This window comes from Panthera tigris, chromosome C2 (genome assembly GCF_018350195.1).
Source record: "Panthera tigris isolate Pti1 chromosome C2, P.tigris_Pti1_mat1.1, whole genome shotgun sequence".
In the NCBI taxonomy this organism is placed as follows: Eukaryota; Metazoa; Chordata; class Mammalia; order Carnivora; family Felidae; genus Panthera; species Panthera tigris.
The window spans coordinates 52,725,635-52,797,723 of NC_056668.1; the positions used below are offsets into that span (position 1 = coordinate 52,725,635).

The window sequence follows — 72,089 nt, forward strand, 5'->3', positions numbered from 1 at the left end:
ACATAAAAAAATAGAAGTTTGTGTGAGGTAACATACTTCCTTATTTCCAGCTAATTCTACATTATCCATAGATGCAGGTTGGATTTAATATTTTTAATAAAACAAAGAAAGATTATATTCAATGTTAGAACACATCAACTATATTCACAATAAACACTTTTGAAAAATATGTCAATTTACTCCCAATATTGGTTTCCTCATATGTAAAATGAGAATGATACCTACTCCATGAATTGTTTAAAGAATTAGACATAAAAACTAAATAAATACTAAAGAAGTATGAGGTATATAATAGAGTCTTCAAAACTTCTACCTATTGTTTATGAGTACAAATTCTAAATTCAAAACCACATATAAATTTGGGACAGGTTCAATTCACTCCATATACTTCCTCTCATTTTGCCAAGAATCCATTTTTGCAAGACAAGTTGAGTCTTAAGAAGCCTCTTCTCTAACTACAGTCCATTTTCTTGGCATTCTTTTGCCAGGAATAAACAAAGGTCTATTTTCAGAGTGCTTCATTAGTAAGAAGTGGACTAATGTTTAAATGTATTGTAACAAATTTCTGTGTCTGTAATATCTTGGATAGTGACTGACGACAGGAGGCTCTCCACAAATATTTATTGAATGAATGGATGAAATAAAACTATTGTTAAAATTAAACCACTATTTTTCTACTTATGCTTTTAATTTACATTACGATTCTTCCAAAGCTTATGTTTAGATATATAGCTCATGTTAAGGCAGAGGTAGGCAAATGTTTTCTTTAAAGCATTAGATAATAAATATTTTGGACTTTGCGGGCCTTATAGTCTCTGCTGAAGATACTAAACTCTGTAATAAACAAAAGCAGCTATAGAAAGGACATAAATGAATGCACATGGCTGTGTTCCAATAAAACTTTAATTCCAATAAACGCTAAAATGTAACGTTTATATAACCTTCACATTTCACAAAACATTCTTCTTCTTTTTAAGTTTTTTCAATCATTTAAAAATTCAAAAATTCATTTGATTCAAATGATTCAAAAATCATTTTTAGCTTACAGACTTGTTCAAAAGCAGTGGTGGGCAGATTTGTTAAACAGACTATCGTGTGCTACCCCTCTCTTATGGTGTGGTTCTTTGTTCAAAAGCATATGGAGAAAATTGGACGAACGATTTCTTCTAGTTGTTGGCATAGCCATACAGCAAATATAAGATATTTTTATTAGAAATTACAGTAATATCTCTTTTCATGCTGTTTTCAGTAAGACTGGCATGGCAAACTTGGAATCCAGTTTGCTCAGGTATCATGGTTTCCATGTTACGACAAGGATGTTTACCGAAACATTTTACTCATCTTTCAAAATTCTCACTGGTTTCAGAAAACAAACAAACAATTATTATTTTTTTCAATATTTTACACCTTTCTCAAGACTTTAATCATCTTTAACTCCTCCCTTTCTTTGCATCTTCCTCCCATCCTTCAAAGCCAATCAATTCTTAAATCTTGTCAGCTTTTCTTTTCTTCAAGTCCTAAATATGTTCTTTTCTATCTCCATCCATTGCCTAGTTCAGGACCTCATCAACAGTTATATTTTGTGAAATAAACATTTTATATACTCTATTTCTCTTCTGTCAATCACCTGTCGCCATAATCCTCTGAACTGTGAAGATGATACAAATAGGGACTCTCATTAGAAAAACTGCCACATGGTCTTTTTTCCTTACAAGGACAGGCATAGGGCATTTGTCAAAATTACAAGACAAGTAGCTTAGAAATAAATACAAAGAAAATAGTTTTCAATGTCATGGGTCATGACAGAAAACAAATTGCATGGCTAGGTTGCATTTAACCCGAACCACTTACTCACTGAATTTGTAACTGAGCCATTGAAAGAGAGGAAGATCAAGATGGCAGGCAAAAAATGACTAGCTTCAGGGATCAGAAGGAATCTCTCAATTATCTCTGTTTTTAGACTTAACTCTTTGGGTTTCCCTATATAAAATTCTCCTGAGTGGATTCTGAATATCAGACATTAATATTCAGACATCCAGACATTACTTTTGAAGTTTCTGCTATTGTGATTTCTTGAACCTCACAAAAATTTGCTAAGTATTATTAGATACAGATTAATGGAAAACCAGCAATTTTTTCATGTCCCATTCCAGAAAACCACACTAAGGAATAGAGGACACAGGCAGCTGTCTGATGACTCTGACACAATGAATTTTTAGAACAGTCCAGACATTGCCTGTGCCTCAGACACATCCTCCCAAGCCTTATTTAAGGCAATTGACCACATTTGGAAGTTTTCTTGCCCTTAAACAATGGTTGGTTTGATCTTTCCTTGGCAGGACTCTAAACTCAAGAATTCTCTACTTCCAGTCTTGATTCTCAACTCTAAACCTTATTGACTTTATATTCATAGGTTATCTTTTCTGGTTTTATATAGTGGATTGTCGTTTGTTTTTCTCCTTTCCTTCTGGAAAAAAATCTGTCCTAGAGCCTGCCCAAATAATTAAATCTTCCCCACCTCTTTGATGCCACTTCAAGCTCACACCTGCAGTTCTTAACCACTCCCCAGAACTCCAGAGAAAAAGACATACCATTATAGATTTTAAAGTTTCTAGAAACCATGTGTTGGATTTCAATCGCTATCCATTTTCTTGATAATTACCATGTGATATGCCAAGAGGAAAAGCGGGAAACCAGGCTGACACTATTAATTTTTTTGATGGTATGAATAACGTTGTAGAAAGCTTATTTGTCAAGTCCCCAATGACTCAATTCTAAGTGATCTAACATGAAAGGTGACAGAATTAATATTCAGAATAAATGGTTGTCTTTGAATGATAGCTACGGTGGTTATTTTTATTTCCCTGTCTGGATTTTCATTATTTGTTTGATGTATCATTTTTTAATAAGAAAAAATATTTTAAAAGATTTAAAGAGTATCAGAACAGATTGAACATTGAGCTAAACACACTAAAAAATGATATCCAAAAAAACATGTAAAAATTGTTGCATTTATATTTTATTTAAAAAAAATACCAAAACAAAAAACCTGTTATAAAAGTACAAAATAATGGAGACATATCTTGTCACCTGTAATGGACAGACATCAGATATCAGTAAGTGAAGAAAAATTGATACCTTATAGGCAAATAAGCTGACTTGATAACAGAAAATTAATGATCATAACCTGATCATAGTGTCCAAATAAAAGAAGCAACTGTTAATGAAAGTAGATACCCAAATCTTTTTATGCTAAGACATATTTTAATATGAATATGAATGTGAATATAATAAAAGTTTATTCATAATAAGAGAAATTCAAATTAAGGTCATCAAAATATATTTCACCTTTGAGATTATGAAGACCAAAGAGTCTGATATCGTAATATATCAGTAAGGGAATGGGGAAAACACTCATATTTTTTATGAGTTTAAATTTGTCATACTTTTAGAGAGAAAAGTTTGGCATCTACCAAATTTATAAATATACCTACCTGTTTTGGTGAACTGTGCTGGTATTCTAAATGTTTGCTTCCCCTCCCTATGGAGAGAGAATTATATATCCACACCCAGCTACATCAGGCTTGACACAAGACTTTTATGGCGAACTCTAAGTAGAAGTGACATGCATTATTCTTAAGCAGTTTTAAGAACCATTATATGGTTAATCATGTCCTCTTTTCCTTCTGTCAAAAGCATAGTATGTTTTGGAAAGGGATTACTCCTTCAGCCTAGGTCCTAGAATGAGGATAATGTAGAATAGAGAGATAAAGCATCATGCAATGAAGATGTAACATGAGAGAGAAACCTTTATTGTTGTAAGCTACTGTGAATTTGACATCGATTTGTTATAAAATTCAACCTAAGCTGACTGATAACAGTATTTTACTCAGTGGTTTGAATTCTTGGAATTTATCCTATAATTACATTCATGAATATATAAAGTAGATAGATAGATAGATAGATAATCTGTTGTTATTATGTTTAAGAATAAATGACTGGAAACAACCTAAATGTTCATTAGTAGAGAAATGGCTAAATAAAGTATGATGTAATCATACAAAAATACCATGAAGCTGCAGAAAAAAAAAAAATGAGGAAGCTTTTTTGTATTATGTACTAACATGAACTGATGTCACACATGTAGTTAAAGTTATATAAATGAGGAGACAAAAAATAGTTATGTGTTCATGCAGACTATCTCTGAAAAGTGGTATATACTTGACTGTGTTTAGGAAAACTGGATGTCAGGTGAATAAGTTTGAAAAGGTGATTGTTTTTATTGCATGCTTTATTGTACATTTTTAATTTTGAATGTTTCAGAATGTATATTATACATTCAAAATAAAAATAAAAAATAAAATAATGAAATAAAAAATAAAATAAATAAAAAAATAAGGTACAGTATTTGAAGAGATCATATCCGGATTTTGGAGTTCTGATCTTCCCAATTATTCTATGTTGTAATCGACCCTGCCTTTGCTTAACATATTAACTTTCAGTCCCAGCTACTAAATAACCCTAACCGTTTGTTATGTCTGAGTACAATTCCAGAGAATTATGCAGTTTTGTCTTACCAATGAAGTTCTCTTGGATTCTTTCCCCTTCTCTGAATTGTGGTAAGGACAGTTGCTGCTCTGTCTAGAACTACTGAATTGGTGCACCCATTTTGCAGCTACTCTGAGTGTTGGCTGGGAACTTCACCCTTTTCTGGAAGGTTGTCTTTGGCCAACAGAAACCATCTAACCCTGGGATGCATGGGAGGTTATGGTACCCTTCCCAGAGGAGGTTTACATCCAGTGGTGACTGATACAAAAGTAAAACAGACAGACACAAATAAAAAATGCTCAGCTCAGCTCTATGGATCAATTTGAAACAACTTTGTTTTCATTTATGGTCCAGAGATCCACATGGAATCAGGAGCCAAGGTTGCATATTTATTTAGCTTCTCCCCCCGCCCTATCCTGATTTCTTTACTTCCTCACCAGTTTCTTCTGATAACTTTTGCTGGGAGGGTCTATAGGATACTATTTAACAGCATAACAAGAAATACATTTTGTGAGTGTAGGTGAATGCATGGGTGGTGTGCCTGTGCAGAGGGGAATCAGCATTATTGAGAAGGTCAGTGATGTCTATCCTTTGTAGGTGGACCTTACAGAAGAGCATGATCTAAGCATTTTAGCAGCAATGACAATGGTAGAATCCTGGAGTAGCAGAGGCTTGGCAACAGCATTTAGCTATCAAAAGCTGGGTCATCATGGCAGCCAGGAGGACCTGACTTACAAAGATCTACTAAAAACAGCCAATGTAACATACATTATAGGACTAAGACAGATGCACAGCCAACAGGGCATTATTTAATATATAGTCAAAAGACATTGAGACTGGATGGGTAGTCATAATCCCTTACTCATTTTCCAGATCTGATTCACAACTAACACTCAAATCCATTAATCGAAAGAGGGACCAGTTTCCCATGAGAAAGGGCCTTACAACATTACAGAGTAAATATTTGGTAATAACTCTCCCAGTCTAATCATAAATAATCTATGCCATTTACTTGAGTCATATACTGAAAACAAGGTAATGCCCAGCTATTTTGAAGACTTCTTCAGGTGATCTGTTTCATACTGAATGAGTTGTAGTAGTTTATCTTTTTTGAGGAATTGATTTATTTCATCTAAGTTGTCAAATTTATGTCTGTAGAGTTTTTTGTAGTATTCTTTATTTTTATTTGATATCTGCAGTGCTTGTAATAATATCCCCTATTTCATTCTCATTTGATAATTTCTGTCTTTTCTCTCTTTGTCCTTTATCAGTCTTCCTAGAGGCTTGTCATTTTCTTTATTGATCTTTTCAAAGAACCAGATCTTTGCTTATTGATTTTTTCTACGCTATTTTCTGCTTCCAATTTCATTTGTTTCTGCTTTTATTTTTATTTTTTCCTTTTTTACTGATTTTTGGGAGTTTATTTTGCTCTTCTTTTCTATGGCCTTCAGATGAAGCTTAAATTATTCATTTAAAAGCTTTCCTCTTTCTTATGTATGTATTATATATGCTATAAATTTCCTTCTCAGAACTATTTTAGTTGCATCCTATAAATTTTGCATTTGTATTTTCATTTTTACACCGTTCAATGTACTATTTTGACTTTTCTCAAGATTTCTTCTTTGACCCATGGATTATTTAAAAGTGTATTTTTTAGGGGCGCCTGGGTGGCTCAGTTGGTTAAGCGTCTGACTTCAGCTCAGGTCACGATCTCACGGTCCGTGAGTTCGAGCCCCGCGGCAGGCTCTGGGCTGATGGCTCAGAGCCTGGAGCCTGCTTCTGATTCTGTGTCTCCCTCTCTCTCTGCCCCTCCCCTGTTCATGCTCTGTCTCTCTCTGTCTCAAAAATAAATAAAAACGTTAAAAAAAATTTTTTTTTTTAAATAAAAGTGTATTTTTTAGGTGGAGCTGGGTGGCTCAGCTCATCTCAGCTCAGGTCTTGATCTCAGGGTCATGAGCTCAAGATCTGTATGGGGCCCGGCACTAGGCCTACTCAAAAATAAAATAAAATAAAAAAATAAAAGTGTATTATTTAGTTGCCAGGTGTTTGGAAATATTCTTGTTATCTGTTACTGTTACCTTGATTCCACTGTGATCAGAGAACACATCTGTACAATTTCACTTCTTTTACATTATTTGAGGTTTCTTTTATGGGCCTGGATAAGGTTGGTCTTTGTACATGTTTCATTAGCACTTGAAAATAATATGTGTTGTAATGATATTGGATGGAGTTTTCCATAAATGTCAATTAGGTCCTGTTGATAGATGCCATTGTTGAGTCTACATCTTTACTGATTTTCTAGTTATTTCATCAGTTGTTGAGAGAGGGGTGTTAGATCTCCAACTATAGTTGTGGATTTGTTTATTTCTTCTTTCAGTTCTATCAGTTTGCTTCATACATTTTGAGCTCTTTTGTTTAGTGGAGACGTATTTAGGATTGTTATGTATTCTTTTTCATTCTATAGTATCCTACTCTGCCTGTCATACATTTGATCTGAAGCCTACTTTAGTTGATAATAATGTAGCCTTCTTTTTAATTGGTTTTCCATTCCTTTACTTTTAACCTGCCTATATTGTTATATTTGAATAGAGTTTTTAATAGGAAGCAAGTGGTTGGATCATGTTTTTAAATCTACTGTGCCAATCTTTGTTCTTACTTGGTGTATTTTGACACTTTACAGTCATTGAATTCAATAGCTATAGGACTTAAGTTTACCATTTTACGTTTTCTGTTTGTTCTCTGTTTTTGTTTTTGTTTTGTCCTGTTTCCTTTTTACTATGTTCTTGTGAGTTCCATATATATGGAAAGAGAGTCGGGGGGGGGGGCGGGTAGGAGCAGAGAGAGAGAGAGAGAGAATCCTAAGCAGGCTCCAAGCTCAGCACAGAACCCAACACGAGGCTCCATCCCACAATCATGAGATCATGACCTGAGCTGAAATCAAGAGTCAGACACTTAACTGACTAAGACCCCCAGGCACCCCACTAAATATATTTTAAAATTCAATTTTGATTTTTCAATAACATTTTTTCAGAGTAACTCTTTTTATAGGCTTTTTAATGCTTGCTCTAGCTATTATGTTTTAGATACATAACTTACCATGGTTCACTGGTGTCATTTTTGCCAATTCTACTGAAATATTAGGAAGCTTATCTCCCTTTATGTCCTTCTATTCTCCCTTATTTATAATATCTTGTCTTAAATATTTCTTCTGTATTCATTTAGAAACACATTAGTTTATAATTTTTGCTTCAATCATCAACTATAATTTGGAAAACTCAAGAGCAGAGGACAGCTGATTGTATCCATCCATATTTTTATTTACTGTGTTCTTTTTTCCTAATGCTTAAAAGTTCCTTCTTCTGTTCTTTCCATTTTGTTTAGAAAATTTCCTTAAGTCATTCTGTTAGTGTAGGTCTATTGGTGACAAATTCTCTCTGTTTTCCTTTAGGTAAGAGATTATCCCTTTATTCCAGATGGACATTTTCACTCGATATAGAATTATGGTATTATATTTCTTATGATACTTCTGGCCTCCATGGCATTTGATGAGAAATCTGATGTCACTGGAATTGGTTTCCCCTTTTAGGTATGGTGTTGTTTCTCTGTGGCTGCTTTCATAATTTTTACTTTGTTTTTAATTTTAGGAAGGTTAATATGAATATTCTGGTGTGAATATCTTTGAAATTATTCTACTTGATCAGCTTTCAAATCTGTAGCTTTATATCTCTGGTCAAATTTGATATGTTTCAGCCATTATTTCTCTGAATATTTTTTCAGCCCCATTTTTTTTTTCTCCTCTCTCTTCAGGACTCTAATAGCATAAACGTTAGATTATTCATTATGGTTCCACAGGTCACTGGGGCTCAGGTTGTTTGTTTGTTTGCTTCCCAGCCTATTTTCTCTCTGTTCAAATTAATTTATACTGTTCTCAATTCTGGTTCGCTGATTCTTTCCACTGTCCCTTCATCTTGATATTGAGCCCTCCTACTGAGTATTTTGGGTTTTTTTTCTTTTTTTTACTCCTAAAATTTTCACTTTATTCTTATTTCATCTATGTATTTATTGAGACTCTCTATTTCTTTGCTGGTATTTTCTATTTTTTATTTGTTTCAAGCATGTTCACAATTCCCTGTTAAAGCATTTTTATTGTGGCTGATGTGAAATATTTGTCACTTAATTCTAACATCTCTGTTATCCTCATGTTGGCATGTCCTGATTATCTTTTTTCAGTCAGTCTGAGAACATTCTGTCTCTTGATGTGATTTTTTATTAAAATGTGGAAATTTGATTGAAATTGTTAAATGATAAGACTCCAGTCTTATAATTTATGACTGTGGATCGTGTTAATTTTATGTTATAAGACTCTAGATCTTATTTTACACTTCTATTTCACTGGATTTCTCTGACACTGATTCAGGGTCTTTCTCTTTACAGCCAGGAAGAGGTAAAAGTCCAGGTACCCTAATCAGTCTCCATTGCTACCCAAGATGGGGGGGGGTCCTCATTAGTGCTAGATGGTATGGGAGTTCCAGCCCTCCATGTTCTTTTTACTAACGCCACAGTGTAAATGGCCTCATTACTGTTTGGTTATAGTGAAAGTCCTGACTCTCCACTAGGTTTCCTCTGACTCTATCCCCACCACCACCCAAGGAATAGGAGGAGGAGCATCTCATTACAATTGGCTTAGGTAGAAGTTTAGGCTCATGGTATAGTCTCCAGTGACACTGAGGTGGGGGACTGGTCTCACCCCCACTGGTTTAGGTCATGAAAGTTCCAGATCCCTACTTGACCTTTTCTGATATGACCCTACTGGGGCTCTGGGTATACCTCCTTACAGCTAGAAGAAGATGGACTCTAGGTTCACCAGTCAACATTTGCTGGCATAGGTAGTGGTGGGGCCATAGTTTTTTCTGTGTTGTTTGGCTACAGTAGAGCAGTTATTGTCAAAGAGTTTTCCATTTTGTTAGTCTGCCTTATTCCTGGTTCTTTGGCTAGAGAGAGTAGTCTGTTGTTGTTGTTGTTGTTGTTGTTGTTGCTGTTGTCTGTATCCATTGGTGGTCTGGGTTACCAGCTTTTTCAGCTTCAAGTCTGGAATATATGGGCAAAAAAGAAAACCTGAAGAACTCACTACTACGTTGTTCTTTGTATGCTGAGATCAGGTGGTCAGTCTTTTTTTTTTTTTTTTATCCTATGTTTCAGAGTCTCTTATATATGTTTTATATATAATGCCCAGAGTTTTTATTTGTACATAGTTGGAAGAATAGCAAAAATTACTTACGTGCCATTTTCCTGGAAGCAGAAGTCTTTAGACTTAAAAAAATAAATCTTCACTGTTTTAGGATTTATGTTTCCCCTATTCAATCAAAACGAAATTTCATATTGTATGTCCCTCCAGAAACAGAAATTTTCTCACTCCTTTCTATTCCCAGAGGTTTAAAAATAAATCCTATAGCCCTTTCTATTCCTCAAACTGATATTTCCCTATTCTGACTTTAATAAATGCTTTCATCAAGTAGCAGTTGATCAGATGGTTTGTGTGACCTGATAGGGTGACACAGAACCTCTTTTCAAACTGACAGAATATTCAAAGCCTTTACTCTTTCCACCAGTAAAGCTGCTTTGTAAATGCCAGATTCTTTTAAAATTGTATTGCTTGCCAGTGCATGCATTATTCATCTGACTGAGATATCCCACACTGTCAGGGGGGAAATTGCAAGAAATCTATCTCTGAGCTTCTCTTTGATGCTGTGAGAAGATTCAGAATGAGTGGACTGGAAGATGATTGTATTTTTCCTTTACCTTCTGGTTAAACTGACAATATCTGCCTCATGCCTTATATTACCATATGAGTTGCCACTGAGGAGGATGACCCTAAGAGCTTGAGTCACCCAAAAAAAGAAAAACCAGCTGTGTGATCCAAGTGTCACTGAGGAGATACTGATGCTGACAAATGGCCACATACATGTCTTTAATTCTGCACACGATGCTTTCTGAGTGGGAAAATGACTTATTTTGTAAGGTAGCAACAGAAGCACAAGCTGAAAGGCATCTAAATATATTCTTCCCAGTACAAAATTTACAAGGCCAGATCTTAAACTAGAGAGACTTATACAAAGGCTAGAAAGGACTTCAGAGGTCACTGAATCTTAACCCCTTCCCTCTCCTGCCACACTATAGGTGAGGAAACCACCTCACTATAGGCTGCCACACTTCCCTCTCCTGCCACACTATAGGCTTCAGTGACTTGGCCAGCCTAACTAGTGGCAAAACTAGGACTCCAACTGAGACAACCGATTTTCACCCAGCATACCATGTGGCCACCAATAATGACTTTTAAAATGCTAGTTAATTATCCTGGACTAAAGCAGAAAATTATCAATGTACCATAGAAGTGCCATCTATGTGAACTCTGGGAACTGATTCCCATAAGAATCAGGATTTCGATGACTAAGTCATTCAAAAACACCAGGATGCTACAGAAAATGGGATGTGATTCATCCAGTGGGTAGACTCTTCCCTGTGATAATCTATTCCCAAGACTTCTTTCTGGTCAGCTGAAAAGTGAGCCAAACTGGGCCCCTGGGAGGTTGCTACAAATCAGTGTAGCACAAGTTTACTTGTCTTCCAAAGTAGGTCCTGGTTGGTCAATAGTTCCAGGACTCCTTTCTGATTCCATTTTGGAGAATGACCTCAAGCTGACCTATACTCTCCTGAAAGCTTAAATTGGATGTGGTTTCCAACTTCCTTTGCTATCCTAAATTACATAGCTCTTCTGCACAACTGTTTCAAAAGTTGTAGATTCTATACAGAGTTATAAGAGTACTAGTAGTTTATAAAATAGCTGTTTATATGTTTAAGTATAACCTACATAGATATGAAGGTTCCAATATGAGTTCATACAGCCTAGATATGTTTTATGAAATATATTTGATATTAAAAGTCACTTCAGATTAATGTTTCTGTTATTCACTGTGAGAAAAAGAAGAAGAGAGGAATTAGGTATTTTTCTAATACCCATATTTTTTGGAACCCCAAATCAGGGCACATATTAAAGAAATATAATAATAAGTAAAACTTGAATTCTCTAAAGATCCAGATATTATGATTTTCAGAGACAATCATAACCAGGATCTCATAACCCCATTCTTTTCTCAAAGTTCCTAATTATGGGAATGACTGGAATTAATCTTTTTAATTTTTACCTTAGTCCTTTTTGAATCTTTTATTTCTATTAGATCTTAGTCTTTTATAAATATATGAGAATCAGTCAAATCTAATAGTACATAAAAAGCAATAAACAAATATTGATTAATAAATAGGAAAAGGAGGAGTTCATGTAGTAGATAAAATAAGGAGTGTGTGAGGGGTTTTAATATAAGAGTTTTGCAAGACATTTCTCCCTGGGTCTCTTGCTTCTGTAAATTTTCTGAGCAAAGACGTTAATAGCTTTTGTTCCCAACTACCTTTTTAAGGGTATTTGTATGGCAAACAGCTTTGGAAGATAGAGAAACTATCTTCTTCCTCCAGGGCAAAGGAAAGATGTGTTTGCTGTTCAGGATAATAAAGATAAGGTTTTCTTCTAGGGTAACGATTGGGCAGGTTTACTAACAGATCTTTTGGAAAACTGGGATTTCCTTAACTGGAGATTCCTTAGATGTGTAGTCACCCTGTGCACAGCATCCACTTGGGCAACGCCACATGAACCTTGGGATGGTAAGGGAAACCGAGTAGAACAATGTAATAAATGTAAGAAATCTCTTTGTCCCTTACCCAGGGACCTTATGTTGTCTACAAAACTATGGGAGGCAACTGAACAGATTCAAAGATTAAAATTTCAGACCTTTCATAGTTCTTGGCAAAAGGTAACATTATCGATGTTCAAATGTTACACTTGCACCATTCTTAGCTATGACATCTACCTTAGTGATTGAAACTGGGTGGGCCTAATAAGGAATCTCATGGGAGAGCATGACTAGCCAAAGAAACAGGATTAAACATTATGTGAGTGGCTCATCTCCTAGTCAATTATGGTAATATATTTTAACTGAAGACACTATCACATTTCACATTCTCGTCAAAGCAATATATAAATGTGTGAGTGCCACTGTTGGTGGTCTTGAAAGGTAATGAGAGGGGCATTACCCAGCTAAATGCTGCCATGGGCACAACAATTATATCTTCTGCTTTGCTAAATTCTGGGTGTTCTTGCAGTGGGTTACGGCACCCATTGACATTTCCTGTTCAAGACTATAATTTGATGTTGCCATGACGGCTTTTTTACCCTGACTTTTAAACTCTTCTAAATATGGTTAGTAAGACATTTCAAAGCACGGTGGCTTACAAGTTAAAACATTGAATCTGAATTCTCGAAAACGGAGCCCTACCTTGTTGTGTCTGGGATCAGGCCATTTGGACACATACTTCCCTGTTCCATAAAATATTGAAGATGTGGGTGTAAGGGTGAGTGAAGAAGGAGAACAGCTGAATATAGATACATAACTGAAATGAATAAACTACCTGGCAACTCAGAGGAAATGTTTGAACTGTGCTGTCAATACACCAGCCACTAGTCACACACGGCTGTTGAGTACTTGAAATATGGCTACTCCAAATTGTGATATGCTATGAGCAGAACATACATGCCAGACTTTGAAGACTGAGTGTAAAAGCAAAATGTAAATACTCATCAATACATTTTATATTGATTACATTATTGAGATAATATTGTAGATACATTGGATTAAATAAAAAACTATTAAAATTAATTTTATTTTTAACCTTTTTTTTCCCATGGCTACTAGAAAATTTTTAAGTTCTGTATGTAATTTTTTCTATTCTATTCTATCACTATTGGACAGTGCTATTCCAGACTATTCTTTTTCATCTACCTTAGTAATATGAACTGAGTGGTCTATAAGGAATCTTAGGGCTGACCCAATAGTTATAAACTAAACGGTGTCAACTGTTACACAATAAATGAAAGAATTAAATCACTTGAAGGCTTTTAAATAGACCACAAGTTTCTCGAGGGCAAAGGTCATATATTGTCATAACCTTTACTTTTCCCTACTGACGTGATTAGGCTCTCAGCTCAATAATTTTTGCCAGATGAATGAGTAATAAGGAAATCCAGGGTGTATGTGTCGGCGGCGGGGGGATGGGTACCTGCAAGTGCAGTGGTTCAGTATACAAAGAAATTGTGCATATTAAGTCTGAACAGGATGCCTGTATATCGTTTCTCCTAGCGATCATTTATACTCTTCATTTAAGAAGGCAGCCTTCCTGTACAATTTATCTTCCAATAAGTCTCACTGCCTCTCTAGAGATATGGGCTGGAAATGCTTGTTTTTCTTATGCATTATCTTCTTCTTTCAGAACCTACAGAGCAGTCATGGGGGTTAATTAAAGTGGGAATCACTTGTGCACAGATGAGTAAGTTAGTAGATACGTAAGCCATAGAATTTTCAAATTATCTTAAGATCATGGCCTTATAAAAGCACTCAATACGTTGTGTGTATAGAGACATAGAGAGTCCTAATAGAGAGGACAAAGCCAGCAGAATCTCTTTGATGTCCTTGCTCTGTCTCCATATATTACTTCATCTGCTGGTACGGAGTGATACAGTGAAAACGGAGCAATGTCCCTAAAATGTAAGATCCATGACCATTAGTACCCCTACATGTTGCAGCAGCAACTAATGGCTGGCATATGAAAGACAGACAGGGATGAAAGGACCATTGGTATGCTAACACATAAAAACAATATTTTGTGTGTTTTTTATTAGGTGCAGTGAATATTGATGCTGGTAGATGAAGGGTGATTGCCACATATCACTTTTAAATAATAGTTTCATGTATTTACTCTGTGCTAGGAAATGCATATTATAAATTAGGGACATTTGGAAGGGAAATGTTATTCTTGTTTTATAATTAAAAATAAACTAAGTCTGAGAGAGATTAAGCCACTTCTCTAGGGACATTAGAATGCTCAGCAGTGAAAGAGTCAGAATTTGAACCCAAGTCTAGTCTAACTGCAAAACCCCATGCTCTTTCTAGTTAACCAATGCAATACCCTCTCTGATGTAACAATGAAATTATTATAATGATAATGATAGAGGAAAAACACGAATAGCATTGGGTATTATCCTCATCATCTTCCTATTTCCTGCCTTCCTCCATCTTTCCTTTCTCTTCCTCTCTCCTTCCTGCCATTTTCCTGTTTGTCTCCTCTCTTCCCACCCCACCACTCCCTGCACTTTCTTACTCTCCTTCCCCCCTCCTTCTTCTCTCCCTAGTAACTCTTCTTTTCTTAGTTCCTCTCCATTTTTCTTTTCCTCTTTTCCAGTTTTTACTACCTAAGCTTCAGTCCTGCCAATGCCCTCAGAACCTTGCTGTGTGATAGTCTGGCTACTGGAAAAATGCAAATGACAATCGTAATAACTGAAGAGGTAAATAACCCCAAAGTTCTTCAAAGATGTGAAGGTTTTTCCACTAAATACCATGAATATTCTACCAGCTTAGAGCCCTTGAATATTACAGCTTGGAACTTACCTAGCCTGGTACCCTCATTGCATACCAGATGGAACTCCAGCCAAACACAGGGACTACCCAAAGTGACCAAGGTTACTGGTGAAGAATCTCGGAACTCTTTTTTTTTTTTTTTTTTTCTAGGAAGCTGCATAGAAAACTAAATAGGAATGTGAACATGCAACCTACTGGCTAGCACTGAGTGAGACCTGGAAAGGTGAAGTTCATTTCCTCATTGCACAAAGTTGTTGAGAGAAGATAAATGATATAATGCCTGTAAAAGTGCTCAGAGCTCTTACAGAAAGAAGCCTGATTTAAATGTGAGTCAGTACTTATTTCCTGAATATTAAAGAACAACCTTTCATAGCCTTAAGCCAAGCCTGGAGAAAGAATTGTTGGACTATTTACCATTTTATGCCATTGAACTCAGATAATAAGAAGACCTCTCTTTATATATGATAAATGAGCATTGAATGGATGCCAAGGAGATGTCTGTTTTACCATTGTTTCTGTTCAATAAAAAAGCTCTTCTAGGTAAATATATAAGGTAGTGCCCGGACCCCTACAGATACAGTAGATGGATTCTAGTAGTTCCCTTCCTCTCGTTGATTCCCCAGCTGACCCTAAAAGAAAGTTTATTGCTGAAATCTAATCTGACTCACAGCAAGGTTCATCCTTTTATTCCAATGTGTACTTTCATTGAAAGAGGTAGCTTACTGTAGAGGGAAAGTGCTGGACTAAGAGGCAAGCTGGATCCTGTACATGGTTGTCAAGTACATTTAACTAACTGCCCAAGTGATTCGTGCAAACTGTAGAACCATTTGCTTCCCTACTTTCTCATCTGTAAAATGCATCAATCTCCACAAGTAAATATTAACTGAGATAATGTACATGAAGTTGTGTGCTCAGAGTCTGGCACACTGTGAGGCTCCATAAATATTAGCTCTTAATTATTGTTTTTGTTTAGATAAAAGTTTGTCTTAAGGTGTTAGGATTTACACTGTCAATATTTCTGCCTTTTGAAAAGCAGCTTCAGAAAATTGTGTTTATCACTCAACAGATTACAGCTCTGTGAACTGGAATTGTGTTTCAGAAGAACAGATTGATGCCTCACACACAGATGTCTTTCCCCATTCCCAAACCAACAGGGTAGAATGTTTTACAGATTGGATGCTTGGCAGAGAGCAGAATTCTGAAATAAAACTCCTATTGTTTTTTTCTTTTCTTTTCTTTTTTCTTTTCTTTTCTTTTCCTTTCTCTTTTCTTTTCTTTTCTTTTCTTTTCTTTTCTTTTCTTTTCTTTTCTTTTCTCTTCTCTCCTCTCCTCTCCTCTCCTCTCCTCTCCTCTCTTCTCTTTTCTCTTCTCTTCTCTTCCCTTCCCTTCCCTTCCCTTCCCTTCCCTTCCCTTCCCTTCCCTTCTCTTCTCTTCCCTTCCCTTCTCCTCCTCCTCCCCCTCCTTTTCCTCCTCCTCCTCCCCTTCTTCTTCTTCTTCTCCTCATTTTTTTTTATTTAAAGGGAATTCCAACATTAGTTATTTATTTTATTCCATGGGAGGAAAAAAAAAAAGACGAGCACATCTGTTTGCAATAGTGAATTGAAAGGTCTAAAAATAAATATGCTTTAAAGAAAAGAAACAAAACTTTGTTGGCACTCTAAATCCAATCGACACAGGAAAATGTTTGTGTTAGAGATGTTTGGCTTCTTTTAAAAAAGAAAAAAAGAGCAAATAATGTAGAATTATACAGTTCTAGTTAAGTGGTTTACCACATAAAAATGTGTTATTTTTACTCATCTGGTAAATAGTTTGAACTGTGACATCATGTCTTAACATTTATATTTCAATTCTGAACCTACCAGGCATCTGTCCTTTGCTTTAAGAAGAGATTGATGAGATATAAAAATTATTTCTTTGGTCTCTTAATCGAAAATTAGAAAGCAAAAAACCAAAGTACAGGTAAGATATCTGTAGTTTGTGTTGGCTGTACTCTTAAGAAATTCCATTGCCGGCTGTGGTGAAAAGTGCTTTATTTTGATACATATTTTGGATTGTGTCTGCACCTTTTTTTTCACATCAAAAATAAAAATCATCCATTGTAAAATAGGCTTAGAAATACTGCTGTGACCATCTCACAGAGAAGGGAACAATCCTGCCAAATGACTTACATGGCAGTTGTCTCTTGGGAAGCCCAGATAAACTAAGATTAGGGAGGGACAGCGGCAGGGGAGTGATTAGGGTTGACAAGTAAAAGGGAGCTTAGAGGAACTGAAATAGAAAACAGATGGAGTAGATAAATATGGAAGGGCTGCTGGGGTATCTTGAAAGACAAACATTGGTTGCTCAGAAGCAAGTGAGCCAGAAAATGCTTGAAAATGAGTTACTGACAGGAATTTGTTCAGGCAAAGAGAAGAGCCCAGGAAAGAGAGAGCTGGGTTAAGAAGGATTTCAATAGGTGAGAGCACAGGCTTGCTAGCTACAATCCCTCCTAAAAACAAAAACAAAAACAAAAAAATGAAAAAAACACGACACTCATAGGAACAATAGCCAAGTGTCTGGCTTCCTTGGTGAAGAACCCAAGAAGTAAATAAACTGTTCTGTTTGGATCAAAGGTGTATACTTGAACGTAGTTTGAATGTGAGATTTTTATATCTTTAGTTAAGTAAATTGTATTCACACTGGAAACAGTGTTTTAGGAAAGTAATCTGCAGCATGAAATGCTGGCAAGATAATTATGAATACTGAGCCCTTGAGTAGTGGATCAAGCTAAATTGGACTTTATCGTTTCATTTTACCTATCTATAAATGGGTAAATGCATTACATATAACACACATCGCGTATATAAATATGCTTAAGTGGCTGGGAATAGAAAGCCCTTGTTTTGTAATAGGGTACATTAGGCTGTCTCTGAAGAAATCTTATAAATAACTCTTGGCATTGCCCAATATTCCAAACTTTCTACCTTCTCCCCCAATCAAAATTCACTGGTGTTACACTTATTCGAGCTTGCAATAGGATATACAAGATATTTTAAAATGCTATTTTCAATGGGTTAGTGCACTGAAGGCCATGGGGATGATCACTCATACTTTAATCGTCCTTTGGAAATACGAAAATCCTCTAGAATGGCAGCACAACTGAAATACATCTTCTGTTATTTTTTTAGCTTTTGATACTGTGATTTGGACATCAAAAATATCAGTTCAAATAATCAGAGAGCTATCCCTATTTACATCTCCACTTTCTCCCCTCTGTGCACTCTATCCCTCTCAAATCAGCTAGCTCACTCCATTGAAATGGCCCATTGAAGGTCACCTGGTTTTCCAATTTTCATTTCTCATCTTACTGGTCAACTTATCAACATTTGCCTCAATTTTGACATTTAAAAAAAATCTCTTTGATTCTGAAAATCACTCTCCGTGATTTTCTTCTACGCCTTTGGTTCCTTCTTCTATCTTTGGGTGGAGGTGAAGACTCTCTTATAACCTAAGTATTTGAATTCTTCAAAACTCTGTATTACCATCTTTTTCATCTGTCTCTACATTTCCTCCCTGGATGAACACCAGCCACTGCCATGACTTCATTTATGACTACAAATTTGCCTGTTCAACCCAAACCTCTTTCTGAGTCTCTAGCATGTATATCCAACTATCAACATCTATACTTTAATTAAATGGTCTAATGATATTCTTAGGATTCCTGTCTCAATAAATGATACCAACATTTATCTACCTGCTCATTCAGAAACCTGGGTAACAGCTTTGCCACCCCCTTCTTCTCCATATACTCTTTCACCAAGACCTATTAAGAATCTTCCAGTATAAATTTTCTGTCAATTTCTGTCAAAAATCTGTCAATTTTCTCTCTATATCTGCTGCTGCCTCCCTAACCCAAATGACCTACATCTCTCATCCTGGTTTCCTTTAAGAGTTTTTTAAATGGTATACCTTCACCTATTATTTGTTGTTTTTGTTATTTCCAACCTATTCTCCAAATAGTCATTTAAGAACTATTTTTTAAAAGACAAATCTAATCTTATCACTTGGCCTCTTAAAACTCTTCTCTATCTCCCCCTGGCTGTCAGATTACAGTTCTATTGGACTTAATATAAAACTAACAATCCTTATTAAAGTCCTAGGGCCCTGCATGATCTCTTCCTAGTTTACCTTGAAGGCCTCATATCCTGAAAATCTCTGACTTTCTCACTAGTGCTTCACCCTTGGGGACCAATATTTTGTTGCTTGACTCTCCACATTCTTGCCTTAGGACAGAGACCCACATTTAACCCTCTGCTTCCGTCCATTTGCCCATGACATGATGAATTCCTCCTCATTCTTTAGAGTTAATTTTTAAATATAACTTCCTCAGGGAATCTTCACTGTTTACTCACACCAATTTGAGGCTAACTTGCTTTATTCTTTCAGTATACCTAAGTAGTTTGCTTCATTGCTTATATAACAATTATATTGAAACAATTTATTGTGCAATAATGTGTTTACTTTCTGTGTCCCTACTGGAATCTGTACTAAGAGTTTGATCTCAGTCTTCCTTATTCACCACTATATCCCCAGTTCTATATTTTTCTATATCTCTGCTGTGAAAACTGTATTTTCACTATTATATCTGGCATCATGGCTTTTTGCAGAAGGTCACAATAGCTGGCTTTTGAATTAATAAGTGCATGTATAAATGAATGCGTGAATGAGTAAAATTATCTTCATGATGCCTGAAAAATGAGAGGCTAGGAGTTACAAAGCACAAAAGCCTTTACCTTATTCACGAGTCTGAATAAGAATGTGATAGAATCATATTGATTGCATTGTTTGTTTGATTACCTGTAAGGGAAAAAGAAAAGATTTTGAGAATCAACTAAATGAGAACTCTCCTATGTCACTGTCAAGAAACCCGCATAATCTTTAGAAAGCAGTTCGGAATTGGGTATTAAGAAATGTGCAAATAATCATCCTCACCTTTTCTCAGGAATCCTACTTACAAGCTTCCTTTTAACGATGCAATTCATAGGATTTTATTTCATAAAATTAAAATTTGGAAACAATCCAAATGTGCAAAAATAGGGAACTGGTTAAAAAGATTGTGAAAAAATAAATAAATAAAGATTATGGCACATTTATTCCATGACATAAAATGAAAAATGAATACTTAAAATACATACATATGTATATACACACAAGTACTGTGACTACAAGTTTTGAAAATATGCACATGAAAAAATGTCAAATATATTCACACAAAGGATTATGGCTGGTTGATTAAAATGATCAAGAGGTTAAAGGAGAATATTTCATTCTAGTTGCTAAACTCTGATATATTATTCCTACTACAGGGTTTCTTTTATAATCTGTTTACCTTTCAACCCAGTAGTTCACTATTATCTGTCTTCAGCTTTAATTTCTTCCAACTTCAGGGGCGCCTGGATGTCTGAGTCGGTTAAGTATCTGCCTCTTGGTTTCGGCTCAGGCCATGATCTCGTGGTTTTGAGACTGCAGGTTCTGTGCTGGCAGTGTGGAACCTGCTTGGGATTCTCTCTCCTCTCTCTCCCCTCTCCCACTTGCATTGTCTCTGTCTCTCTCAAAATAAACAAATTTCAAAAAAAATAATTTCTTTCAACTTCATAAGTCACGCGACAGAAAAAAAAGTTATGTTAATCTGTCTCTATTCTAACATGCATCATCTTCTACACTTCACTGATATCACCGGGCGTGCCGCCCTAGATCGTAGTAAACGTTCTAATGGAAACATGCAAAGAAAGACCAAAAAGGAATGTTTATGCCCTTGAATAATGAGAACAATACAAACTGATGTCGGACAGGAAACTGTTTTTTTAGGAGTCAGGATTTTGCTAAGATGGTATAAGATTTCCTAGGAAATTTTGAGTATCTTCATTTAATTTTTTCTTTTCTCTTAACGTCAACAGTTTTCAAGATAATTTCTGAAAAAGTTGAGAATCTGATGAGCCCATACGCAGCTAAATGGGTTAAGACTGATACATGAGGTAGAACTGCACAGAACTTTTTTGTTTTACTTTGAGTAGGATATTTTTTTCTTCTAAAATCAGAGATACTTGTGTTCTCTTTTAACAGAGAATTGAAGCCACTTCTGAGATTTTAATTCAAACACTAATAGTTACATAAGAACCAGGAAAAAACATTTAAAAATTCGGGGAAGAGGAATGTATTTCATTTGCCTCCTATACTTTGATGACTCAGGCAGAATTTTACCTGGGGGGAAAAAAAAAGTAAAGGTCATGTTTAACATTCAGATATAATAGGGCAATCCCCCTCTTTAAGGATACTTTTAAACAAACATTTGAACTAAGACTTCTTGCTTAAAATTTTCTTTTAAATTATAATGGCAATTTTTATATAAGTGAGAGATTGATAACCATTTTGATTGTTTTTTATGATTTTTTTTTTTTTTTTTTTTTTTTTTTTTTGTAATTGGCAAGATTTCCAGGAAATATCAAGCCTTTGTCCTTCTCATTTGTCAGTCTGCCCTGGGGTAGACTTTTTCTTCTTTAAATATTCATTGGCTTAAAATGTTAAGAAAATTACTCATAACTTCTTGGAAATTTTTTTTTTCTCCCCTCCCCTTCATTCTCATCTGATACAGCCAGGAATTCTTAGGAAGTGCCTGCTGAAGCCAGATTGACCCTGATGAGGCACATTTTCTCCTGAATGGGCAACCAGTCTTGCAAAGACATTCCCCATAATTTGTTTAAGGCAAGTTTATCCACTTTCAGACTAAGCTAGAATGCATAACGTATTATGCGTTTAGCGTATGTAAGAGGAGCAGCTGCCTGGTAGGAATGAGACGTCTAAGGAACACATCCATTTAGATTGATAGCAATATATTTTTAAAACTGCTGGTTCAGCAAACTCAGGAGAGTGCTAGGTGTGTGGTGCTATATAACACGGGTTCCATCCTAGGTCCAGGTCCCCAGAGCACAGAGAGCCCTACTGAGACTCCTAAGACAGCAGCGGGTGGGACGTGGGGGGTTCTAAAACTCAGAAAAAAAATTCTTTCCTCAAGCAGAGGCAAGTGAGTCTTCACACTGAAATAGTCTTTGATTATTCACAGCCGTGAAATTCCTGGATTTAGATGAGAAATTGGATTATAAACCGCCTCCGGGCAGGTAGAAGCAGCTTTAAGCAGGCCAGATGCTTCCATCCCAGAGGAATAACCACTAAGCAAATGAGAAAGGGAAGTTCATTGTCCAGGCTGGACTCTTCTGTGTCACAGGAACCTCAGTATATGTATTTCCATTAGCTAGTTGTCTGGGGATTAAGGGCAATACCAAGAGAATTTGCCCAAGCTAAGCCCAAGAACAAAAGCTTATTTGGCAATACTGAGTATTGGGAACACAAATTCATTAAAAAAAAAAAATCGTTTAAGAATATTTTCTGTGAGAAAATGTGTGAATTCCAATGATTTTATGATTTCTTCCACATACAGAAAATAAGTATTTAGCATGGCAAAAAAAAATCTGCCTTTAAACAGTGACCTATTTTATATATTTTCTAGAGACATTTTACGAGTTTTCAGAGTCTTTCTGGTGTAATGTCAGAACTCTAATAAAAACACAAATGCTCCAGATGTCCTATGATTTGCTTGAAATTTTTAAATGGGAAAAAAATATATAAAGAAGAAAAGAACAATGAAAGCCATTGGTATTTGTATAAAATATTAGTTTCATCTGTCCAAGGCTTCAAAAGATTTCAAAGACTGTTGTGTGTGCATGTATGTGAACATTTTGTAACAAAATTTAAGACTCTTCCTGAATTAAGTAGAAATAATAGTTAAGTCTCTTTAAAAGTTAAATTACATTTTTTTCTGTCAGGAAAACCGGTTATACGTTTTTTTTTTCCACTCAAAAACAAAATACCAAACCTGAGTTTTACCTTTTCCGTTGACCTTACACATCGATAAAGAGACAAAATGTTTTGGGCACATTTGTAATTTTCGAAGTCAAATATAATCTTCACAAAGCCCTCTAACCTGGGAAGAAAAGAATAATCAATTTAGTGTATGCTGTAGCAATTTAGTATAGTTTTTTTTTCCCCTGCTTATTATGTTTTATTTAGTTTCTTAATTTTTCCTTTAGAGTACGCATTTGCAGTAGGAAATAAATGAACTCTGAATTACTGTGGTAGTAAATGTTAACTACTCGTTGATTACACAATGAATTAAAAGGAACAGTTGAAAACATTTTTGAAGTTAATCCCTAGAATTCGGAATAATAAAATTTTCACCTCATCTTTCTCAATGCTAGCACATACTCTTTCTTAAATGCACAGATCTCTTTCCCATCCTTTTCTTCTCAAGATTTTCTTGAGACGATGAAACCCTGCAAAGGAACAGTGGCTTGTGAGTTTGGCAAGCTGAACTAGTGAGGTTAAAAATCACGTTTAACATAGTTCTAAGTAAAACAGAGTTGTCAGTTTTGATCTAATGTTCGTAGTCTGCCACCAATGACACAATGACATGCAATGCCATTTTGGTGTCATTTTCGGCAAACTTCTAAGATTTTCTAGGACTTCGTGACTTTATCACCTGCAAGTAGGGTGTTCGATTAGATTATTTGTTTCAAGCCTACTAAGGCATGGAAGCACAGTATATACAACTGATAAAATCAGGAGTTTTATGTGGGAGGATTCCATGGGTTAGGACATGGAATGCTAGTTACTTAATCTTTCACTTCTCCTCACATTTACTTTGACCTCTGAGGGATTTCTTTGGATCACAGTTTGAAAACTTCCGGGCTGGATAATCTCCAAGGCCCTTTCTATCCCTCATATTCTGTCATGATAGATGCTGTTCTAGAAGGATTTAAGGATTTCGAATTTAGAGCTCAGATGGTTCTTAGAATTTATTTAGTTCAATTACTTCATTTTGAAGATATTAAAGCTAAGCCAGTTTTACCAAGTCCCCAGCTATATCACTAAAGTGTGCATCTTCAAAACACATTGTAATGAGATGAACCATAATCAGTTCCCTAAAATTTCTGTAGTGAAAGGAAGAAAGGATAGACATTACTTGCACTCCTTACCTGCAGAAACTGTCCAAGTTTGTTTTAGCCCTGGGCTTATGGTTTAGGGTCCTGTTAAGGGCCAGAACATGGAAGGTAAATCTGAGAAATCCATGATAAGGCCTGCAGATAGATATCCCTACCTGAAAATCGATTTATTCTGTGTCTCTTCTGAAGTTTTCCATCTGCTTAGGGGTAAAGTGTTAAGCATCCAGACTGAACTGGGACCCAGAATAATCTCTAGGCTTTCACATTCTCTCTATACACATTTGGATCCTTTGTAACAAAGGTCATTATTGAAGTCATCATGAGTTATTTCAGAATATACTATGTGTATAAAAGGTATACATTTCCCTTTTAGATTTCCTCAATATGGCACTGCTCTCTTGAGAAGAACAAAGTCTGAGACTACAGATAGGAAGGGCCTGTGTGAATTTCTACTGCTGAGGAGCTACAGCAAAAAACAAAAATCAGTTACATTGGTGAGCTTTCCTAGAATCTTGCCTTATGTTAGAAATAGCTCTGCAACCTACATAGCACTTGTAAACTATGTATGTGTGAGATCTTCATTCCTGTATACAATGCTTTAAACCGGGAAACTAAAAAAATAAGTTTCTAATCTCAGTCCCAACCATGCCATGTGGTCCTGGGCAAATCAATTAACTTTTATCAGCTTACTTATAAAATCGATATGCTAAAATTTGCTATCTGCTGGACGCAAAGTAATTCTGTGAGAATAAAAAAATGGATAGATTTTTTAAAAAGGTTAAAACAGCCAAAAAAGATATTACTTTGAAGAAATCTCATGTGCAAAGTATTTCATGATTACTGGCAAGGAATGGTGAATTCATCTGTCATGACTGCCAGTAAGCAGTTTCTATTTTTATTTTTTGGAGGACATGATAAGATGTAACAATAAACATGGAACAGAGTGGCCCCAGGGAGAAAATTGCATTTTGAGCAGCTCTTACTGGACTCACTAAGGGTAAGCAAACATTATTTCAGTGGAGATTGACTATAAAATTAAAGGTAATTTGAAAAAAAAAGTATTTAACCCTTAAGAAGGATACATTTATTACATTTCCAGGAATGTTTTAGGAAATGTTCTAGTCAGAATAGTGAAATGCTGGTATCATTTTGTTTTCCTTGGCCTGCTATACTAATGTCTTCATGAGGTCTCTTCAAGGAGGACTTAGTCATACTTCACCCTGCAGATTGTTTTTACACATATACCATGCCAAGCAATTAGGTGTTCAGTTGATGCCAACTCACTGGAATTTTGGCATATAATATTAATTATGTGACAAGGTAGTGGGGGGAATGAACAGAGGCATTTGATAAGTTTGGTTAGAGCATGGTTTTGACAGGTAGAACATGTGAACATTGCTCTTTGGTCAATAGTAGAATTACCTCGTCCTTGTTCAGAAAGGGAAAAGGGAGGAAGAAAATGGACCGCTGGGCTTTTACACACATCATTTTCTTAGGTAATGTATTATGAAAGAGTCTTTCTCAAGTGCTAATGTATAAAAATTATTCTGTTGCAAATTTACTGAGGGAATAGTGCCCAGTCTAATAGTCCCTATTAGAATCAGCCATAATTCTAATACTGTGGTCACCACCACCTTACATTCTTATAATAAATTCCTTTTTCATAAGTTAGTTTCTATCATTTACAAAATAAATGATAACTGACTAAAGCACTGGCATTCCATGAAAGATTTCCTTTGAAAATGGAATTAAAATTTTCACAACTAGCCGATCTAGTTCAATGTTTGCATTCTATACATAAAGAAACTGAGGCCCCAATAATTACAATGATTTTCCAAGATCTTGCCCAAGTTCTTACTAAGTTCTATTTACCAGTGGAGTCAAAATCAGATCTTGAACTTCTATTTTATTTTATTTTATTTTATTTTATTTTATTTTATTTTATTTTATTTATTTTATATATAGGGAGAGCATGTGAGCAGGAGAGAGGGGCAGAGAGAGAGAGAGAGAGAGAGAGAAAGAGAAAGAGAGAAAGAGGGAGAGGGAGAGAAAGGGAGAATCTTAAGCAGGTTCCATGCTCAGCACAGAGCCTGAGACAGGACTCAATCCCACGACCCTGGCATCATGACCTGAGCCAAAATTGAGAGTCTGACATTCAACCAACTAAGCCACCAGGCGGCCAAATCTTGAACTTTTAATAACTCTTAAACATATACTTTCCCTTAACAAGTCAAAATTAACAAACTATTCTCTTAACTTGGAAATTTATGAAAGAGTTACACAGAGGAAAAAAAAATGGCCTCAGCAGTAGGAAGTTGAGAAGTGAAACCACATGGAAATCCCAAAGAAATCTACAAGATTGCTTTGGAGAATCTAGTGTTTCTTAGCCAGTAATGGTGAAGCAGTTCACTCCAGGGGAACGTGAATTTGAATCCTCTCAGAGTTCATTTTTTAGGTCTAAGGATGTGGACACCATCTATGTCTTTTAAACAGAGATGTAGGGGTGGGATGATCAGAAAACTTTTTTAAAAAGTTTTCTTTTAAAGAAAGGGTTCAAGGGTGCCTTGACAGAGAGGTACTTATATAAATAAAATTACAACCTAAAATAACAAAAGCACCTAAAATTACATTTTCTGATCTGCTCTTTCTACGCTTCCCCTGATTTATCTCATACCTGGGTCCTTTTTACTCCAATAATGCCTTCTTAGGCAGAGGATTTCCTGTCTCTCTATTTAAATACAGCCCCCCTTCTTACTTCTGTCATTTTCTAACAAATTACTACACGAATTCATTAAAAGCAATTACCAAATCTAAAGACTCTAAATTCTTTGCTTACTTGTTTATAATTTGTCAATTTTCACTACACTTTAGTTCTAAAAAAGGGAAAACATAGCCTATATTATACATGACTGTATCCCCAAGTACGTAATATGTGCTTCTTGAATGAATGAGGGAATAAATGAAGACAAGGCAGACCAGAGTGGTTACTGATTTCCTCAATTACCCATAGCAGGCAAGTATAACAGCAAAGGCTAGAACTAAGATTCCTACTATGTAGTCCTCTGCTCTTTCTGCTATATTATACAGTGCTTCTTCTCTGCATATCTATCTACATATCTCTATCTCTCTATCTCTATCTCTATCTCTACCTATGTCCATATCTAAATCTATCTATATCTATAATCTATCGATATTTATATACTTGTACCTATATCCATCAGTCAAGCAGCCAAAACCATTCAAGTTTCCTAATGAAGCGCTAACAGTACAGCCAGGGCACCTGGGTGGCTCAGTCAGTGGAACATCCTACTTCGGCTCAGGTCATGATGGAGCCCCACATCGAGCTTGCGTCTGTTAGCACTGAACCTGCTTTCGACCCTCGATCCTCCTCTCTCTCTGCCCCTTCCCCGCTCACGCTTACTCGCTCACAATAAATTAACATTAAAAAAATTATAAAAGTACAATCAAGGCTTCCCACCTCATGATTTAAAACAAGAAAACATGCTAAAAGAGACAAACAAATTTGGAATGAGTTAAGATGAAAAACAAGTCTTTTAAGGGCTGGAGAGAATGATTTATGAGGAGAGAACAAAAGAACCAAAAGAAGCAGTGTAGAGTCTAGTTACTGACTGTTTCAGAACGTTGATGAAACACAGAGGACAGAAAAAAAAAAAAAAGTGTACCATGAAACAGAACAGTACAGTGCTACTAATCCATATACATAAGTACTCGCTCACAAAAACACTTGCAATATTAGATTTTTAGCACCACTTTTATAGTAAATATGAATATCTATGCTGAAATTGACCATCATCCTTGACACAAAGGAGAATAGCAGAGGCTAAATATAATTTCTGGTATAAAGGCCTTCATTTCCATGTTGAATTTACTCAAATAGTGTTTAATTTGCAAAGCATTCCCATTCCCCGCAGGGTGCCTCACAAAATAAAGGAGAGCTACTGAAAGTCTAGTATAAAGAGAAAAAAAAAAAAAAAAACTAAAGCAGGCCTGACACCAAGACAATTTTCCTGGAAGTGAATCTACTGAATTGTGAAATAATCTTCCAAGTGAAGTAATTACGTTTAATTTTCAAAGGAACAAAGTTGGCTCTTAGTGTGTTGAGAACTTTTTCCGTCTCAGAAAATTTTCGAAACTTTCAAGCCAAAGACTTATGTGCACCGATGACTTCTAAGAGAACTTCCACCTTATTCTACTAATTCCAAGGACAAAAGGACTTGAAGAGGAAATGATGAAGCAGAGACTTGGTTTCAAAAATCATTTTCCCTCTTCCGGTGGAGAAGCCCATTGATCTTTTGGCAAAGGAGTGGTTAAGGGAAGGAAAATGTGTATCTTTTATTTACAAGTGTTAGTCACATTTAAAATTTTTTTTAATGTTATTTGTTTTTTTTATTGTTTCTTTATTTTAAAAGGATGAAATTGGAGAATTTATATATGTTACAATGGGATAATCAGGATTGTGAATTTTATGCACATTATTTTCACTGAACTCCTTATGGAAAGGTACTAAAACAATGTAGAACCCCATTTGTACATAATTTCTAAAAGAATTATGATAACCATTTGAAAACTGGTTTAAGTTCAGCAGTTCCCTGCTGTAACTTTGTCAAACCCAGATGAGGAAACTACAAGGTTATAATATTTGGGTATCTTAAGAGACTTATTTAAATTGTTATACTTTACCTAACTGTTCACTTTAAAAATATTTATTACAAAGCAGAAATAAAAATAAGGTCCTATGTGAATAATTTAGAATGAAGTTTTCTCATTTGTTTACAGAACAGTGTAGACAATAGGGCATGTGGTGCTTATTCAAGCATTGTGGTTCCTTCTGGACATTCCACTTTCTGCTTCTCATTCTCCTACTTTATTAAAAAAGAAAAATCATTCAACTAGTATTTATTGGGTGTCTACTTGGTGCTAGTTATTGTTCAGCTTATAGCTATCTGGCAGCCAATCTCCAGGAGGATTGCCAATGATTCATACCCTAGTTAGTGTACTCCTTCCCACCTGAGCCGGAGTTTGTGTGTGTGACTGGTAGAGTTACAGCAGAGCAAAAGTGTGTGATTTCTAAGCTTGGGTCATCAAGCACATTGTCATTTCTACCCTCTTCTCTCTTGGACCATTTGTTCTGGGTAAATGCAACAGGTATATGAGGAGGCTACTCAAGATGTCCAGTGGAGCCGTCCATACCGTGGAGAGCTAAGTCATCCTGCAAACAGCCAGCACCAACTTGCCAACTATGTGAGTCAGACATCTTGGATCTAGATCTCCCTTGCCTACTGAAGCCTTCAAATGGCTGTAGCCCCCACAACACCCTGATTGCAACCCTGTAAGAGAGACCCCAAGACAGAGGAGCCCATCAGACTCCTCCCAGATTCCTGATCCACAGAAACCATGAGACAAGAAATGTTTATTCTTGTTTAAAGGCATTAAATCATGAGGTAATTTTTTATATAGGAACAGATAATTAATACGGCCTATTTTGTCATATGAGAAAAAATAAACATGTGGTAACTAATTATGTGATTTGTAAGATAACAAAGTGTATGTACTAGAAGGACTTTAGGATGTCTCTTTTGTTCACGTCTAGAAAAAAATTTGGATTCTCAAACTGCAACACACTCTTATCTGAAGATGATAGATTTTTCATTAATTATTGTAAACAATTACTAAAATTAAGGGACCAACCATTATTTTGCTATTATTAGTAATTTACTTTGAACAGCATGAAGACCTGAAACAATCTGTATTTTTCTAAGTACTGAAATAGGTCTCTTAGGTAGTCTAAGAAATAAATGAAACAAAACTGACAGCAGGATTACTTCCCATAAGAGTTGCAATTGATTGCAGCCAGACTCTATGAGTAGAATATCAAGATCTTATTTCTACTCAGTTATTTTCTGTGGGAGGAGATGTGCTGGCAGTAAAATTGATGTGAAAAAAGAGAGAGACTTTCCTAATCAAAAAGTATACTTGTTACTTGTTCTGCAAGAGTCTATGGAAAAACCCCCAAAGAGGCCTGAGTCTCCATATTAGTAACAGACTTTGACTAGAGCTTATTAAGTGAAGTTCTACAAAATTTCTGTTTTCTTTCTGAGATAGGCTAGGTGTCTGCAGTAAGAGAGAACATGTAGTATCTGTACATCCTCTGCTTTAGGAATTTCTTTGTTTAGAAATCACATTGACCAACTGTTTAATGTTGCCATAAATGAGTAAGAAGACACTGCTACAGAATGTCCTGTGGAAAGTGTTGAAGGGTCAGAATACCCACCTAGAATGGCTACCTGGTTTAGCTGTCAGATTTCAGCTACACGAGATCTAATCTCTTTGGCATGCATATTCATCTCTCTATCTCTATATGTCTGGCCTATTTATAAAGAACCCCACCCTAGGGAAAAAGGGAAGGCCAAAAAAATGACATCTGGTAATGATAGTTATTGCTTAGTTTTTCATGTAATCATAAATTAAGAGAGAGTTAGTTAAGACCTTCCTAACTGGTCTCTGTATCATTCATTGTGATCTTTAATTTTTCCCTCAATAAAATAGAACAGTACTATTTTCCTCAGAGCTAACAAGTTAAACAGCACTTAATCCATTTGTGTTAGGCTCCTCTTTAAAATACAAACATATATTTATTTGGTTAGGCATGTCTGTAACTTATAATCTATGTAAATTATTATGACCAGGACGGGTGCGTGTTCTTCTCTATGCCTTGTGAGGAGAGAAGGGGTAGAAACCTTGCCTCCAGTGGAGAGAGAGTTATTTGAAAGTACCATGTGGCATCGGGAAGCAAGGGGAGGGTGAGCTGCTTCTGTGGAAGCTTTAGGACAGCTATAGGCCACCTGAGCTGGTGAACTTGGGTGTTGGGGGTGAGAGAAGGCCTCAAGCTCGGAGGGGAGTAAGCAGGACAAAGTTGGTTACAGAAAACTGTATCTGAATCTGGATACTGAGAACCACAGGCACAAGCGGTTGTCTTCCCTTTGTTCAGGCATAAATGGAAGACATTTTAATGAAATTTTAAATAGTCATCTACCTACCTTTGGGAGTGTCCCTAGAAATCAGAAGAATAAGAGAAGAGAAGCCAGAGGACAGTTGGAAATTGTCCAAATCCAGGCCACCCTGTGGTCTAATATGCCTATCAAAGCAAATTTCCTCACTAGTATGGTTTCAAAACTGGTCTTAAAAGCCCTTGTTAATGACCTGGTAATTGTTTTAATAGCTTCTCAGTCAAGCGTGAAGTGCTGTAGTTGACATGTCAGCAAGGTATGAAGGATGGAGAAAGTTCACTCCCCGGGTAGCTAGGGTATCATTAAGCATTCCTGCTTACATTTTGGCTTGCTTAGCAATAAAAATTTATTTACTGTATCCATAAAACTTGTCTCTCTAGCTGCCTAAGGAAGTCTCCATTCAGGTTGGCTCTGTAAGAGGAATGTTGAAGGAATTCTTGATGAGCAGTGACTTTCCCTTTTCTGAGCAGCTTCGTCAGTGGGTGATGAAGTCATTTTGTTCAAATTCTCTCTTGCTTCTTTGATATGAAGAGATGCCCCAAATCCCAGGAGGGAAATAACCTTTAAAAAGCATTTTTTCCAGATTTACATTTAACTGATACTCATACATTCACTTACTTAAAATTATTTTACGTACATTTTATGTACCAGCTACCATTCCAGGCAATGGGGATATAATAATGAGTAAAATCTATAGCATTAAGGACAACATATTCTAATGAGAGAAAAAGAATGTATGTGTGTTATACATATATGTGTACATGCATATGCACGTATGCATATGGAAAAACACTAATATATGTGAGTAATGGTAACATTCTATGGAGAAAAACAATGCAAAACCAGAATAAGGAGGGCTGACGGTATAATGGAAAAGGAGTTTTGTTTCATTTTCTTTTATGTAGGGTCATAAAGAAAGGCTGATATTTGAGCTGATAGAAGTAAAGGGAGCAAGGGAGCGAGTTAGGGAGGTATCTGGTAGAATAAAGTTTCAGGTAGAGGAAAAAACAAAGACCCTGAGGTGGAAGCAAACTTGCTATGTTTCAGCAAAAATAAGGAACTCTGTGTGGCTGACAGTGCCTAAGGAAGAAAATAATACAGACAAGGTGAGGGAAGAAAGTAACAGAAGGAGGCAGATCTTGTAGGGCTTTACCTCTGAGTGAAGTGGGAGAGTTCTAGCAGAAGAGTCCCAAGATGGAAATTACATTTGAAAAGAAGTCTCTGGTTGTCCCTGAGATAACACTGTGTGTGTGAAAGAGGGCAGGTGCAGTCAAAGGAGGAGACCAAAGCAATTATCCAAAGAGACATGGTGAGTTAGGGTTGTGAGGGTGCAGAGGGTAGTAACTGATTGGTTCTAGATATATTTTGGAGGCAAAACTGATAAGATTCATCATCATACTGGCTATGGGGTTGTAAAGAAAGTGAGTAAAAGATGACTCTAGAGCCATTTATCCTGAGCAACAGCACGATTAACTCTCTGTTAATGAGATGGAGAATACTGAGTACTCACTAGGTGTCAGACCTACTATGAAGCCAGTAAGTGACAGAGGTAGAATTGAAACCATGTATAGCAGGTGCGTGTGTGTGTGTGTGTGTGTGTATCTAATAAGCATTATATGCTTTCACCTCTCTAATTACATGAGAGCATATAGGATGCTTGGAACTGCATGGGCTATTTTGTGACAATGATATATCAGAATTTAAGCAGGAATGAGACAGCACATGCAAGTGTGGTCACTGAGAGTTTCATAAAGTATGAGCAGGATAAAAGAGAACTATGAGGAACAGGTAGCCCTTGGGGATTACAATTGCAGGGTGCCATTACTACCAGTGGGCTTGAAAATGCCAGGAACAGGAGTGTTTATGAGAATATGTAAAGGGCTGTAATCATAGCTTTAGGAGAGAGGTGTCCTACAGTAACTGTCACCAGGAACATAGGTAGAGGGACTCAGGCTCTTGTAAACCTTTGCCTGAGGTGGAAAGACCCAAGTGAATAAAAACCCACTCTTTTTTGCATGCTGATCTTCTGCAGGCATTGCCTGACCAGAAGCCACAGAGCAGTTGGTAACCCTATAGAAGGCTAGTTGCCCAGGAATAGAGCCGGATGGAGATGTGTCGATCTGAGCTGCGGTGGAGAATATCTGGTATGCAGCTAGACCTAGAGAAAAAAGGGAACAAAGAAAAATGGCAGAATGGGAAAGTAGAAACAAATCTTTAGCTCTTGATGATGTTCCTGCATCACCCTACTGCATCTGGAATTACCAACTCCAGGCTTTTATATTTATATTATTTATATTTATATTTATATTTATATTTATAATTTTAGATTTACAGAAAAGTGACAAAAATAGCAGATAATTCCCATATGCCCTTAACCAGCTCCTCCTAATGTTAACATCTTACATACCCATAATACAATTATCAAAACTAAGAATGAATGCTGGTATAATACTATTAATTATACTATAGACTATTTTTGGGTTTTTCTAGTTATTCTGTTAATATCTTCTTTTCTATTTCAGGATGCACTGCAAATTACCACATTGAATTTAGTTATTATGTCTCTTTAGTCTCCTTCAATCTGTGATAATTTCTCAATCTTTCCTAATTTATTTATTTTTTTAAATAACCTTCACACTTTGGAAGAGTACTAGTCAATTATCTAATAGAATGTCCCACAATGTGAGTTTATCTGATGTTTTCTCATGATTATATTATACATTTTTGGCCATAAAAACAAAGAAACAATAAGCCCTTCTCAGTATATCATATCAGCTATATGATGTCAGTATGACTTATTACCTAACTACTAATTGATCTTACTGTGTATGATGGCAACATAGATCTCTTAGTTAACATGGTCTCAGTCAGGTGCAAACTTCTTTCATGTGAGATGATTAAATACCTTTATTTCTATTATTTAAGCCAGTGTTAGTTGGTATTTTCTTACTTGCAGATGGATATATCTTAACAAGTACACCAGTCCTTCATCATATCTTCCTATTCCCCAGGGTACCTTATTTACTGTATGACAAAATGAATAACTTAATCAAAAGTCCCTGAATTGTATATTTAGGACCTGTGTATATCGTCAATTTATAGAAAACCAAAGTCACAGAATTGCTTTTTATCTAACTGACCTTTAAATTTTTGAAACAAAATAATACATGCATGATTAAAACAAGAAAGCATTTAATGATTAAATTCAAGGACTGAAAGACAGAATTAGAGGAATTTTTAGTCCAACCTCCTGTATAATTATAGAATCGTCTTTAAAAATATTTTAAGGTTTATGTATTTATTTTTGATATAGAGAGAACAGGAGCTGGGGAGGGGACAGAGAGAGTGGGAGAGAGAGAATCTCAAGTAGGCTCCACCCTGTCAGCACAGAGCCCTGCGCAGGGCTCGATATCAGAAACCTTGAGATCATGACCTAAGCCAAAATCAAGTCAGATGCTTAACCGACTGAGCCACCCAGGTGCACCAAAAGAATTCTTCTAAAGGCAGGCTTAAAACATTAAAAATTACTCATTTTGTCCTGCAGTATTGGTTCTTAGTGTGGGAGCAAGGATGGAAGAATGCAGGTGTTACACCTCTTCCATCCATGTTGGCATCGATTGATTAACCAACCCTGTTTGAGCACAGATGATCATTACTAAATGCATGTATTTTCATTCAGACACATTGCCTTATCTTTTTCAGAACATTTTAAGAGTGAATTAGAGAGACACTAATAAACAAACTCCTCAAGTTTCAGTGATAATACAACAGAACTTTATTTTTTACTCAAATAGAAGTCCAAAACAGGTGCTTCAGGTGGGCAGGTTGCCACTTCTGACATGCAGTCCAGGGCCCCTGGCTCTATATGTTTTGTGGCTCAGCCATCCCCTAGAACCTGCTGGGTAAAATGCATAGGAGAAAGAACTCCTGCTTCTTGAAAACTCTGTCTTGGAAATGATACATGTTTTTTTCACTCATATTTCATTGGCCAAGCTTTTCACATGGCCACACACCTCGAAGAAGGGAGCCTGGGATATATAATCATAGGGGGCAGGCACCTTCCAGAAATATGTACAGAACATAGAGGAGCAGCACTTGTGTTTGTTCCTCAGTTAGCTGCCTCTGTCACAGGTGGCTGATTTAAACACTTGGTGAAATACAGATATAATGTGTCTGGGGTCTTTCTCTGACCTAACGTTCTACTATGAGGTCTGCAAACTTTTCCTATAAAAAGCTTGGTAGTAAATACTTTAGGCCTCTAGGTCATATGATCTCTGTTGCGGCTAAGTCAGCTCTGTCATTCCACTGGAAAGCTGTCTTAGACCTAATGCCAGTGAATGAGTGTGGCTGTGTTCCAGTAAACTTTATTTATGGACACTGCAATTTAAATTTCATATAATTTTCATAGGCAGTGAAATATCTTTTAAGCTGTTTTTCCAATCATTTAAAAATATAAAAACCTTCATGGTTCTCAGGCCATATAATAGGCTGCAGACCAGATCGGACCTCTAGGCTTTACTCTGCTGACCCCTGATCTAGTACCACTCTTTACAAATTAAGATCAATGTATCATGATTTGATTTCAGTGAATACTTGCTAAGTCTTTTTTTTTTTAATTTTTTTTAACATTTATTTATTTTTGAGACAGAGAGAGACAGAGCATGAATGGGGGAGGGTCAGAGAGAGAGGGAGACACAGAATCTGAAACGGGCTCCAGGCTCTGAGCAGTCAGCACAGAGCCCGACGCGGGGCTCGAACTCACGGACCGCGAGATCGTGACCTGAGCCGAAGTCGGACGCTTAACCGACTGAGCCACCCAGGCGCCCCACTTGCTAAGTCTTAATACCCACTTATTTCCCCCCCAAAGTTCTGATAAATCACTTATTAATTAGAATATATTCTGGAAATCACATGCAATCTAAGTCATCTCACTAAGTTGATTTCATACTGCATTAATTATAGCTAAAATGTATTAAACACCCAAGAAGCATAATCATTTTACATACATTATTTTAGCTCTTTAAAATACCCTATGACATAGCTATTACCATGCCTACTTTATCACTGAAGAATCCAAGGCTCAAAATAGCTAGAAGTATTTTGATTATATTCCACACAGCAAAAAAGGTAAAAGTCAAAATTGAAACTCAACCTGTATACGACAACCTGCACTCTTTTCATCACACCAAAGTTTCTCGGCCTTCGAGGTGTGAGCTCATTAAAAGCTGATAGCTATTCTTTCATTCTCTCTTTATACCTGTGTTTGGACTTGATTGCGCCTTTTCATGTGCATTTTATCCTTTTCAGTGTGAAAATAATGTTCCTTCCATGGAGCCCAAACTGCACAACTAATGCCACGTGACACTAAGTGTAGTAAGTAGTTCAGTACGAAGAAAAGTTTCTCAGTGTGGAGAGCGGCTCTGAAATCATAATGTCTGTTATTGACAGTGAACCAGAGAAAAGCCTGATGACAAAGAGCCCACGTTGTGTCTCAAGAGAGAGAGAGGATAAAAGCAAGTAGGACTTCAGTGGTTGTGCCTCTGAGCTCTGCAGAAGTGCAGGTCTTACTCTGTTACTAACCGGTATGACCTTGGGTAACGTACTTCACCTCTCAGGTCTGTAATCTCAGAATTGTTTATTGAATTTTAGACTCTGACCTTTTTACAAAGGGACTTAAGGGAACATGGGTGAATCAAATTTAACACCTATTTTGCAAAACTCACAAGATTACTAATTGGCATAAATTGCTTGCCAGTGAGGGCATGTGACAGTGCTTTGCAAATTGATACAAAAAAGAAACTTCACAAATAAAAGCTATGTTATGAATATCCTAGATTGCATCACAGATTATATTCAGTTAAGGTCACATCATACTAGTTCTCATTTTGTCGGATATAGAATCTTTAACAGGAGTAATGTTATTTGCCCCTTCCCTCATCATATAGATTTTCAAACTGATGAATACATTCATCTCTGTTTATATTTGCCCTTTGGATGAAATGTTCCTTTAATGAAAGTATATGCCTTCCCTAAGAACAAAAATTACATTTCATAATAAATCTATATCCTTGAAATACTGTGTGAATTTTCAAGCATAGATATCAGTGAAGTATTATTTTAGAGGATAAAAGTAGCCATTTTCCAGCTCATTGACCCTTCAGTGGTGTTTTCATGGGGATGTCACAGGCAGGACGAGATGGCAGCATCAGCAGAAGAGGTGAAATCAGTATCTGTCTTCCGTACCCCTTCCCTACCTCGTGCAGTGAAATTCAGTACAAAGAAAACTGATATGCGTGGTATTAAATAACTCAACAAGAAAGAGCTAGAGAAAGTTCTTTGTAGCAACACCTCCTGCAACACACAAGTCTCTCCCCTGGCAGACTATTTCCTTTTAACCATTTGAGGCTTCTCACATTTCCGCTGCAGCTGGAGCCCATCCCAAGGCACTTCCTGCCTCTTCGGATTTTTGGCACAGGGCCTTGTGCTGTTCCATTTGGCTCTCCTAGAGGCATCTGATTTGTTGCTATGAGGCTCAGTTCTGTCTCTATTGTTGCCTTCATCGTAAGTTTAAGATGTCTACTTTTCAGAGACAGCTGTACCAGCTTTGATGTGTGTGGGGATGAGAAGGGAGAAGCGAATGCCATTTTTCTCTATTTTTTGACACCAAGCAGTTTAAATTTCCACTAAGGGAGAACGCAAGCAAAGCCAATTTTCTTATTAAATAAAAATGCCACATTATACTTTGGGAGCCCTCGCCAAGATCCGACCAGAATCTGTACTTCACCTAAATATCCGAGGAAAGCCATTTAGTAATACTAGCCCAGTAATAGTGATTGACTTCTGTTTAGTTATATCAATCAGAATCTAAAATGTACATTTATTTGGACTCAGCGGCACAGCTTCTAGGAATTTATCCTACAGACAGACTGAAAAATGTGCATCAAGAAATATATATAAAGATCACAATGCTGGGTCATAACGGCCCCGTGGCAGCAATAGCCTAAGGCTAAGGAACAGATCTCCTGTCCACTTCAGCCTCAGCTCAGCATTCTTTATTCACCACTGATAACTTCTTATTCCCCGCAGGTACTTATGTATGTGCCACACATACATGCTTTTCAAAGGCCAACCGTCTCTACAACTATGAGAACACATGGGAATGAAGGAAAACACAGCCTATCAAAGAAGGCAAGAAACACTGCCAAGATTGTTTCCTTTTGTGTTGATGACCTGTTTGATTTTAATGAAGCTAGTAGTAAATGAATATATGGCAATATATGAAGAAAGAATACATAGAAGGATAAGATTAGAAATCTTTTCTCTTTGCCCCCAGTATCAGCAGTTTTAGATATACCCTCTGGTATACATTTCTAAGTGTGTATGTATGTAGGTGCATATGTGTGCAAGCATGGTTTTCATAAATGATATCAAAATACACACCTCGTTCCATGGCTTATTTTTTTACTTAACATTTGAGCCCTTTCTATGTGACTACACATAAATCCACCCTACAATTTTGATAGCACCACAATATTTAGAATGCAAATTTCATTAATTTATTTAACCAATCTATCATTGGTACATACCTAGATTGTTTGATGAATTAAAAAAACTGGAAACAGACCCAATGATTCAAACTGTGTCAATGGGTATATTGAAAAAATTTTCAATTCACACTTATTTCCCTCTCTCTCACTTGCCTTCCAGCTAACATTCAAAATTGTCCTGTGCTTGGTTCTACTGAAAATCCTTTCATTAAAACAAAGAAACAACAATTTCTAATTGCAGAAAACAATCTCATAGATAAACAAATAAAGGGATTTATTTGTTTCTGCTTTGAGTGTCAGGAATTCCCATCCATGAACTTAGTTAAGATGTGGTCATACTAGAGTGGGGTGGGTCCTTAATCCCATATGACTAGTGTCCTTATGAGAAGAGAAGGAGAGACAGGGAGACAGACATATACAAAGGGAAGACAACGTGAAAACACAGGGAGTACACCATGTGCCAATTTGCCAGCAAATAGTAGGAGAAAAGCGTGGAACAGATTCTCTCTGTGAGGCCCCCCAAAAGACCCAACACTGCTAAACCCTTAATTTTGGACTTCTGTCCTAACCTATGATAGAAAAACATTTTCTTGTCTTAAGCTACCCAGTCTCTGGTACTTCGTGATGGCTGTCCTAGGAAACTAACATGCCCACTAGAACTATGGGAGTTGGAGAGGGACCATTTTCCAGATAATTCAGATGTTATTACAAAATTCCTAAGAAGAAATATTGAGCGAACCAAACCAGACCAAAAGCAAGCAGATGACAGCACCACCAAAAAACAAAATTAAAATTATTGGGTGGTAGAACCTTGAAATATAACCCAAACATTTTTCAAACCCCATATAGCTATGTTTATTTATTTGGTATTCTTATGCCATCCTCTTCCACAAAAAAATTTGAGAAAATTTACATAAAAGTAACAATATAATGCAATCATAAATGTATAAAGAATAGCAAAAGTCAAACAATAATGGAAGGTAGAAGAGGTAGAATGATTTCAGTAGAACACAACACTTAAAGCTACATTTCCTGGTATTTGTCAAAGAGAATATGAGTCCATGCAACTTTTATTACCTGACTGTTTAGAAAGAAGTGACCTTTATTCCTACCCATGAGAAGAAATGTGTATTTAAGTAAGTTCAGAATTAAACTAGCCTTCAGGAACATCAAAACTCAGTCTCAAATTAAATTCCAGAAACAAGAAAGACTGAATCTGGAGGAAAGTAATGTCTTCTAAAGCTTCAAAACATCATTTCAATCTTTCCTACATAGTATTTCACACTCAAAACAAAAAATTATCAACTATACCAGGACTTGGGATCAAATGACCAAAATAAGACAAGCAAACAATAGAAAGACCCATTGGAGAACTAGATATTGGAGTTATCAATCAGAGATTTTAAAACAAATGTGATTAACAGGCTTAAGGATGTAAATGACAAGATGGTGAGTTTCAGGTAAACATAAGAGCCAGGCTTTCAGAAATTTAAAAAATGGACAAGTCAAGATAGTGATGTGCCTTTGCAGAAGGAGGGTGGAGTTTAGTGATACTACAAGGAGACTTTTAGAAGTGTTCATATTGTTTGATTTCCTGAACTGCTTGATGATTTCATGGATGTGTTTCCTCTCTGAAAATTAATAGAGTGGTACATTTTCTGTATTACATGGTATACTTCAACTAGACATTTCCTTAAAAAATGTACATACTACTGAGTGTCTGCAGTAAATGCATATTCTAGTGTTGATTGAAAGGAGGTAAGCTTATAGCTGTCTGTGATTTCCAGACGAAATGCAATTTAGCGAGAGAAACCTGATGTCTTACTGAAGGATAATCGCTCAATAGGTAGAAAAGGCAGAGGTTATAGTCTAGAGTAGTAACACAATAACTATTAAAAGAATGAATGAATTGCCTATTTTTCCTCCTACTGAAAAAGGTGGTACATATACAGGACTAAATAAGTAAACATAAACATTCGTGTTTCAGATTTCTTTAGGGTGCCCAGTTCTTTTACATATAGGGACAGAACAAACCATATAATATTGAAATTGGGAGAAAAGAAGTAATCTTTTCATATTAGGCCCTTTCTGTGATTTATTATGTATTATTTGGGAATTTTTAATTTTTTCTTGCTTCTCTGAAAATGTACTATACATACTCCCTGGCTTACAGCTACACAGACATCAGCTAATGGGAATATTCTAGTTAGGGTCATGCAGATGATGTACTTGTGGGCTTGCTGGACATAGTTCTCAACATTCCATGTCAATGCCCAGGCCGGTTAACACTAAACATATGATTTAATAGATTTTCAAGAATGAACAAGTTCTATTTCTCTTGTTTTTTAAGGCAAATTGTAACAGTCTCTCATTCTGATTGAGAAAATAAGTATTGACAGAAGAAAAGCCTAATGGCCTATTTAAGAACCACAGAGTTGAGGGAAATTTCCCTTTTCACCATTTTAAACGTAGGGCTCCCTTTAGGGTTCAGTATATGTTTCCAGTGTGGTTAAAGTGAATGCTTAAATAACATTTTAAAGAAAAAAAAAATCAACACTCTTTGTCACTCTACTTCATAAAGAATTCACAAAGCTTAGAGAAAATAAAGATTAGAAAATTGTGGCTGGGTTGTATGCCTCGAAAATGGGTCACTTATGCATACATATGTAATCATTCATTCAACAGATATAGGGAGCCCCTGCTGTTTGTAAATTAAATTGCATGACTCCTTCAACTGTCTATAGTTTACTGGGTTGAGAGGTTATATATAGCACTAAGCTAAGAATAGTACAAAATGATTGCAGACAAAATACTAAAAGAAAATGACAATGGAATGTATGTTTAAAATTACTGATTGTATGTTCATAGGGGAAGCTATGGAAGAGGAAATCACAAATTAAAGTGTGCCTTGAAAGATGGGAAGGAGTTGGATAGCAAGGGCAAGGACCATTGATTGTTTTTTCCTTTTCTTAGATGAGAAGGCAACGTATGAAAACTTATGTACATGTCAAATTTGGGGGAGAATAATAAGAGAATTCCAACTCATAAAAAGATAGTCATGGAATACAAAGTTAGAAAAAGTTTTGGGGAAAAAACATTTATGTAAGGCAAAGTAAAGTGTTTGGATTTGAGACAAGAGAACAAATGAAGGCAACTTGGAGTAAGAGAAAAATTATAAAGTTTGAGGTAAGAGGGACTTGGATTTGCATTCCAGCCCTCCTAAATATGTATGTCTCCTTTTCCTTATAAAAAGAAGATAATATTATCAGGTAATTGTACTGTGAGTCTTAACTATAATAATATGTATAGAGTGCTGAGCCAAATAAACCCTTAATACATATTAAAACATCACCCAACTCTTTCATTTTATGCTATGAGTGGTTTATAGTGTATATAGTATAACATTTTTGAGTTGGCTGATGGCTTAATAAAGACTGTATTTAAGGGAGATAAATCTGACAGCAATTTGGAAGTCTTGGAGGAAAGGAAGCTAGATGCTAAAGCCATTTTATTGGGGTAGGGAATTTGAACCCCCCCAAAAATGTATGTATAAAGAAGATGTGGCATAGCTATACAATGGAATATTACTCCATCATCAAAAAGAATGAAATCTTGCCATTGCAACCATGTGGATGGAGCTAGAGTGTATTATGCTAAGCGAAATGAGTCAGTCAGAGATAGACAAATACCATACGGTTTCACTTATATGTGGAATTTAAGAAACAAAACAGATGAACATAGGGGAAGGGAAAAAAAAAAGGGATGGAAGCAAATCATAAGAGACTTTTTTTTTTAATTTATTTTTAACGTCTATTTATTTTTGAGAGAGAGAGAGACAGACAGACAGACAGATCAGGGGAGGGGCAGAGAGAGAGGAAAACGCAGAATCTGGAGCAGGCTCCAGGTTCTGAGCTGTAAGCACAGACCCCAACTTGGGGCTCAAACCCATGAACTATGAGATCATGACCTGAGCTGAAGTCCCACGCTTAACCAAATGAGCCACCCAGGTGCCCCAACCATGTGAGACTCTTAACTATAGAGAACAAACTGAAGGTTGATGGAGGGAGGTGGTGGGGGATGGGCTAAATGGCTATTTTTGCTATGAGCACCAGGTATTGTATGTAAGTGATGAATCACTAAATTCCAGACCTGAAACCAATTTTACCATATATGTTAATTAACTATAATTTAAATAAAAACTTGAAATAAAAAAAAGAAAAAAAATGTATGTACTACAATATAGATCCTGTGGGGAGAGGTACATGAGCTTCTGTTGACCCAAACAGTCCGTGACTCCAAAAAGGTTAAAGATCCTTGCATGTACTCTGGAAGATGTTAGACTATGAGGAAGTAAGAAAGAGAAGTAGAATATAATAATAAGATTTAATTATTTTATATGCAAATTAAAAGAGGAATTGAAAATAATATTGAAATCTTTATCTCGTGTTACTGGGAACATCATAATACTGTTTCGAGAGAGAGAGAGGAGTCAGTTTGGAAGGGAAGGTTATATGTTTGGCTTTAAACATGTTGCATGTCAGATATTTGCCGGAACTGCCAAGTAAAATCCTGACCAGTCAGAAGTGTGCCTGAACTTGAGCTGCAGGTCAGAGCTGGAGATAAAGAGAGTTTAAGACAGAGCCTCTCAGATAGTATTCCTGCTCCAAGGGACCTGACTAGAGCCAGGGGTGCATAAAAGCCATGGATTCAATGAGATAAAACTTGGACATATACTTCAAAATATGAGGAAAATGTTTAAAATTTTTCACAATTCTAAAAAAAATTATTATGTGTGCTTCCAGTGAAGTATTATGAAAAAGAAAATAAATAACATTTTTAAGGTGAAACACAGGATGGAATGAATCTGCATTAATTACTGCTGCTGCCAGGAGTAATTCAGAGAAAAAATTGTGAGAAAGCTGCCATAGAAAGAGCTTAATTTTCTGAGAGTATGGAAATAAAGTCAAATGAGCAGAGGAGCAAGGACTACCCCACAGCTGGAAGATAGAAGCAAGAAGAGCCAATTAAGGAGAACTTGTCAAAAAGGCAAGACGATGTATCAGAAAAAGAAAGTGTCAGAACCTGGACAAAAGAGAATTTGAAGAATTGGTTGTCAACAATGTCAAAGGCAGCAGGGAAGTCACATAAAATGAGAGCCACCAGGCACCAGAGTCCTCTTCCTAAACAAGCCTTTAAAAAAATAGGTTATGTTACCATGTTAAAGTTGTATGTAAAAGATGTTTTGATCATGTTCTAGAATAAGGTTTAATGCAAAAACTTTTCTACTTACAGAAAACCCTTCAAAAGATCAATAATCAATCATAAATGTGAATCCCTTGGGCAAATCATTTATTTTACATGCTTTTTACTCTCCTCATCACAGCAGCATAGGACTCAAATCTTAGAATCTGACAATCTCATCCAGTTCAGAGCTGAACAGAAGTTGACTACTTTCGAGATTGGAATAATTTATGACCTCAAAACTTGGCACTTTAGGGATAATGATGGGACAAATCAATTTTTGTTGTTATTGCAGAAAATAGCTTAAATACCCAAAGCTCTATTATCTGGCCTCCTGCATTCATCAAAATGAAAACAAACAAACAAACAAAAGTGAGAAACAAACAAACTAGATATTCTGTTATTATCATTGCTGTTGTTAGATTAGGAAAACAATACATACCACTCTTATATTTCTAAGCTGCTAAAACTGCAAATATGCCATAAAAACACTGTTGGAAGCCAATGTATTAGAAGGAAATGCTCATAATATAGCCACTAACTCTTTATCATTTCTCCAGAAAGGCACAAAAGTATGTGAGTGTTTAGGGGGAAGGAGCCAGCACTAAACTAGAAATCCGTCCTGCTTTCACTGCATCTCTCTTGTGACTTGTACAAGCAATCTTTCTTCTGTGCATCTCAGCTGGTCTGTCAATATATCTGCTACCCAGTTTAACACTCTGTGCCCCAGTAATGATAGGCAAGCAATTATATCTTTTCACAAACTTATCGTGAGGATTATACTTGATAACATCTCAACAAGCGCTTTGCATGCTGCAGGCATTTGGTGGAATCAGTTGGGGTTCTTTCCAACATTCTCTTCTACCTTACAGATCTTTTGGAACAATCAAATGACATACGCCACCATGTAGTACTTTAGGCATTCATGTGTGATAAAGAAGAGTTGGGGAGGGGGAAGAAAAAGAGAGAGAGAGAGATTAAGAGAGGTTAAAAAAAGATGCCTCTCATTAGGAGGTTATATTGAAAGACTACAGACGAAAAGGCCAGAGCTGGAATAGAGCTTCATGGCAGATACCGAAGAGAGACAAAATCTGGCAATTCTGCAGCTGCAGAAATGGATAAGATATTAGCATTAGGGGGGATGAATTTCATATTATAAAGGATTTCAAAGTTTTTGAGATTGAGGCAGCCACTGTTGGTATATAAATAGTTGTCTAAAACTATCTTCCATGAAAATGATGACCCAAAGGGTAATAAAAGTGACATTTAATTATTAAAGGTATCAATAACTCTGATTTTCTAATAAGTAAGGCTAATGTTTCCCTTTAGATAAGGTTCTAAGGGAACACTTATTTATACAAGAGAACATTTTTTTTTTTTTTGCCAAGCAAAAAAGTACGTAGGATTTCAAATGTTTTTGACTCAGATCTATGGATTTAAGGAGCATAAAAATAATACTTTGCCACTTTATGTACTATGCATGCTCATCTTTCCCATTCCAAATGGCTTAATCTACTTGCTAATGAGTCATGATCTGTACTTTTCAAACAACAAAACAAAACAAAATCCCCATAGGTGGCTGGGTGGCTCAGCTGGTTGAGTGTCTGACTCTTGGTTTCCACCTAGGTCATGATCTCACAGTTTATGAGTTCAAGCCCCACATCAGGCTCTGCGCTGACAGCGTGGATCCTGCTTGGGATTCTCTCCCTCTCTCTCTCTGCCCCTCTCCTGCTTCTGTTCTCACTCTCTCCAAATAAATAAAATAAAAAAAAATCCTCAGATTTTTTAGTATTTTTTTTGCTATTACAGATCAACACTAAGTACAATGGTCTCAGAAATGAACATTAGTTTTAAAAAATCTATTAGTAAATCAGCCAGAGTCTATTTCAGGTAGTACTTTGGATTCTATTCTATTCAAGTTGTATTATCAGATATAAATCTCTTTCTAGACTAGATTGCATTAATTAGAGGGATAACATATCCTGCAGTAATACATATTCAACATCCAACCATTCAGCCAACATCCAACCTGTATTCAACATCCAATCCAACCCACATATAATATCCAACCAAGGTAAGGCATTTGTTCTGAGTGGTATCAGATGAGAGAGTGGTAGGTGTGTGCAAAAGATTATGCCCACTCAGTAAAAAACCAGATGAATAAACAGAAGCAACTCATATGTGTTTTGGGTTTATTATGCAAAAGGAAATACTATCACATGAGTCTCCAGTTTAGATTTCTCTTTAACTCCAGTGCTCTAGGTCGATTATTTGAATTAGTTTGTGGTAAATGATATAGAAATATATTTGAAATTAATTAAAAACTGGAGGTGTATTATTACTATCAAGAATTCTTATATGTCTTATAAATCTCTCTTTAGAGGTTTTAATGTAATCTAGGGATTCTGATACTGATAGGTGGAAAATGCAAACCACTAAAGACAAATGAGAAATTATATTAATGCCAGTAAGTGGTATTAATGTAAGAAAAAAAAAGTGTTGTACCACCAAATGAAGGAACATAGTTTATTGTGTGCTCATAAAGGACTTGGAATTATGGGTTAAGTGACTATTTACATCAGATTTTTGTGACCATCATTATTTTTCAATATTTCATTCATTTATCAGATTATTTTCAGAGTGTACATCCTGAATTTTGATTCAAGAAAATTGGCGTGCTGTTTATGGATTTATAAGAGAAGAAATATTTGCCCATTCTTTTCCATTTAACCAAATTCATGGAGTAAATAGATCGAACTGAATTTAAGAAAGGAGAAAACCGGGGCTCCTGGATAGCTCAGGTGGTTAAGTAGTCAACTCTTGATTTTAGCTCAGGACATGATCTCATGGTTGTGGGAATGAACCCTGGGCGAGGCTCCATGCTGAGCATGGAGTCTGCTTGGGATTCTCCCTTTCTTTCTGCCTCTCCCCTCCGAACTCTTTCTCTTTCTCCCTTTCTCCCTCTCAAAATAAATAAATAAATTTAAAATGAAAAAAAAAAAAAGGAGAAAACTTCAAGTGCAGAACCAGAGCCCAGACCAAAATGGTGACATAGGTGGATTTTGTCCTGGCACAATCCCTTCCCTTTCTGTATCCCTTGTCTACCTTATAGAGCAGTCTAAACCCCTCATCCCCACTAGCACACACTCTGAAGTGAAATAAGCCACGGTTTTAATTCAAAGTTGATCATTTATTATCTATTTGAACTGGAAAAAACGGTGAATTCTTCTAACTTTTGCAAATTTGGATTAAGGGAGAATGTATAGAGATAGCATAGAGTTGCCAGAAGAAATATAGTGCACCCAATTAAATTTTAATTTCAGATTACTGATGAAATAGAACAAGTAATTTATTTCATATAAATATATCCCAAGTATTGCATGGGACATAGCTACACTAAACAATCACTTATTGTTATTTAAAATTTGAATTTAACTAGGTACACTGTATTTCATCTGGTAAATCAACTTGACTTTAAGATTAATGATGAAAAACAACAAATAATTCATTTTATATAAATATGTCCTCAATATTGCATGAGATATAATTATGTCCAGCAATTATTCATCATTTATCTGAAATTCAGATTTAATTGGGTATCCTGTATTTTTATTTGCTAAATCTGGCAATTCCTTAGCTAGCATGATTTCTGGCACATAATAGGAACTGTAAAATATGTCCAGAAGCAGAAAGAGCAAAGATTTTTATAGATAAATCTGGATTCAAATTCTGCTTCTACCAGAATTTTAATTTATTTATACGATCTTAGATTTGACTTTCCCCAAGCATTGTCATGTGCCCTGAATCTCTCCTTTCTCTTCACCATCAAAATGACACTGCTCTCAACTGTTTCTTGCTTTGGAAATAAATCCATTTACATTATGACAGAAGACTCTAAGATGTCTCTACCTAAACTCTTAGGAAGAATTTTCTATCCTCACCTTTTGAGTAGCTTATTATTGACTCTGTCTGTTGTCCTAGAAGAAGACATCTAAGAGAAGGCTCCTCTTCACAATACCAGTCTTTTCTTAAGTGTATGGGCAGGGAGAAATTCCTAATGGTGGTAGGCAAAAGCTCAATCCACTACCATCAGTATTAACATGCTGGGCTCTCAGAAATCTGAACATGTAAGAAATAACATGATAACATTTGTCTATGATTTGGTCAATAATTTTGCATGGCACATTCCATAGGTTGTCCCTCATTAGCAATGCATAGATCTGTTGAAATTCACACTGTGTGAAATTGCAACAATGACAATGCTTTTCCATAGCATCTCCACTATGCATATCTGTGATGCTTTGTAATGATTTGTTTCTTAGATTTTTTTTTTCTGAGAAAACTTGTCGTTAGCATATGCCAGAAAAAGTAATTGAGGGAGTTCAAATCTAGTGAGTGTGTAACCCATTCACGTGGCCACATCAGCCGATGCAGATTTGGAAATTATCATCCAATTAGTCCTTTACCACTCTAGCATAGTGGGGTGGTACGTCATCCTAAGGGAACTCCTCTAGGTGACCTTCTAGCTTGTCAGGTGTAGGCATTAATTGGTCACTTAATATGTTGGTTTTGTACAGTAAACATTAATTTATGTTTCTGGACTTCATGACCAAATTGTAGCTGACATTGCTTACTAATATACATATATATGCTTTGTCATTTAAACTTTCAACAATCCTACAAAATATTATTATCTCCAGCTTGCAGATGAGAAAACTGAAGCAGAGTGAGGTTATATAACCTGTCCAGGATCGCAGTTTGTAATTGATGGAGCCAGAGTTTCAATTTAGGCAACCCCAAGTTAGAGTCCACATTCTTAACCCCTAAGCAATGTTTCTGGCTACTATTGGAGTAATATACGGCAATAATGAAACCGTTTCCTTGTGCAAGTATCACTTCCATGGAATAAAGTCATTATTTACTAAGTGTTTTGTTTTTTGTTTTTTGTTTTTTTTGTAACGGGATCTAAGCCAGAGTATTTCATTTGGAGAGGTGCTATTCATCACCTCAGGCTAAGAATTAGCTGGATGCTTCTGTCAAATGTCAGTAATTCAATAGACATTCTAACAGAGGTTTTATTCAGTCATTTCTTTGGATTTGTTTTCAAAGCTGTACTTCTCTACTTGCAAGCTATCAGAGTCTCTGTTCATTTTGTTTCGTTTTACAAAGGGACCAACATTATGGATACTTCAATGTCACAACTATATTTAGGTCTAAACAGAGAAACTTGATTTGGGAGGCTGAGACAAAACATCCAAGACAAGCCTTTATAGATTTAAACCCTCAAATTCTCACCTTCATTTGCAAAAGAAAAGTTTTTGAGCAAGAAGATTTAAGTGATTTTAACTCTGTTTAAAAATACAATGAACCTAAAAGAAAGAGAGAGAGAGAGAAAACAATTTTTCTTTCTAATGTACATTACATGGCCAAAGGGAAACCTTTCCTAGCTGACTGGAGGAAATTAGCTGTTGGTTTCAAAATCACTCTTTCCAGTGAAGTTGGGTGTGTGCCTCTCAGATTTCCACACCAAGGTGGTCCTTTGAGAGAAGATTTTAGTTGTAGAAGAGGTTTTGTTAAATTCTTTGGTATCACTTATTATTTCCTTCAGGCAAACCACATGTCAGAGAACCTCAATCTGAAAATGACACAGGTTACATGTACTCCTTCCTCTTCCTTTTCAAAAGGTCCTTTCTGTCTTTCAGTTTCATGTGTGCTCTTGATTGCTATCTTTCTATAAATAAAGGTACTTATCAGAATGAAAAAGTCATTCCGATCTTTGGTTGCAAGAACTTTTATATCCATCTCATGGACAGATGAGGTAAAATGTGATTTGAAACTAAACATATACAATATGCCATACAGATCTCAAAGCTTTTCAAATGTCTTGAATAATCAAAATGATGAGACAAATGAGGAAGAAAAATAAGAGGACAAGAACTAGCATAATTTGGGCACCCAGTGTACCCCTCACACCATGGTAGGTCTTTTCCATACAGTATTAGATGTAGTTCTACACCTAAGGCACATGAAGTTTGGAGATATGAAAATAACTTTTTGCAAATTATGCATATGATATAAATACAGGTACCAGGATTCTAAATTAAAATAAAAACTCAGAATCTGTGATATCTCCACTATACCACTTTTAGGAATTTGGGCATCATGTTTAGAGCTAAAGGTTCTCAAGGTGGCTAAGTAAATGGAGACCTCTCTAAACCTCTAGAAAATGGGAACTTAAAAAACCTTAATTTCTAAAAATATTTTCAAAGTTATGTTCTAAGAGTGGTCTGGCATGCCTAAAAGACATTTAATTGGGAAAGCACATAATTAACCTTTGATACATAAGACTCTTGAATTATTTCACACATATTTAGGGTCAAGTGTTAAGGATTTTGTTTCCAATGTAAGATATATGCTTGGAAATTAGTTTGACCAAGCCTGAAACATAGGAATCATCTTACCCCCAGAGCTTTTTGGATTATAACCTATTTGGCATTATGCCGTATTTCATAATTGTGTTTTCTTTCTTCCTAAGAACCACAGCTTCCTATTAGACAGGAAGTGATAGATTATTGTAATCCATGTGGTACTTGTCTCTCTGTTTGACATTTTTTTATTAGCACTTGTTGCAGTACATTAGGCTTCAGTATTTCCTAATTGTGGGATTTCTTTTTAATGTTTCATATATATGGGAATTGAGCTTTTTAATTCATTAATTCATTCGATTAACATTTACTTTATTGGGTGCTTTATTGAGAGATAGACTTGTACAAGGCAGTAAAGATATAATGGTGAATAAACACAGTCTAATGGGGGAGATACTAATCAAATAATTAGCAGTGATTGTAAAATTGCAATTGTGATAAGTGCTAAGATATACAGTGCTCTGAGACAGAGAGGTGTGGAAATTAACCTATGCAGAGAGATTGGGAAAGATTTCCCTAGTGGAGTGACAATTAATCTGAAATCTGAAGGATGAGTAGGGGTAAATTAGGAGTGTCAGGAAGATAAGAGGGTTTTATCTTGTGAATCCCAGTTGGGGGTAGTGATGGTAGTGAGGGAGAAAGCCAAGAAGCACAATGGGCTGGAGATCAGTAGGCAAGATGGGGGAGATCAGGACAATTCTGAAAGCTTAGGTGGGAGATGAAAGGGTTTCAAGGCTGGGTTGGGAAGGGATTCAAGAAGGAGTGACAAAACCAGATTTGTGTTGATAAGGATTGCATATATATGTCTCTAGATGGAGAGGGAAAATGCAGGACAGGGAATAAGAAAGGATGTCGGTAGCCCACTCAAGGGGTGTGTTCAGTGGTGCAGTCTAGGAGTGTCGGTAGCCTGAGCAGGGTGGTAGTGGAGATAGAACAGATTGGTGATGAGTTCCATATGGAAAGATGGACGATAAAGTTTGGGTTGACTCAGGTTTCTCACATTATACACCTTATTTATACTTCTCAGATGAAGGCACTGCTCCTTAAATGCTTCCAGAAAAACAATTTAACCTGCGAAAATGAGTAAATTGCATTATTTAAAAAAATACAGATTGCAGATGACAGATATAATGCAACCTGATCAGAGCTCTCAAAGCTGTGAAACTTTGGCTTGTTAGTTAGGAAGCAAACTACAAATTCCTTAAATTATGTTGTGTCTGTATTGTGATGAGGGGAAGTTTCCTTCAATTCACAAAACTGTTTCCATATATATTTCTCCTCTCTGTACTTTTTGTAGGAAAACAACAAAATCGCAATATGATTCTCTACCATTTTTATTTCTATAGGTTTTTCTTCCTTTTTATTAAGGGAGGGCACCTATTCAAAGCAGAATAAGTTTTGTTGTTGTGGACTCTATTAAATGAGTAGTCATTTGCTCACTTGGCACAGAGTATGGTGGAGGCAGAGCCACTTAATTGTCTCTCCTCTCTTTTTTTAGAGTGATAGTATGAATCAGGGAGGGCAGAGGGAGAAAGAGAATCTTAAGCAGGCTCCATACCCAATGTGGAGCCTGATGTGGGGCTTGATCTCACGACCTTGAGATCATGACCTGAGCTGAAATCAAGAGTTGGATGCTTAAACTGAGCCACTCAGATACCCCACTTCTCTCCTTCTTTTATTCTGAGTAGTTAAGAAAAGTTACATAGTTTTCAAGTCTTAGCACTTTTTTTTTTTCCATTGGGAAATTCATTTAATTAAGGAATATAGTTTTACATAAGATTTTACAGACAAGTAAGAGAGTTAGCATATGTAATTTATTACAAGCCTAGCTTAACATAATCTAAACTCCTAAAGGTGGTATCAGTAAAGAAAATTATTAGAGGCCATCTCATTCATTAACATAGATGCTTCCCCTGAGTTTAAGACTCATAGATGATATTTCATCCCCTGTGTCTAGATACGTGTCACTGAATTATTTTGGTCCTTCTACTAATGAACCATAGTATATAAATCCATAGATAAGAATTAATAATGATTTAGCTGGAAAAATATTGGTGGGATCTCTCAAGTAGTCAGAAACCACTATAGAAAACAAAAATAATATATATTTGTTTAGGCCAATCTTGGAGTCTCTAACTGCAATTAGCAATGCTGCAGATATTATAAGTTATTAAGCTTTGCAGAAGGAAAGCAAAAATTTAGGAATGGAAAATATTTAGGTCACAAGTAGCAGGAGGAGATAAAATCACTACTTTTCCAAAGGTTGAGAGGGAAAAAAAAACAGTGGAAGGGTGGTAGAGATGAAATTTGAGTTTTTGTGAAGGTTTCCTGTTAGATGCCATGTTTAAAATCCTGAAATCTCCCTATGTAGTCAAATCTACATTTCTCTGTAACATATCCAAATGTATCCAGCTTCTAAGTGATTATTAATAATGCAATAAATAAAAACAGCACCCTTAACCTCAAAATGGTAAGATCAATAAGATAAAGAAGATATAGAATTCAGAGAGTAACATGAAATATGGATTTTTTACTTTTAGGAAAATGTCAATGAATGCCAAGGGTCCCATTTCCAGAGATCATGATTTGATTATTTAGGGATAGTGCCTGGGAATCAGTATTTTTAAGTTCCCCAGTGATTCTGATGTATAGTCTAGCTTAAGAACCACTATCTCAGAGATGGCTACTCTAGCTATAAATGATATGTACAATGAACGAAACATGCCCTGTGTATCTATCTGTCTATTGCTAAAGCTTCCTGGATATAGTGGGATTATACAGATTCTTTGTTCTAATGAAAATGGCTACCATGTTTAAAAATGGATATGACAAAAATGTCTTTGTTTTTAATTTATGCTATTATAATAACCTTAAAAAGAAACCTGTGACATTGATATTAGTGTTATCCCTATTTTAGAGATAACTAGTGAAGTATATAGAATAGAGACAAAGCAAAAAATCTTATCTAATTTTCAGAGACATACATCTTGAAGGTGGTGGGTTTGGGATTCTCTATGATGCTGATGGCCAGGCCTACGAACTTTCCTATAAAGTTATGCTGCTTTCCCATTGTGGGTGTGTTTTGGAATACTAACCTTGTCTCAAAATGTTGTCAGTCTTTTAGAGAAAAAAAAAGAAGTAAAGATCAAGAGAAAAATGATGGGGTGTCTTGGTGTTTCAGTCAGTTAGGGCATCGAACTCTAGAGTTTAGCTCAAGTCATGATCCCAGGGTCATGGGATCAAGCCTCTCTTTGACCCATGTGCTGGGCATGGATCCTGCTTAAGATTCTCTCTCTCTCTCTCTCTCTGTCTCTCTCTCTGTCTCTCTCTCTGTCTCTTTTTCTATCTCTTTCTTTCTCTCCCTCCCTCTCTGCTGTCTCCCCTTATCACACACTCTCTCTCTAACAAACAAACAAAAATAATCAAGAGAAAAATGAAAATTGGGAGGATTGTGGATACCTATGTATTTGTATAGCGTTTTGCATTTTCAGAGCCACATTTCTTTGCAATTGCAAAGGAGAGAGGGAACTGCAATTTGCTTCTATAAAATTAAGGGATAGTCTTCATAGAAGAAAAGCATGTTTATGAGAAACTTCAAGAAGGTCTTGATTTTAAGGCCTTTCCCATGTGGTTTCTCTTATTCAACATCTAAACCCATCAATTTAGATCAAAGACACATAAAATATTTAATATTCCTGCCCATGAACTAAAATCTGAACTTGGACTTGGACATCTGAAGAATTCAGTTGCCTTTTGGCCTGTGATTTCAGTCTTTTCCAACCAGACTTCAAATCCTATATTCTTGTAAAAAGAGTCAAGAATTGAGACTAATTAGTTTATAACCATATTTGAGACTTTGAAAAATACTACTTATATATTATATCAACATTAATTGCTATATTATAGCACTCAGTCTGATGTTACACCCATGCAAGCACTTTGTAAATGTTACTTGATGGTTTGATAATTTTGTATGATTAAAAACTTAGCACAAAAAGGTGGCTTTTATTACCTGGGATTTAGGGGAATATAAGATTTTGCAAATACAAGGCACATCTTCTTACTCTCCTTAAGTGGTTTAACTTTCATAGAATATGGTTTACTTTCCTTTTAAACTTTTTTAAAGCATGCAGAATCTAAAGATAGGCTAAAATTACAGTAATATTCCATTCTGAGTGAGATAAGCAATAAGAATACTCATAAAATTGCATTTGCTAAAACTTATTGAGAACACAGTATACCATAATACAGAATCTATCCAATTATATGGATTCACTTAAAGGCCACAACGACTCATGAGGAAGGTAGTGCTATCAGTTATACATTTCCAGTGAGAAAACAGAAGTTGGAGGGACATGTCTAGGGTCATCCATCTAGTTAGGTGGCAGGGCTGGAATTCAAACTCAAGGAGAATCTGAACCTGTGGCCTCAGAGGGTCTAGATTTAGGGGAGTTAGCTTTAAACACACCAGCCCAGGACAGTTCCAATATTCTAAGGTTATATAAACTGCCTGTGGCTTCTATGGGCTATTTGGAAACAGATGTAAACACACATGGTTTCTCATGCCTATTTGTTAGTTCACTAGAGGTTTTGGTAGCTATTATGCTTATACAGAAGGCAGAGAGATACAATTGTACAATACAAGGATGATTTGAAATAATTCCAGATTTTTCCTACCCACTGACCGTGCAGAATCCAAATCCTTGGTGTACATAATGGAGCTGTTACTTCACTCTACTTTATACTTTCTCCTTAAATGCTCACAAATAAACAACCAGCTCATTTAAAATGGCTTGGGATAGAAATAGCAATTGATGTTTAAACCTTATAACCAAGCCAGATCTGTGTAAGAGGCTATTCTGCATTATTACTATCTTACTTTGATTGTATCAGCAAGTGGGAATCAGTAGGTCAAACAAGACCTGTGAATTAGTGTATACTTGTACATATGTTTTCTGGCTGTAAGTGGTAACGTTGTGATTATTAGGAAAGATACTGTCATTAAGTAAGTGATAATAGTACCTAAAACAGTTTGGATGCTCACAAAGTACTGAGCACTAGTTTACGTGCTTCACATGGATTATCTCACAACAACTTTATGGGAAGGGACACTTACTGAGTTCATTTCACAGGTGAGGTGATATAACTCGTCCAACAGTGCATAGCTAGCAACTGGCAGAGCCACCCAGGCATTCTGACTTCAGGCCTCACTCTGAACCTCTAAATGCTCTTAGCAGGAAGTTCTGTTATTATTAGAAGTCAAATGACTACATTATAAGCAATATAAGTTCATTGTTTTAGAACCAGAAGGTCCCAGGTTCTATTTATCGTGCCACCATTTATTAGTCGATGTTTTTGAGCCTGTTAATGACTTCACTGGCTAACTGAAGATAACAGCAATACCTACCTCATAGGTTAGTGTGATGTTTAAAACACTAATTCATGAAGGGCACCTGGGTGGATCAGTCAGTTAAGCGTCTGACTCTGGGTTTTGGCTCAAGTCATGATCTCACGGTTTTTGAGTGGGAGCCCCACATTGAGCTCTGCACGGACAGTACAGAGCCTGCTTGGAATTTCTCTCTCTTTCTCTCTCTGCCCCTTCCTGGCTTGCTCTGTCAATAAATAAACAAACAAACATTAAAAAAAAAACCTAATTCATGTAAAGCAGTTTATCAGGGACACTGGAAAATGGTAAGTACTCAGTTGTTTATTATTCTTTTTCTTCTTATTATATTTATCTGACTTCTGTTTCCCTGAGTTGATTCAAGCTCTGAAAATATGTAACAAATGCATTAGGCAGGTTTGACTGTTTTCTTTAAGTTTTGACCCAGCAGCTTGATATTATTCACCAATTTAGTACCACTTGGCATTTGTGGGGCTCCCTTCCCACAACAATAATTGATCTCACACAGATCATCAGCCTTGTGAACTGGCACAGAATTAGAAAAACCACAAGTTTCACCAGAGGAAACAGGTCGGCAAGTGAAAAGTCTTGCCCTAGGATGTACTTGAATTCAAGAAGGGGTGAGGGTTAGCACCATGCATGCTACCTAAACAGAGGAACCACTTCTTTTTTCTGGAAATCCTGACAACCCGAGGACTCAAGGAGGGAAAGACTCAATAAGTACAAGGAGACAGAAAAGATTATGAGGAAGAAAATATGGCCAGTTTTAGAACCTGACACAGGCTGTTGTTTGGCGCTGGTTGTTTTCCAACCACATTAAAGTTCTCTACACTAGACTTGCTCAGTTGTGTTGGCAAACTCTGCCTCACAGACGAGGCCTCAAGTAAACTGTGCTCAGTGGAGAGGAGAAAAAACAACAAGATCACTGTAACTGGCTGTGTTTCATTAGCCCAAAGGCTCTGAGGGAAAAAAAAATAATAATAAAGGTTTTCATGATTTGCACGTGATGATCTAACAAATTTTGGAAGAGGGCATTTTTTATTAAGTTTTTTTGTTTGTTTTGTTTTGTTTTACCAAATACATGTAAATTGACAGCTACATTTATATAAAAAGAAATTCATATATATATATTTCTGGTACAGAAGCTTCCTTGCAGTATGTTTTGTCCGGTTACTATAAGCATCATCACATTGGGTCTGGCCTCCCTCCTGCCCCACTCATCACAACCTTCCCCCTACACGCACTAAAAACACTTGTTCATATCACTTCAGTTGGGAACTAAAAGAGAATAATTTCAGTTTCATGAGTTAACTGAGATGAAGTGGGGAATTTCTTTTGTTGTTATTCAAAGGTATATATACACCCACATAAATTTTCTTTGATTTGTTCTGGAAAAGAGTTTATATCAAATATATAAACTTGGTGGTTTGAGTTCACCTAAAAAGAAAGAAAGGGAAAAAAACAAAAACAAACAAACAAACAAAAAATAAAAACCATTTGCAGTAATCATGACGCTCACTGAAGATAGGACCTGGGGATACATAGTATGCTACGTGTTTGGATGGGAATTAGATCACATTTTCTAGTTCAACTTTGTACTCTCTTGATCTTTAAGGTAGAGTATTCTTTCCAAAGGGCATGGAATAAAGTGAACCTTTAATAAAGATGTTCTAGAAAAATTATAAATCAGAATGCTTTAGACTGAATGTTTGTGTCCCTCCAAAATTTGTATATTGAAACCCTCAGCCCCAAAATATTATTTGGAGATGGAGCCTCTGGGGGATAATTAGGGTTTGATTAAGTCTTGTGGGTGGGGTCCTCACTATAAGATTAATGACATTATAAAAAGAGTAAGAGGAAAGCTCTCTTTCTGTCTCCAACTCCATGGGAGAACATAATGAGAAGATGCCCATCTGCAAACTAAGAAGAGAGCATCACCAGACACCACATCTGCCCGCAGCTTGATCTTGGACTTTCCAGCCTCCAAAGCTGTGAGAAATAAATGTTTGTTATTTAAGTTGCCTGGTCTGTGGTATTTTGCTACAGCAGCTTACGCAGATTAAGACAGGAAGTTGGGCTTATTTTAGGCAACATAATAACCTAGGTCAAGTTCACCTTTGCTAGGTGTCCTTCTGCCTCTGTCAGGGCTGCCTTTCCCTTCTGATACTCCTTCTGCTTTTCCACATTTCCCAATTCATGTCAGAGGGTTAGCTGAGTATTAGAGGGTTAGGGAGGATAGACTGAAGGGTTTTGCCTTTCAAAGATTTCTTCAAATTTAGAAAATGAGAAAAAATTCAGGAGGGGGCCTCTAAACTGTAGCTATACAGTTCAATTGTCAGTAAGTTAGGTTTTGAAATAAAATGGTGTTTAACTCCAGTTTTGACACTTCCAAGTTTCCTATCAGCAAATCCCTTTAACCTCTTTTGAGCTTTGTCTTCATCGAAGAGAAAAGGGAGGAGAAGAGCAATAGTAGCTTTTTCATGTTGACAATTAAATGAGAATACTAGCAAGCACTGAGAAAAATGTCTAGCCCATAAAAAAGAAGTTAATGAAGAAGAAGAAGAAGAAGAAGAAGAAGAAGAAGAAGAAGAAGAAGAAGAAGGAGAAATCCCACTTCAGGCTCTGCACTGACAGAACAGAGCCTGCTTGGAAATTTCTCTCTCTCTCTCTCTCTCTCTCTCTCTCTCTCTCTGAGCCTGCTTGGAAATTTCTCTCTCTCTCTCTCTCTCTCTCTCTCTCTCTCTGCCCCTCTCCCCCACTCAATAAATAAATAAGGAAATTTAAAAAATATATAGTATGATTCCTAAACATACATACACCATACTTTTCACTTTTAAAAATGTGTTGTGATGTAGGGAATAAGGTAGGATCATTTTTCCAAGTCAAGCTGGTTTTGAATTTTGGTTACATCACTAGCCTGTGAGGTGTCTTTTAACAAGTTTTTCAATCTCTTATTGATTAAAAAAAATCTAATGTGAGTTCTCAACTCCTAAGGTTATTATAATTAAATAAGATAATGTGTATAATATATATAAAATCAAGTTTATCAGGCACTTTCAAAGATGAGAAGAAATTGACCTTTCATATTGTAAAATGCATTATGGTTTTATATAAATTATAATATTTTAAAATAGACACATTGACAAATCAAATATTAAAAATTAGTGGCATCATGATAAAGGACTACAGCAGTCATTTGCCTAAGAATATCCTAAGTATTAACTTACTTTTCCAGGAAATCTGCTATATAGAAAATGCTGATAAATCCATGAGCCTCTGCTGCAATCAGGCTATTGCTTCCTGAAGGGAAAATTGATGATCTCAGGTGACATGGATTAAGCCTTATGTTAAAAGCAAAAGTCATAAATTAAAATTTGTTCTCACCAATTTTACTATATAATTAATTACACAATATAGCAATACAATTATGAGAGAGAAGAATAAAATTGTAGCCATCATACTTCAGTTTTTGAGCTATATTACAAAGTGATAGTAATCAAAATAATATGCACCTGACATAAAAACAGACACATAGATCAATATGACAGAATAGAGAGCTTAGAAATAAAACCTACACACATGGCCAACTAATTAATGACAAAGGAGCAAAGACTATTCGATAGGGAAAGGACACTCTCTTCAGTAAATAGTGTTGAGAAAACTGGACAGTCACAGAAGAATGAAACTGGACCCTGATCTTATACTATAAAGAAAAATCAACTCAGAAGGAATTAAAGATGAGTATAAGACCTGAAACCATTAAAGCCCTAGAAGAAAAAAATAGGGAGTAAGCTCTTGGAGATTGGTCTTGGTAATGCTTTTTTTGCATTTGACACCAAAAGCAAAAGCAAAAACAAACAGGGTGGGACTACATCAAATGAAAGAACTTCTGTACATTAAAAAAAAGACTGTCAATAAAATGAAAAAGCAACCTATGAAGTGAGAGAAAACATATGTACAGATTACAGATCTGGTAAAATGTTAATATCCAAAATATATATAGAACTCATACAATTTAAAGCAAAATAAAATCATCAATCCAATTTAAAAATGGGCAAAGGACTTGAATAAGCATTTTTTCCAAAGAATACATACAAATGGCCGACAGGTATGTGAAAAGATGCTCAACATCACTAACCATCAGGGAAATACAAATCAAAACCCACAATGAGATACTGCCTCACATCTTTTAGAATGGTTGTCATCCAAAAGACAAAAGATAACAAGTGATAGCAAGGATGTTGAGAAGAGAGAACACTTGTGCACTGTTTGTGGGAACATATATTGGTGAAGCCACTGTGGAAAACAGTATGTCCTCAAAAAAATGGAAAATAGAACTACCATATGACCCAGCAACTCCACTTCTAGATATATATCTGAGTGAAACAAAATCACAGTCTCAAACATATATTTGCACTCTCATATTCATTGCAGCATTACTTATAGTAGCCAAGACATGGAAACAATGTAGGTGTCCATGGATGGATGAATGGATGAAGAAAATGTGGTATTTATATACATTGGAATGTTATTCAGCCATGAAAGAGAAGGAAATCCTATCCTTTGCAACAACATGGATGAGCCTTGAGGACATCATGCTAAGTGAAATCAGACAGAGAAAGGCAAATACTGTATGGTCTTACCTATATGTGAAATCTAAAACAACTAAAGTCATAGAAACAGAGAACAGATTGGTGGTTGCTAAAGACAGGGGAAAGGGTATTGGAGAAATTACTGTAGACGGTCAGAAGATACAAGTACAAGGTACTGTTCTGGGGATATACTATACAGCACAGTTATTTATAGTATTGTAGAGGAGATCTTAGAAGTTCTCATCATATATGCCAAAAATTGTAACTATGTCAGGTAATAGATATTGTCTAAACTTACTGTGGTAATCATTTCCCATTATATACTTAATATCAAATCATCAAGTTGTATACCTTTAACAAATACAACATTATATGTTGATTATATCTCAATAAAACTGAAAGGAATATAATTAGTGAAGAAGGGACCACAATTATTCACATGTTCTTTTTTTTAACAAACTACCTTCCTTATTTGTTATGTGGATGCTGGTTTAAAAGGTAGGAGGAGGTAAGAAAAAAGTAAATATAAGAAAATCCTGGGTGAATTTAAGTATTTTCATCTCACAACTGGGATTGACCTTGCATAATTTGTGTTGCCAAGTGGTTATAGTGACCAGTTTCTAACATCTCCAGGAGTTTTGTGATGGTGGTGAAAATCACACACACACACACACACACACACGCACGCGCGCGCGCGCGCACGCATTCTGAGTATCAACTTTATAAAAGATAAGACTTTCCTTTCTTCCTTTGGACCATTTCTGAACTTAAAAAAAATCCTTACTTTGCTAATTACCAAGCTTCTTTTGATTAATTTAGCAGTTCTTATTTCTTTGTTGTTCTTATTTCAATAAAACAAACAGGGTTCTCTTTCCTCCATGCACTGTTAAAAATTTTCCCTGTTATTTAAATGTTTTCTCTGCAAATTACTGAATTCCCTTATGTGGACTGATCTTTTAAAGAGCCTCATTAAATCTAAAAAGACATCATTGCCCCAAATTTCTAGCAGTGTTAGCAAGGGTTGATAAATTTTAGGAGAAAGTTTATTCATTTACAACAAATATAGGTACACAAGATTGTATAAGGTATGAGTTTAAAGTTGTGAAGAGCATGGGTAGTGAACAAGAATTAAACATTTTTCAGACTATAAATCTCTATACAAATATATACCAAAGGATTTTTAAAGATAGAACTAGCTTCAAATATATGTACATATACATATAATTTTCTATGTATTTCCTGATTCTCCGAAAATAACTTGAAGTACTTAAGATAATATGAGAGGTATAATAGAGAGGAAAATTTTCACCCATCTCAATAATGAGACTATGCAGTCCTAAAATATTGGAGCACGTTTTATCTTGTCCTTTTGCTCACATTGCCCCCTCTCTCCAGAACACTTCATCTAGCTTCTCTTTAAAGACAACACTGCTCAGATAGAGCAAGTGCAAGGCTAATCAGGTGAAATTCTGGAAAATTTTCCCTGGCTTCTCTTTGTATCCCCAGCCATCATCTTTGTTTCTGTCCTTCATGACTGTCTTCTTAATTTCTGCAGGTATCTGTGTTAGAGTATAATAATTGCTTCATATGAGCCCATAGAATCAGACATTTCTTTATTCAACAAATACTTAAGTGCCTGCTATGTGTGGGCAGCAGAACTTGGATATTCTATCAAAATTAACTATATGTTTCCAGAGGAACAAAGGCTCCCGTCCTCTCTCAATGGGACCAGTGCTCAGAGTTGTCATCAAATGGTTGGGATTAAATGTGCGGGGGCATCAAACTTTTTCACCGGATCACCTCATGCTTTCGTGCTTATATGATGGTTTGTTGAAGTTAGAGGAATGTTCATGACACAGGTTTTTTTTTTCATGACACAGTTTTTAGCTATTCTGCAAAACTTAAGTGACCTATGCAAATATCAAACCAGCAATCTTTGATGCAATTCCATGGGGCTCTAATCAATTGATTCAACTAGCACAGATATTTTAATGTATTGATCCGCCAATCTGAAGCACTCAGCTTCATTTAGATGGATCTATCTCCATTCTCTTTTCTTCAGCTTATTATCCCCATCAAATATATTTACATGAAAATATGGTTTACATCCTTGGGATCTTGGCTTTGCTTCTGACAGAATTTTTCCCCTGTCAAGCAGTTAATGCTCTCCTAGTGAGTTGATAGGATGTCAAGGACGTTGTCTAAACTAGTCGAAATTCTACAAATCTGAAAATGCTGATTTAAGGCAATACCCTGGAGAATTCAAAAGGCTGGTCTAATAAACAGTAAAGTCATCTTATCATCAACAAAAATTCATTGCATTTTTTCCACCTTGTACTATTTAGACTAAAGTAGCAGCAGCAAAAGTTTAACAATACAATACTAACAGATGGAGGAATTTATGAGTGCAAAAAAGAACGCTTTATAATCACCCAGATTTTAAAAAAAGAAACCATGGATGAGATACCCCCGAAATAAATGCAGAATTGCTTAAGCATGATTTTAAAAATTCCACAGACTTTTTTTGCGCTACGGAGGCTGAGCTTAGCAAAATGATTGTGGTATGAGTTACATTCTGTTATCATAATTTTACTCAGTTCTTTTCATGAGGAAAAATGGGGACTACTAAAAGTCGGCTCCAGTGACTAATACGCGTGCTTCTGCTGAATTACCACACTTATGCACATTTTATTAGGGCCACTTATTCCCCAACCATTGTAACATGAAAGGTAAAAATTTACCAGAAAGAAAACAGGAAAAGAAATGATGTTTTATTTTACTTATCCCACTGGAACAGGGAGCAATTTAAATGTACAAATGTAAAGCATCGCTTCTGAGCCAGCTATTGGTAATTGTTCCTGTCTTTAAATAACGAACTATTTAAAGTGCAACAGTCGTGCACTCACTGGCCTAATTTGTATTGCAAGATATTATAAATACATTAGTCTCCTAGAGAAGAAAATTTACCATCAGTATGCCTTGAGGTTCTAATGGAGAGAGAGAAAGGTTATACCCACAATCACCCAGGGTGACGGTGCAGGTCCCTCCCACAGTTGCTCTAATGGATTGAGATTCAAGGTAGTAATTATGTAAAAGAGGGTGGCAAACATGTTTGCTAATAGTCTAGTAGAAATATACATCTACAACCTTCATCACAAGTGCAGGCACAGGAAGGAGTAGACAACAAGCTCAGAAATCAGTCTGAAAAATACTAAAATTCAGTTTGACATAGGGACTTGAGAAGTCCTTGGATGGGGTGAGGGGAAAACATCTCTTAGATACCCCAACATGAAAAAAACAATTGGACAGTTATGGGATGGACAGACTTTAGATGCTGCTGAAAATGTACATATTCCAAACCTACCTTCTGCTTTTTTTGTTTTTTCTTTGTTTTCGCAAAGTGAAAGAAAAACTGACAATTAAATGAAAAATCAAGCTAGGTAAGAAAAATGGAAATAATTGTTTTGTTGTTAGTGGTTCTTTTAGTTTGTAAGGCATAGGCACAGCTTAACTTATATTGGGAAATGGGGTTTTATGGTGAAAAAAACACAGGGGAGAGAGGAAATACAGCCATCAGAAACTGGGGAGACATGGACATCTGTTCACGCCACCCTAGACACTCTACCATCAGTAACCTGGGAGATCAGCATTTTCTGGTTTCAGACATCTGTGGCCTCTGCTTCCCTTCTGTTCTGCTTGTTTTTCAACTTTGCATCTTTCCACTGCGTGGCTTCTGGCTTCAGTAGTGCCGTTGCCTCGTGGCCTCTGTTAGGTCTCTCTCAGGTCTCCTACTCTCTTCGATCTTCTTTTTGTGTGCCAAGGTCAGACTTCCCTGGAGAAGATTGGACTGGGTCAGAGCTCAGGTCAGTCCCATCCTCGCATAGAATATCTCCAATCTGCAGAGTTTTTCTGCAAAGACATTCACTTTACACTTTGGTTCAGGCAATAATTCCTGATCCCACAGTTTTGATGAGATCGCAGTGTCACATGGTAGAAAGCCTCTTTGCCTCCATGTTAAAGAACGCTTTGCACTGTGATTCACTTTGTCCGGAAAGCTCTTTGCTAGATACCCACGTGACTCATTCCCTTACCTCTTTTAGGTCTTTGCTCAAATATTGTCTTCTCAGTGAGATCTTCTCTACACACCCTACTTCAAATGTAACTCTCTACCTTTCTAGCACTTTCCCATTCACATGCAATTCCTATCCCTCTTTTCTTCTTTTACTTCTTTATTTTCCTTCTAAATATCTATTAACATCAAACTACACTCTCTTCTCATTTACTTTGTATATTGTCTGTCACCCTCTACTACAATATAAGTATCACAAGTGAAGGGTTTTTACTTTTTTTCCATCACTAGGTACCCAGAACCTAGAACAATGCCTAGCACATGGTAGCCATCTGATAAACATGTATTGACTAAACATATCCAGATTGAAGAGGTCTTGCAGTAAAAACTAAAGATGGAACTAACATAAGAAATATGAGAATACAAGGTCCAGTATGTTGTAGCAAACCCAGAGATTAGTAGCCCCAATAGGAGCAGGAGGTAGTGGTCCTCCAGAAGATGATCTGTGGAAAAGAAAACTCAATATAATATCTGCTTAGATGTCAAATTTTGGGGAGAATAGTGAGTCTATGATAAAGACAGTACAAAGAAAAGGAAAAGAAAAAAAAAGAGAAATTTGGGTATGCAACCAAAGTGTATCAGTGATTCTGCAAAGAATAATGAGTATACAACTCGTGGTGGAAATGCAGTAAGAGGGCGCACAATTATCCTCACCTCCTGCTACTCATGGTGTTGTATCATCCCAATCCCCTTGAAGCGAAAACTATAACTTGGTTCTAACTAATAAAAGATGGTAAAAGTAATGACATGCCATTCCCATGATTACATTGCATAAAATTGCAGTGTCTGTCTTGCTGACTCTTTTCCCTTCTCAGCTTTGATGGGGTGTGCTGCCATGATGTGATCTGCTCTACAGATAGACCCCTATGGTGAGGAACAAAAGACAGTCTCTTGCCAACTCTTAGCAAGAAACTGAGACCATCCACCCTATAACCTGCAAGGTATTCAATGCTACCACAAACCATGTGAGGTTAAAAACTGATTCTTCTCTTTCTGAGGTTTGATAGAAGACTTCAGCCCTGGCCAATACCTTGATTACAGCCATCTGAGATATTCTGAAGCAGAGAACCCAGCTAATCTGTGCCCAGATTCTTGATGCACATAGACTGTGAGAAGACAATGTGTATTATTTTATACCATTAAGTTTGTGGTAATTTGTTATGAAGCAAGGTAACTGATACGTGCTATAATAATTTAAACATTTTTCATTGATTTCTGTCTTTAAGAATCAGCCTACAGACAAACAAAACACAAGAGAGAATGAACGTGGATGTACAACAGTATTTAAATCCTTTCAAATGTGACATTGTGAAAGTAAGAAACTAAGATGCAGAGTAGATGTAGGAAAGAGAAGGAAGGGTAGCGAGAATGTTCATCATTTCATCTAATTATGTGAACAGTTAGGTTTATACAAAAAGGAATAAAGGTATAAATATGTTACTTAAATTTATAGAAGGAAAAAAAATAGAGGGACTGAAACTATTATTGGATACTTTGAGTGAATTAAATTCCCAACTATTTTGAGAAATCTATATGGTAAATAAGGAAATCTAGTAGAAACGTATTATTTGGAGATCTAGAGGTAACTAACAGTAGGAACAACTAAAAGAGTTGAAAGCAGTTGCCTTTCACCATGAGAGAGTAAAGCAATGGAACATTGATTTTCATTTTTTCCCCAAACTATTTAATTCAAAACCCTGCATATGTTTTACTCTGTAAAAATATTCTAATAAAAAACAAATACATAGAATATGAGCAACAATATTTAATTAACTAGAAATAATGAGTATTTTATTACTAAATTCTAAATATCAACTCAGGCTCACTAAGAACTTGAGGATTTTCCACATCTTTCTAAAAATTTTTTTGCTTAATAATTCAGTTTTTCTGAGGGCATAAATAATATTTGTCCATCTCAAATAATTTGAATAAATATAAAAAATATTATGAAGTAATAGAGTACCTGAAATTCTGTCACCCTGGTGACATTTTGATGTCACCCTGCCATTTTGATGAATATATATATTTTTTGCTCCTCTCTCTGCACACTTAAGACACACATACTCATACTCTTCCCTTACATAATCTTAATATTTCTTAATAGCAGATCAGCAAATTGCTTTTAATATTGGAAAGCATATTGCTCCACACTCCATACTTTCCATAGCTGCCTGCATTTTTATTTTACTTCATTGAGAAAAGTATTCATAAACATATTGTGTATATCCCTATTAAATGTTTCATGTCTTCTTAATTTTGTAACTGAGGTAACACATGCAGATAGTTTATGTGAATTTCTCTTAGGATATGAAAAATTAACTAAGGGAGTGAATTAAATCAATATATAACTATATGTATCTACATATAATTCCATGTGAAGAGAGTTAAGTTGTGGTTAAGGAGAATTATTCAATATATATATATATATATATATATATATATACACAAATTAATACACATGGCTACAACATATACACCATCCGCCAATCTCAACCATTTAAAAGATAGAAACAATCAGAAAGGAAGCAATTACGATTCCTCATCCATCCCAATAAATATCATAAAATCTGTACCCGTTATTCAGAGTCCATTAAGTGGTACCTTATCTACATTTATTTTTAGTCACAATTCTAATAAACTTGGTTATCTGATTTCAAGCATACTAAAAGCAAAATCTTAGGGGCGGTCATCACTGAGCACTGTAATCAGCAGATACAACATGTCAATCAGTGTGGGAACTTGGTTGTAATTAATGTTAAGGTTTATACTTCAAAATGACCTTTGAAAATATAAGAGCCCATTAAAAATAACTGATGTTCAAATTATGATCCTGAGTCATCAATGAAAGGTTAAATTATTTTCATTTTCCATTTTTGAAGAAAAAAAAGATGAAATGTCTAAAAATAGTTGAAAAAGATTTTAATTCAAAGGACTAACATTTTAAGCAAAGTTTTGCGACTTTACTGTATAACTATCTGATCAGTAGAGATAGAATCGCTACTACCACCACCGATCATTATCATCAGCATCAACATTTCTACTACTTATTAAAGTTTAAAATTTTCATTTATTTACTTGTAAGGCACACTGGAAGCTACTTGACCTGTTGCATTAATCTGACAACCACCTTAGGAAGATGTTGTTATACTAATTTTCAGATTAAGGAAAATAAAGTTCAGAAAAGATAGAACTAAAAAGGAGGGAACAAAGTGACTTGCCCGAGTTCTCACTGTCAGGTTCTTTGCCAAGTTTGAATGTATGTTCACCTTCTAATCCTATGCTTGCTCCTCTGTTCTCTATTCTCTGAGTGGTTTCTGTCACACCTATTATACTCTTAGTGAACATCTCTATTCAGATAACTTACACATTTATATTTTTATCAAAGACTCCTCTTCTACACTCTAGATTCATAAAGCTAATGCCTATTAAAATCTTCTCTTGAATGTCTCTGTGAGCCACCTCAAACTGACCTTATCTGCTATTACCCCTGATCCTCTTCCAACGACCCTCAGCTCAGTGACTGGGTTCACCACACATCCTATTACATAAGCCAGGACACCAGGAGTCAGTCTTACAGTCTTAACAGGTGCCTCTCCCCCAGATTTCTCATCCAACCACCATCAGCTTACATCAAATATTACCCTCTTAATATATTCTCTCCATCTCTACCATCACCTCCTACAGTTAAAACTACCACAATGAATTTGTTCAACTGCAATCACCTCTCACCTAGCGATCTCTTTTTTTTTTTAAGTATATTTAATCACGTCACGTAAACAAAGCTTTCCATTGCACTTAAGGTAAAGACAAAACTTGTCCTCACAGCTTGCAAGGTTCTGTATGGTGTTGGCCCTTTCTACCTTCCTAGTCTTACCTCACACCACACTCTTCCTCAGTTTTGTTCTCCAGGCATGCAGATCTTTCTGTGCCTTTTCTTTATTTTGCTTTCCTTCACGATAGGATATTTTTTTTCTTCAATGCGCAAGAATCATTTTTATCTGTTTAACGTATCATTTTCTTCATGGACGCCTTCCTTGATCTTCCTAAATTAGTCCAACTCCCCTCTTACAGAAATTCATAATACCACATACCCTTTCTTTGTTTCACTTGCTCATTTGAATTTTCACATATATTTGTATTCTTATTTGCTGCTCCTTTTAGGTTGTAAAGTCTATGAAAAAGAGACATTCTCTGTTTTTGCTCGTCACTTGCTGTGGTCTGAATGCTTGTGTCCATCTAAAAGTTATGTGTTGAAATCCTGATGCCCAGTGTGATGTTATTAGGAGGTGGAAATTTTGGGATGGTATGGGGCCCTCATGAACGAAAGTAATGCTCTAATAAAAGAGGAGCTAGCGAGCTTGCTCACCCCTTCCATAGAGAGGGCACAGGGAGAAGATGGCAGTCTGCAATCAGGAAGAGGGCCTTCACCAGACACTGAACCTGCCAGCATATTTGTGGACTTTCCAGCCTCCAGAACTGTGAGCAATAAATTTCTGTTGTTCATAAGCCACTTAGTCTATGGTATTTTGTTATAGCAGCCTGAACAAAGACATCATTGTATCCCTAGTGTCTTTTTTTTCATTTGTGTGTGTGTGTGTGTGTGTGTGTGTGTGAGAGAGAGAGAGAGAGAGAGAGAGAGAGAGAGAGAGAGAGAGAGAGAAAACATGAGCAGGGGAGGGGCAGAGAGAAAGGGAGAGGGAGAATCCCCAGCAGGCTCTGTGCTGTCAGTGCAGAGCACACACAGGGCTCAATCTCACGAACCATGAGATCATGACTTGAGCTGAAATCAAAAGTCAGATGCTTAACTGACTGAGTCACCCAGGTGCCCCTCCAGTATCGTTTTGACAATACCTGGTACACAGAAGGTGTTCAAAAATGATTTTAATCTTGTTGGAGAAAGCAACCTTTACAATCTTACATAACTTATTTTAAATGCTTCTCAAGATAACAGTTTTAATGAGTGTGTATGCCTGACTATAGAATTAGGAAATATTGATGAATTGTTAGAAGGATTATTCATCTCAAAGATACTGGAAAAAAAATAGCCATAGAGAAGGCAGGAAAATGAGAATCTCATCCTCTAAGATTATAGATGGTCTTCTTTGTTCACTTTTGTATAAATTCTCTGTCTTTTCTTAAGGTCAGTTTCTAAGTCACCTACTCAAATGAACTTGTACCTTTCTGGGCTGCTTCTTCAAAATATGGCCCTTTTGTAGCAACATGGATGGAACTGGAGAGTGTGATGCTAAGTGAAATAAGCCATACAGAGAAAGACAGATACCATATGTTTTCACTCTTATGTGGATCCTGAGAAACTTAACAGAAACCCATGGGGGAGGGAAGGAAAAAAAAAAAGAGGTTAGAGTGGGAGAGAGCCAAAGCATAAGAGACTCTTAAAAACTGAGAACAAACTGAGGGCTGATGGGGGGTGGGAGGGAGGGGAGGGTAGGTGGTGGGCATTGAAGAGGGCATCTTTTGGGATGAGCACTGAGTGTTGTATGGAAACCAATTTGACAATAAATTTCATATATTAAAAAAAAAGAAAACTCAAAAAAAATCATGTTTCAGTTGGAAAGAAGAGGGTAATTGAAGGCATCTGAATCTTCATCTCTAGCTTTTATTTGATTGTTCCTCACTGTTCTATAAACAATTGTGCAAAATAATAAGCAAACAAAACACAAAAACAAATCTTTGAAAATATAGTGTTTGGTTATGTTTGGTTAGCTTTAACCACTAACATCGTTAAAGAAAAATATGTGCTAAACTTTGATTCAACTCTACAAATGTCTTGTAAAATCGGGTGGGACTTGTTTTGGTTTGAGGATATAAACAAAAATATCTACTTTGATTTAAAACAAATTTTATGACAAGTCTATTTTTTCTTACATTTGCTGTCAGATGCAATGAGTATTATCAATTCATGGGCTCTGATTTGAGTGAATGGTAAGGAGACCATGTCATGTGGATTGACATATGTATAATAAACTCATCCAAAGATGCTCATAGGTTTAGAATATCTAGCCAATGATTTAAAACACTTTATAGATTGTAGTCAGAGCAGAAAAAAGAATTAAGTACTATAAATTGCTTTAATTTACAGAAAAAAGAAGAATCCACAAACAAACAGAACCTCTTTTTTCTTTTTGAGATGACTTTTAAATGTACTTCAGATGGTTTTGGCAAACATGAAAAACATTCCAAAGTATGTCTCTTGTGAGTCCCAAACAATGCAATTGCTGAAGCCTCAGTTCTAAATTGTCTTTACATAATTCTAAGTTGGCAGACCAGGCCTGGAGCACTTATCAATTAAAATTCACTCATAGACTCTGTGTTCTGAGTTTTGTAGGAAGGTATTGTATTCTAGTAGAAACTCCTGTGGACAGAGGCCAGGCAGATCTCACAGATAACTCAATCTCTAATTTGTTATTTTGGAGAATTAGAAAAATAATACATTTATCACAGCATGGATGGGAATATTAAATAAGAAATAATTTGAGAAAATATTTGGCATGTATTAAGAATTTAAAATATATTAGCTTCTTTTTCTTTCTCTCTCTCTCTCTCTCTCTCTTTTTTTTTTTTTTTTTTTTTTTTAGAGAGAGAGAGGGAGCAAGATGGGGAGACGGGCAGAGGGAGAAAGAGACAGAATCTTAAGCAGGCTCCATACTCAGTGAGGAGTCAGACTTGGGACTCTATCCCATAACCCTGGGATCATGACCTGAGCCAAAATCAAGAGTTGGACACTCAATTGACTGAGCCACCCAGGTGCCCTAGTTTCTTTTTTTCTTGGTATTAGCCTCTGAGAGATGATTGTATCAGAACATGGGTTAGATCACAGGTTCTTTCATGTATGATTAGGAGTCAGAGTTAAAAGCAACACTTCACAGAGGTCAACCAAAAGACATTTTCCAAATTCATATATACAAAGTATTGTTACTACTGTAATCAATTAATTCCTGTTACACAAAGAAAACTATTTTTTATTACAACGTAATAAAGAGCTGCAATTAGAGAATCTTCTCTGTCTGGATTTACTTTTTGAATAGCAAAAGCAGTGGTTCTCTTAGAAATTAAGGAAAATATTATATTAGTAGTCATAAAGGAAGGATGGAAGAAAGGAAGGAAGGAGATATGAGGCATTAGGTGATTTTATTCATAGCTCATCCCGTTGGTTTTCTCAGTGACCTCACAGAACTCAACTGCTAAATTTAAGCCAGTGATATCCTGTATTTCATAGCATTTGCTAGGAGAAAAGGGAAAAAAATGAAATTATCTTTAAAGTATTAAGTATGTCGTGAAAATAAAAGAGACCATCAGTACATCCTCTTTGTTAGTTATCATATTTCAAAAGCAAAGCAATCATTGTCCCTATGACATTTTCTGTTACTCTTTGTTTTAGGACTTCAGGTTGACTTTATATTTGTGCACCATTCTAGACATGCAAAAGTGAGCTCTAAACTTCTCCCTTAGTATAAGTCACTATCAATACTATTGCTTTTTGCTATGTGGACATCGAAGTTAAGAATGAAACATAGCATTCTGTTTAGTCTCCCCCTCTCTGATTCTTAGTGTTTTATTTGTTTAAAACAAAGCCATCTAAGAAATATAGATAACAAAAGA

The 72,089-nt window shown here is 36.1% G+C and overlaps 2 long non-coding RNA genes across 2 annotated transcripts; one reads left to right on the top strand and one right to left on the bottom strand.

The window, feature by feature from the left end:
* Positions 1-21,227: 21,227 nt before the first annotated feature.
* On the bottom strand, positions 21,228-24,331 carry LOC122230735. Its single transcript, XR_006207799.1, has 4 exons — positions 24,137-24,331; positions 23,340-23,434; positions 22,989-23,085; positions 21,228-21,308 (listed from the first exon to the last, which is right to left on the bottom strand). It is a non-coding gene; the product is annotated as an uncharacterized LOC122230735 (long non-coding RNA).
* Positions 24,332-24,511: 180 nt separating this feature from the next.
* Positions 24,512-38,537, top strand: LOC107181224. Its single transcript, XR_001512039.2, has 4 exons — positions 24,512-24,597; positions 25,012-25,100; positions 29,270-29,365; positions 38,218-38,537. It is a non-coding gene; the product is annotated as an uncharacterized LOC107181224 (long non-coding RNA).
* The last annotated feature ends 33,552 nt before the right edge of the window (positions 38,538-72,089 follow it).